We start from the raw sequence: 72,089 nt of genomic DNA on the forward strand, positions 1-72,089 counted from the left end.
ATAACAAATTGTTTTTAAGGTCACAATATTACTTAAATCTGTCTTATATAACATCTAGGTCAGATCATTGTTTTTTAGTATGAATAAATGTATTAGATACCTTTATGGCAACATCTCCAGCATTGTGAATAAATGTAGCTATTTGAAACTCCTAATGTTTTTGTGTCATACTAGATGCAGCACTGAAAAGATTAAATTTTTGCAGTACTGTTTCCAGTTTTCTGCCAAATTGCCCTGAGGAAAAAGCTGCTTAACATTTGAGTTAGAATATAATTACAGTATGTTAAAATTTGTCGACAGCAGTGGCTATTCATGGGAGTTGATTAAGAATCACAAGTGACTCAATAACATTGAATGGACGCACAGACAGATGAATGGACAGATGGATGGGTGATAAATTTACAGGCAGCGGTGTGCGTCTAATTTGGGTGTAGATAGTGTTATATTAGGTGGTGTTACATATACCTGACATGTTCTATCCCTCTTACAAAGACGTTTATCTATATTCTAGTTGGATTCAATGGCATTTTGAATTTTATCAATTTTAAGGTGCACTTTGCAGTTTCCATTTTACCTGTCCAGTAATATTTCTGAGTTAAAACTGTGCTTCTGTCTACTGTCTGTGAAATTATGTTTAAAGTATTTATCATAGGTTCATAGGTTAGTACTAGGCTAACTGCCCTTGCGAGCCATTTTAAGCCTAGCCAATTATCCCTTGTGAGATTCAAACCCTGCACCTTGTGTTTGTAAGGCAAACACCTTAACCATTATTACATAAGTCTGGGTAACCATTTGATTGATTTAAGTAAAGAAGATTAATAGTTTGTGAATTTGTAAATAAAATAAATGTTAAGCACAGCCTTTAAAAGATGAGATTACTCAAAGTGTAGTTAATAAATGAGTAGTGAATTATTGTTAAATGATTATGAGTTATACCAGTCATCATTATGGTCGTTATTTATTTTTTTGTTTGGTTAATTGTATGACTGGAATGCAATTGTGTGCATTTATACTGTCTGTTGATATGTCAATAAAGAGGTAATTTTAAACTATGAACAACCTTAATAAAGTTAGATTTGCATACACAAATAAGATTAATAGAGCACTGAAATATACATCACTGCACCTACCAAAACATGAAAAATTGCAACCTTCACATTTTCTTCCTGCAGCTAATTTGTGAAAATCAAACAACAAATTGTCATTTAGAAAGCATAGCCCCTGGAAATTAACAGTACTACTATCTACCTTTTTAATCCCAAATATCAAAATCCATTCAACAACAATTACTACATAAAATTAGGCATAATGAAAGTGGCATCAAATGTACTAAATTTGAATATTGTGCAAGCAACTTCATATGAACATTACACATATGCATAAATTGCTAGCCTATCACTTATGACTCATGTCAGTTGCAGAGACTGACAAGTAATGACATTATTTAAAAAAGTAAGCTGTATCCTAATGCCATTGTATAATAGCAGGCTCATAGGTAATTCATAGGTCGCCCACAATGGGTAAACATTATTCTGTCTCCACAGCCAAATGTTTAGTAATAACGGCAATAATTATAATAATACTAAGAAGAAGACCTATGTTTTAACCAGATAGGCCTACTGGACACACAGTCCCTTTTCAGGGGCAACCTGGAAACAATGTCTGGTTAAGTGACTTGCTCAAGGTAACACAGTAGGCAAATAAGGGCTGAAAGAATCAGACTTTGTAGCATACCTTAGAAGATAAAGCTCACAACCTTGACACACTGAGCAAACTGCTAGGGTTTGTTTGCCTGCGCTCTGAGGAAAGTATGAATTTCTCATTCTATGTGATAATATATCCCTAGACTATCCTATATTATCATATACCCTACTAATATAAGCGATGAGCTATCAATGTGTGTTTCATGTATGCATTCTTGAGTTCCCTCACAGTCTTTTGGCTCCACACCTTTCTCAGGAAGTCTATCCCATGTGTCTGCAATCCTGCCTATGATAACATTTTTTCACTATCATCTCTGTGTGGTCCTCTATCTAATTTTAAATTATTCCTCCCTTATTCTTGCAAAGCTCATCATTTGGTAGATGCTGCCCTTCTAGAATTTGCTAATTCCTCTAATGCACTTAAATGTTCAATTATCTCCCCACCTTTTGTTTAGGGTTACAGTTGAATTCCTAAAGTTGGTATGTGTAGATCCTACAAAACTGTATTTTCCTTTCTACACAGCCTCCATTTTGTCAGTCTCACCATTTGCTTCAATGATATCACTCTCTGTGCATCACAGAATCCCTCTACACCAGCTATGTTTAGTGTCTTCCGTCATTTACTAGTACATGTAAGTAATCTGATATAATAATAATACCCAACTTGCTTACTATATATGATATTGTTAGCATTTCAGTTCTGATCATATAGTATTGCCCAGGCTTTTATATCAGAATGCATTACCTTGAATTGCAGTGAAGATAATATTATATTTTATTATACCTATCAGATTGCAATGTAATTTGTCATGATCCTGTCTACACCATCTTTTTGTATCAATGTCAGTGCAAATCTTTGTATTGTCTGCAAAGGTATACTGTTCTTTCTTTTCCCTTTGTAATGTTATCTATGAAAATATTAAAGAAAACGTATCCCGTAAATGATGGGTTCTCTACAAAAAGCTGACAAATTACCCAATAACAGTACAGTGAGTGAGTGAGTTAAAATGGTCCATCAATAATCCCATCAAAATTAAGTTTGACAATGTGAAAAAAAATTTCCATTCCTCCATACCTTATTAATTCCATAGCTGCACAACCATGAAGAAAAGAAATCTTCACTGGAAAGGTGAAAAAATGTACTCACATTACTATGATACCACACCGCACTTTGTATAGTGAAAAGCATTCCTGCACTGTACAATCTGGGGAACTGGGAACATAGAGACTGAATTTCAGGAGAGCCCATTTGACAAACTGTATATCTCTAAGCACTGACCCAGTTAGTGTGTCATTTGCAAAACTTCCTTTTATCACTGTGTATTCCATGTACTGTTAGCATTTTGTGTTCTGGTGTACAGATATTTTTTTAATCATTTTCTCCATCCAGGGTCACTTTCCAGTATTAGCTAATCGGTACATTATTTTTCTTTTTATGACTCTGTTAGATGGCATGCTAAAACCTTGACATGCCATATTTGTAGCCCTTCCCAACTTTATTACTTTAGTGACTTGGTTAAAAAAAACATCTATTATAAACACCCATCATATCTATTTTGTAGTAATTCTAGCAGACATGTATCCACTGCCCTGGTAGTACTCAAAGTACTCAGTAATTTTCCAACAACTAAGTTCAAACTAATCTACTTACAGTTTTCTATACCTCCCTTGTACCTTATTTTGAGATGTAAAACTGTGAAATCACATCTGATGTCTGTTCATAAGGGACTACACAAGTCTCCAATAAGTTCTTAGTTCACATCTTTCAGAAATCTGATATGAATCTAATTGGGTCTCATTACTTTGTCTACATTTAATTTTAAGAGTTTGTCTAGAAGCCATTCTCCTGTGAATGACCACTTCTCAACTACCCTTTTCCACTATTTCTCTTTTTTTTTTAGGTGTCCCTTTATCCTTTTTGTGACTACAAAACAGAAATGCCTGTTAATTATTTTTCTCTTCGGGCTTTCATTTTTCTGTCTGGTTTCCCTCATTCTTGTTATATTTCTATTAGTGTTCCTTTGCTCTGTAAAGTATCTATAAAAAGGTTCATTTCCCTTCTAACAAAACTTGCAAAGTTTCTTTCGCTTAAGGCACTGGTATGCCGATTTTTTCTTTGTATGCCCCTGTGCAAAGCCAGACTAACTACCTCCCATGTCTCCAGACACTAATCCTCTCACTCACCTAGTCTCATTAATATTTACTAACAATAATGTGTCTGTAATCCTTTTAGTTTAAAAGTACCCTATTTCACTTACCTTTATATATTTTCTGATGTATATCCATACTTATGTAACTAGGAATGTATTTTTTGTAACTAGGAATGTATTTTTTTTCCTTGCTCATAAGCTAATATGTAATGTGCTGTTATAATTTGTCTAAACTTGCTATTGTACCTGTGTTTGTGTAATACTATTCTGATGTGTGGAGCTTTTCTCCCCGGGCCTCCACTGAAAATGGACATATATCCAGTTGGACCAGCCCGGTCAACAAATGTAAAATAAAAATAAAATAAATAAATAAAATAAAGTGGGATGAAAGTGCTATTCCAGTCTCCAGTGTGCTGGTTTTGGTTACATTGTGAAGCCATGAACTGAGGTTTTTGTGAATCTGGTTTTGGTCCTCAAGTTTCAGCATGTGCTTTTTGTTCTTAATAACCTGTCCTTTTCTGTTAATAACTTGTAAAGAATTTTAAATATGAATATAAAAAACTGTACATAATTTATTTAAATGGTTTTATACAATATAAAATGAATGTAAATGTTAATAAAGCACCTTTACTCTTTTCAATAGGTGCAGTGGGATCTTTTACATCCACTTGAGCAGACGCCAACCCCAACAGGTGAGACCTTGGTTTAACATATTTGAAGGATGACACACTCAGCAGTGCAGTACCTTCCTTTATACTGCACTACAGTGTTGGCAATCCATCTACTTGATGTGAGAATGGAACCCACAGTCTCCTACACCAAAGATGAGTGGGCTACCATTTGCATCACTGACAGTGCCAAATATATATGGGTCTACCTCGACTCACCGAAAAAAATGTAATTTCATGACCCAGTTTTTCTGAAAGTGCATTTATCCGAAAATGCACTTTTGTGAGAAACCAAGTCAACAAAAAGCAAAAAAAAAAAAACATGACAACACTAAACACATTTATGAAGTGGGCAAACCCCCCTGCACCCCCTATGTGGGGGGGGGCTGTGCCACCCACACCCCCGACACTTATATATTCTAACTCCAAGATTGTACTACAGTGGGGAAAAGGGAACATTCTCTTATTCCCGCTGTGCCGCGATCTACAACTACAACCTCGGTTGTTTTTTGTTGACTCGGTTTTTGACGAAAGTGCATTTTCGGATAAATGCACTTTTGGAAATATGGTGTCGCGAAATTACGTTTCAGAGAAACGTAATTTCGGTGGGTCAAGGTAGACCCATATATATATATATAATATACACACACACACACACACACACACACACACACACACACACACACACACACACACACACACACACACGCACACACACACAAATGCACACACACATTTTTGCTTCATATATTTTGTGTGTTCATCCTAAAATCTGCATCTTTCTGGCAAATAGCTGATAATTGAAATCATTAAATAATGACAAATATTTGAGTTTAAGAATCTACATCCTTCATAAAATTCATGCTAATGCAAAACCTGTTATTCTATCAACTTTCTATGTTTGTAAGATCAATATTTAAAATCTGTCCCTATTTGTTCCCTCATCGTTTTAGGCTTTGTCCAGATTTTTTGCTCTAAAAGGTTGAGAGGTATGGTGTGTGTGTGTGTGTGTGTGTGTGTGTGTGTACATATGTCAAAGGCAGTGACCAGCAGACAGTGGTATATAGCACATTATAATATATTTATTGTTGGTGCTTAGAAGCACATTATTCCACAGAGTGAAAATTTCACCAGACCGGTTTCGGCTGCAACAATAAAGCCTTCTTCAGTGTGACATAACAAATAGCAGAAAAAAGACAGAAGAAAAATTCCTCTATTTATAAGTGTGGCAATGAAGCCTAATGTTAATCACCTCAATTTCTTAAAGGTGTTCATTCAAACCTGGAGAAAACAAACCACCTAATTTAATAATCCATTTTTTTCTCCATTCGGTTTAGAATCTCATGCCAACCAGCAATTTTAGATCTGTTGCCTTGGATCTTATCTATAATTGTGAAGAAAAACCTGGCATTGGGGTGTTTAGCTGTGTGCTTATATAATGCATTAGTAAGACGTTTATGTCTGATATCACACAAGTGTTTTGCTATCCGAAACTTAATAGCCCTAGAAGTTTGTCCCACATAAAAAGCTGAGCAACTACACATTGCCAGATAAACCACCCAATTGGTTTGACAATTCCCAAAACAAGATATAGTGTAAACCATGCTTGTATTACTACTACTAAAACTGGTGGATTTGTTAATATTAATACAATACATACAGTGACCACAAGGGAAACATCCCTTTAAGTGGTCTCCTAAAAGGGTAGATTGTATCATTGGGCATAAGGGGCAGTGTCCCATTTTGAAATGGCTGAAAATGGATCCCAAATTCCTGCCCTTCCCTAAAAAAGGGGACACAAAAATACCTCACTAAGAGGATCATAGGCGTTAGACACATGCCCTACATGGACAGACTCAAAAAACTCCAGCTATACTCTGTCTCTTATCGCCTACTTAGAGGCGATCTCTGCTTGACCTACAAAGCCATGTCTGACCCAGAGCTGCTAGATATGCTACACCTAAAGAAATCCCAATCCCTCCATGCCACATGCTCCAGGGACCTAAACCTCATTACCACAATAATAGAACATGCTGGAGGGACAGATTCCTAACCCAGTGACTTCCCATACTCTGGAACAAACTTCCCATTCACGCCAAGCAAAGCACTTCACTGGCCGCCTTTAAGAGAAATCTTGACGAGTGGATGGGCAATAGGAAGTTCACCCCAGGGATCACTTCAGTGGCCTTGCTTGACAGGGACACTGGGAACTAACTTTGGGCAGCATGATGTCAGGGAATCTTCTTGGGCTAGGCTTATATAGGCTCCAGGGCCATTAGCCTAGTACACACCTATGAACCTATATATATATATATATAGATAGATATTTATTTATATATATATATATATATATATATATATATATATATATATATATATATATATATATGTGTGTGTATACATACACACACACACACACGCACGCACGCACGCACGCACACACACACACACACACTCACACACACACACACACACACACACACACACACACACACACACACACACACACACACACACATATATGTATATGTGTGTCTATATATATATATATATATATATATATATATATATATATATATACAGTATATACCCAAACCAGCTGAAATGGTCAGTCCATGTTATCCTAACAAGTAGTGTAATCTTACCATCTTCTAGATAACTTAATCCATTGTTTATATCTAATAATTTTAAATAATGATTCATAGAGGTAGCCATAGCCAGAAAGCTTGTAAAGTCTGGTGGTACAACATCACAATCAGGAGAAGAGTCACACACAGGTACAATGTCCTATTCAAAAAATCCTACAAATGAAGAACTCCTTCAGGTGCTTGTGTCAACTCCTAAAAATGGTCAGTCATGTCAGGTGATCTCCATGGCATTTCACAGTTTAGGAGTTAAGTCCTGTTTTTCACAGGTGCCTTCTGTTATGTCTGAGCAGCGTCCTTTTTTTGTTGTCAAGTTCTGTAAGAGCTAAGGGTGTCTGTTAGTTTGAAAACAACATCTTCCTGTTGCATTGAGTATTTGTCATCTGGGTTTTGTTCTTTCACTGTTTATCCTGGATGAAGTGTAGATAATACTCTGGCTTAATAACACTTGTAATTTCCTGAGATCTTTGCCAAAATGTTTTAACATTTGCTACATTATCTGGCTGCAGCAAAACTGAAGAAATGAAGAAACAGGAAGCTTTAACCTCAGTCTTCTTATCACGTTGTGAAGATGATAATCCAACAGGTTGTAGTGGAGCGTTTCTGTATTTATGCAGAACTACATAATAGTCTTTATTTGAATTCCCATCACATTTCCTCATAATGTTTTTAACTGTTGGTATAATTATCTCAACTTCTCATTAGACTATGGATATTCCAGACTGGTCATGATATGCTCAAATTCCAGTTTTTGTGTAAAGGGGTGAAATACCTGATCTAAACATTTAGGGACATTGTCAACTATGATAATATCTGGAGTCCTTTAAACTGAAAAAAATGCTTTAAGAGACACAAAACTGAATTTGATGAAGTATCTTGCATCATTATAACCTCATGCTACTTTGAATAAGTCAATACAAATTAGATAATGACTGTCCTTGTACAGAAACAAGTCAATTTGATCCATATGCTGCCTGGAACCTTGTGTGAAAGAAGTTAATCTTTTATGTTACTTGGAACACATTGTAGATTTGACAACTTTTCATCACCATTTTGTTTTTTTTTTGAGATGTACCAGGCCAGAGTATATTGTTTCTTGCTCCCTCTTCACACTTTACTCTTTCAAGATGTGTCCTTGTGGATCTTCTCCACCAGCTTGTTACACTGATTCGATACTATTACTTATTTATGCATTTGGATTTGAACAATACACCTTATGAATGGTTCATTTTTTCAAGAACTGTATAGTACAATTGGAATGAAAGTAGAACGTTTTTCTTCTTAACAGTAAAGCTTGATTGTATTGTGATTCTCAGAATTTCCATTTTATTGCCCAGATCTATACAATGAACACATTTCTGCAACCTTTATTGTAAGTAGGGCTCTGTGGTCCTTGTATCAAAGTCACAATATAATGCTGCATTACTTTATTTCAGATGCACATTTTTAAGTGATTCGGCAATATGCATTTATTTCACAAATGTATACACAATTGCCATTTCAGATCGCTACAATTATTATACCATTTTCTGTACACATAAAGATGCTTTATGGCAAGATTTAATAAAAATGTTTTGCAGTGGTCTGTGGTTAGCTTCTACACAGAACTGTGTGCAATAAATATACTCGTAAAATGTATTACACCCATAAACCGTAAACCATAGCCAATAGCGCTTTCTTCATCTGAGTATATCTAGTCCGAGAATCTGTGTCATTAATAGCAGGCTGACTGTTACCAAATTACAACATGTGAACAAAGCTACAACTAGCTGAACCCAGAAAAACTGACCTTTGTCCAGACAAAATGCACACTTGGAATTATTTCTTGTATGGCACAATGCATGCACCCCCCACACACACCAACACACCCACATTATTTATACTAACCTCGCAGATGCATAACTGTAGAGAAAGGAGGAACCACAACAAAAATATTAATCCTGGCAGCAGTGGAAGAGAAACAACATTGGCGATAATTTTCTATGAAAAAAATCTATTGATAAATTGCAACTCATTCAGTTGAGATCATCAAGTTGCAATCTCAGCCCCTTTACCTTTGGTAGGTAAAATTATGTGCACAAGCTGTTCTGTGAACAACCAAAATATTTAGTTGTTGTAGCAGCATAATTTGAAATGAAATACCATAGGTTTTGTTTATATAAGCACACACAGCTCTTTCAACCAGTGTTAGCTTATGATCAGGGTAAGTAGCTTTAGAACCTCTTTCAGAGGCTTTCAAGCCCACACCACCCAAATGCACTTTCATTTAAGATGTTAAGTTTTCCAAAGTTATCAGACTTTAAATGTAATAGCCTTTACTGTAACATCCAGGGTTTTGCTCTATCTACTCTTTCTCTTCCATAGAAACAGTATTCACTGTATCCAGGGTTTTGATCCATCTACTCTTTCTCTTCCATAGAAACAGTATTAACTACATTCAGGGTTTTGATCCATCTACTCTTTCTCTTCCATAGAAACAGGATTCACTATATCCAGGGTTTTGATCTCTCTACTCTTTCTCTTCCATAGAAACAGGATTCACTACATCCAGGGTTTTGATGCATCTACTCTTTCTCTTCCATAGAAACAGCATTCACTACATCCAGGGTTTTGATCTATCTACTCTTTCTCTTCCATAGAAACAGGATTCACTACATACAGGGTTTTGATGCATCTACTCTTTCTCTTCCATAGAAACAGTATTCACTACATCCAGGGTTTTGATCTATCTACTCTTTCTCTTCCATAGAAGCAGGATTCACTACATCCAGGGTTTTGATCCATCTACTCTTTCTCTTCCATAGAAACAGGATTCAGTACATCCACGGTTTTGATCCATCTAATATTTCTCTTCCATAGAAACAGGATTCACTACATCCAGGATTTTGATCCATCTACTCTTTCTCTTCCATAGAAACAGTATTCACTGTATCCAGGGTTTTGATCCATCTACTCTTTCCCTTCCATAGAAACAGTATTCACTATATCCAGGGTTTTGATCCATCTCCTCTTTCTTTTCCATAGAAACAGGATTCACTATATCCAGGGTTTTGATCCATCTACTCTTTCTCTTCCATAGAAACAGGATTCACTACATCCAGGGTTTTGATCCATCTAATTTTTCTCTTCCATAGAAACAGGATTCACTACATCCAGGGTTTTGATCCATCTACTCTTTCTCTTCCATAGAAACAGGATTCACTGTATCCAGGGTTTTGATCCATCTACTCTTTCCCTTCCATAGAAACAGTATTCACTATATCCAGGGTTTTGATCCATCTACTCTTTCTCTTCCATAGAAACAGGATTCACTATATCCAGGGTTTTGATCCATCTACTCTTTCTCTTCCATAGAAACAGGATTCACTGTATCCAGGGTTTTGATCCATCTACTCCTTCTCTCCCATAGAAACAGGATTCACTACATCCAGGGTTTTGATCCATCTACTCTTTCTCTTCCATAGAAACAGGATTCACTACATCCAGGGTTTTGATCCATCTACTCTTTCTCTTCCATAGAAACAGGATTCACTACATCCAGGGTTTTGATCCATCTACTCTTTCTCTTCCATAGAAACAGGATTCACTACATCTAGGGTTTTGATCCATCTACTCTTTCTCTTCCATAGAAACAGGATTCACTACATCCAGGGTTTTGATCCATCTACTCTTTCTCTTCCATAGAAACAGTATTCACTACACACACCTCAGTTACATTTTCCATTTTTCCTGTCATTCAAAACTGTATGAGTCAGCAAATGAATAATCATCTCATTCACTTGCCCTTTTCTCTCTTTATATTTGCACTTTAATGAGAAATGGTTCAATATCCCATAGCTTCTGCATTCTTTATTTACTGCTGGGCTACCTTCACATGTAAAAACATACCTTATTATTTTCAACAGCACCATAATGGCAATGCATTTTCATATGACATTTTACTGCCATACAGTTTTTTTCTGTCTAACATGATAATGTGCTCCAACAGTTTTGCTACATTTTTGCACAGTTTTGCTTCATTTTAAATTTGCCCACATCTAAATCCTCTCCAATCTCCATCAGTTGCAAAGTTGTTAATTTTCCTGCTGTACACACATTCCTAGCTTTATCCATTGTTAAGCCAAATTCTTACATGTTATCATTCTTTATGCTAGAGACAATTCTGTCTCTTAGCAGGCAAACATACACCTCTCTGAACTCATTGTTGTTAGTTTGGCATCAAAAGGCTCTTGTGACTCTTGACTTTTAGTGAAAATAAATTATGAATGTATAACAAATTGTTTTTAAGGTCACAATATTACTTAAATCTGTCTTATATAACATCTAGGTCAGATCATTGTTTTTTAGTATGAATAAATGTATTAGATACCTTTATGGCAACATCTCCAGCATTGTGAATAAATGTAGCTATTTGAAACTCCTAATGTTTTTGTGTCATACTAGATGCAGCACTGAAAAGATTAAATTTTTGCAGTACTGTTTCCAGTTTTCTGCCAAATTGCCCTGAGGAAAAAGCTGCTTAACATTTGAGTTAGAATATAATTACAGTATGTTAAAATTTGTCGACAGCAGTGGCTATTCATGGGAGTTGATTAAGAATCACAAGTGACTCAATAACATTGAATGGACACACAGACAGATGAATGGACAGATGGATGGGTGATAAATTTACAGGCAGCGGTGTGCATCTAATTTGGGTGTAGATAGTGTTATATTAGGTGGTGTTACATATACCTGACATGTTCTATCCCTCTTACAAAGACGTTTATCTATATTCTAGTTGGATTCAATGGCATTTTGAATTTTATCAATTTTAAGGTGCACTTTGCAGTTTCCATTTTACCTGTCCAGTAATATTTCTGAATTAAAACTGTGCTTCTGTCTACTGTCTGTGAAATTATGTTTAAAGTATTTATCATATTACATAAGTCTGGGTAACCATTTGATTGATTTAAGTAAAGAAGATTAATAGTTTGTGAATTTGTAAATAAAATAAATGTTAAGCACAGCCTTTAAAAGATGAGATTACTCAAAGTGTAGTTAATAAATGAGTAGTGAATTATTGTTAAATGATTATGAGTTATACCAGTCATCATTATGGTCGTTATTTATTTTTTTGTTTGGTTAATTGTATGACTGGAATGCAATTGTGTGCATTTATACTGTCTGTTGATATGTCAATAAAGAGGTAATTTTAAACTATGAACAACCTTAATAAAGTTAGATTTGCATACACAAATAAGATTAATAGAGCACTGAAATATACATCACTGCACCTACCAAAACATGAAAAATTGCAACCTTCACATTTTCTTCCTGCAGCTAATTTGTGAAAATCAAACAACAAATTGTCATTTAGAAAGCATAGCCCCTGGAAATTAACAGTACTACTATCTACCTTTTTAATCCCAAATATCAAAAGCCATTCAACAACAATTACTACATAAAATTAGGCATAATGAAAGTGGCATCAAATGTACTAAAGTAGAATATTGTGCAAGCAACTTCATATGAACATTACACATATGCATAAATTGCTAGCCTATCACTTATGACTCATGTCAGTTGCAGAGACTGACAAGTAATGACATTATTTAAAAAAGTAAGCTGTATCCTAATGCCATTGTATAATAGCAGGCTCATAGGTAATTCATAGGTCGCCCACAATGGGTAAACATTATTCTGTCTCCACAGCCAAATGTTTAGTAATAACGGCAATAATTATAATAATACTAAGAAGAAGACCTATGTTTTAACCAGATAGGCCTACTGGACACACAGTCCCTTTTCAGGGGCAACCTGGAAACAAAGTCTGGTTAAGTGACTTGCTCAAGGTAACACAGTAGGCAAATAAGGGCTGAAAGAATCAGACTTTGTAGCATACCTTAGAAGATAAAGCTCACAACCTTGACACACTGAGCAAACTGCTAGGGTTTGTTTGCCTGCGCTCTGAGGAAAGTATGAATTTCCCATTCTATGTGATAATATATCCCTAGACTATCCTATATTATCATATACCCTACTAATATAAGCGATGAGCTAGCAATGTGTGTTTCATGTATGCATTCTTGAGTTCCCTCACAGTCTTTTGGCTCACACCTTTCTCAGGAAGTCTATCCCATGTGTCTGCAATCCTGTCTATGATAACATTTTTTTCACTATCATCTCTGAGCGGTCCTCTATCTAATTTTAAATTATTCCTCCCTTATTCTTGCAAAGCTCATCATTTGATAGATGCTGCCCTTCTAGAATTTGTTAATTCCTCTAATGCACTTAAATGTTCAATTATCTCCCCACCTTTTGTTTAGGGTTACAGTTGAATTCCTAAAGTTGGTATGTGTAGATCCTGCAAAACTGTATTTCCCTTTCTACACAGCCTCCATTTTGTCAGTCTCACCATTTGCTTCAATGATACCACTCTCTGTGCATCACAGAATCCCTCTACACCAGCTATGTTTAGTGTCTTCCGACATTTACTAGTACATGTAAGTAATCTGATATAATAATAATACCCAACTTGCTTACTATATATGATATTGTTAGCATTTCAGTTCTGATCATATAGTATTGCCCAGGCTTTTATATCAGAATGCATTACCTTGAATTGCAGTGAAGATAATATTATATTTTATTATACCTATCAGTTTGCAATGTAATTTGTCATGATCCTGTCAACACCATCTTTTTGTATCAATGTCAGTGCAAATCTTTGTATTGTCTGCAAAGGTATACTGTTCTTTCTTTTCCCTTTGTAATGTTATCTATGAAAATATTAAAGAAAACATATCCCGTAAATGATGGGTCCTCTACAAAAAGCTGACAAATTACCCAATAACAGTACAGTGAGTGAGTTAAAATGGTCCGTCAATAATCCCATCAAAATTAAGTTTGACAATGTGAAAAAAAATTTCCATTCCTCCATACCTTATTAATTCCATAGCTGCACAACCATGAAGAAAATAAATCTTCACTGGAAAGGTGAAAAAATGTACTCACATTACTGTGATACCACACCGCACTTTGTATGGTGAAAAGCATTCCTGCACTGTACAATCTGGGGAACTGGGAACATAGAGACTGAATTTCAGGAGAGCCCATTTGACAAACTGTATATCTCTAAGCACTGACCCAGTTAGTGTGTCATTTGTAAAACTTCCTTTTATCACTGTGTATTCCATGTACTGTTAGCATTTTGTGTTCTGGTGTACAGATATTTTTTTAATCATTTTCTCCATCCAGGGTCACTTTCCAGTATTAACTAATCGGTACATTATTTTTCTTTTTATGACTCTGTTAGATAGTATGCTAAAACCTTGACATGCCATATTTGTAGCCCTTCCCAACTTTATTACTTTAGTGACTTGGTTAAAAAAAACATCTATTATAAACACCCATCATATCTATTTAGTAGTAATTCTAGCAGACATGTATCCACTGCCCTGGTAGTACTCAAAGTACTCAGTAATTTTCCAACAACTAAGTTCAAACTAATCTACTTGCAGTTTTCTACACCTCCCTTGTACCTTATTTTGAGATGTAAAACTGTAAAATCACATCTGATGTCTGTTCATAAGGGACTACACAAGTCTCCAATAAGTTCTTAGTTCACATCTTTCAGAAATCTGATATGAATCTAATTGGGTCTCATTACTTTGTCTACATTTAATTTTAAGAGTTTGTCTAGAAGCCATTCTCCTGTGAATGACCTCTTCTCAACTACCCTTTTCCACTATTTCTCTTTTTTGTTTAGGTGTCCCTTTATCCTTTTTGTGACTACAAAACAGAAATGCCTGTTAATTATTTTTCTCTTCGGGCTTTCATTTTTCTGTCTGGTTTCCCTCATTCTTGTTATATTTCTATGAGGGTTCCTTTGCTCTGTAAAGTATCTATAAAAAGGTTAATTTCCCTTCTAACAAAACTTGCAAAGTTTCTTTCACTTAAGGCACTGGTATGCCAATTTTTTCTTTGTTTCCTTCTAGTATTGCCACTTTTCCCTGTATTTGGGTCAGTTTGACATAACTGAAATGTCAGTAGACTGAATTTCAGATGACAAAAACCAGAAACTCAAAGTTTCACATGAGTGAAACTTCTCAATATCGAAGTTCCGAAGATTGAACGTGTGAAATGCCGACTATCCAAGCTGAGCGGAACAGGAAATCTGCTCATTTCCATACTGTAGTGAGATCTCAAAGTAGGTATATTTAAGTTGGGGGGGGGGCACAGCACCCCCCCTACAAAAATGTAAATGTAAATAATTAATAATTATTTTTCTGAAATGCAAGTTTCTGTGATGAATATTCATGTCGGTGCTATAGCTACCGTCATGAATATTTAGTGGGATTTTTTTTTTTGCTTTGTGCTATTGGTTGGTGGCCAGGCTTTAGGTGAGGTATGTTGTTTGGGATTTGATGGGTAGTGTGCTGTTGCTTTAGTGGTAGTGGTTAGTGTAGTAGTCTTGTTTTCTGCAACCTGTGCACTATATTTTAAGTGTTGTTCTGTATGTAGTGTGAGAATTTAATAATGCAGGAAAATATTTGTAGGACATGTCTTTGCAGTTTCTTTATTGTACTTTATTGCAGATTGCTCATTGTTTTACAGTTTCGGTCATGTGGAAGTTCGGTTTTTGAATTGTCAGGATTTTCAGATTTCATTTTTGTGGCCTCGGTGTTCTGAATGTCGGTTATATGGTATTTCAGGTTTGTGAAGGAAACCCATATATTTATGTTTATGTATATATATATATATATATATATATATATATATATATATATATATATATATATATATATAAATATATATGTATATATATATATATATATATATATATATATATATATATATATATATATATATATATATATATACACATATACATACACATATACATATATATATATATATATATATATATATATATATATATATATATATATACATATATATATATATATATATATACATACATACACACACACATCTATATATTATATATATATATATATATATATATATATATATATATATATATATATATATATATATATATATATATATTTGCATACATCTATATATATAGGGTCTATATTATAACACCAAACATTTGAAATGTCGGGTGTTCTAATAACGATCTGTTGAAAATATTGAAGTAACAGGAAACCAAATTCTTTCCTAGGGAAAGAATTTGGTTGTCCGTTTCTGTTGCTTTGGCATTTTCAGCGCTCTGGTGGAAAGTTACAGGTCGGGTTCAGGTAAGTGTGCGATTGTGTGGACGTGTGGGTTAGGGTGGGTTAGGTGAGTTAGGGTTAGGGCGCGGGTCAGGTAAGTGTGCGTTTGTGTGAATGTGTGGGTTAGGGCGGGTTAAGTGCATTAGGGTTAGTGTGCGGGTGAGTTGACTGGACTGTGAGATAGTGACAGACCTTAGGGTTAGGGTTTGGGTTAAGGTAAGTGGATAGTTAGTGGTGTTTATATAGTTTAGTGTAGGGTTAGGTGTTAGAGTTTAAGTGTATGTGTGTGGATTGCTCTTTGTTTGGTGTGCTTGTGTTGTGTGTATGTGTTTTGGAACAGCAAATTTTTTCCCTAGGAAAAAATTTGCTGTTCCAAATGTTCGATGTTTTTTTTTTTTCGATTGCTAGGGTTTGATATTAGAACACTCAACATTTTGAATGTTCGATGTTCTAATATAGACCTATATATATATATATATATATATATATATATATATATATATATTGCATATTATTGGTTTTTATTTAGCCAGACATAAAATCATAGAGTCTGACAGCATATTAGCAGATAAGGGTCATTTGACTCTCAGGTTTGCTGATTTATTTCGGAATATATTTGATAAGATATAGGTTGTACTTAAAAAAATGTTTATTTTTTCTTTCCTCTTGTTACAGATAACTTATTTCTTTCCATGCATTCTTGAACTCCATCACAAATTCTTAACTATCTTTTTAGAAAATGTTCAGCTCTTTCCAATTCCTATTTACCAACCACTTCTGTATGTCCCACTATTTCACTCACATCGGTTAAAGAAGTACTGAAATTAATAAACCCTGTACCAACTGCTTGGCTGGAAAATTTGAATAGTTTGTTCCTTTCAAACATTTACAGATCTCTAGTTCTCTGTATTCACTGGCTTTTCCAAATGACCTTGGAAATAGGTTGTGTCTCTCATATATAGAAGAATGTTATTGTTATTTCCATGTATAAAAGTGGTGCTAACAACTCTGTTAACAACACCTATTAATTTGACCAGCATTATTTAAACATGCTTTGAATGCATATTATTAATGTTAATGAAAGAGCAAATAAGTTTATATATGGATATTTACTAGCATGGGCTTACAGAAGGCAGATACTATATGACTAATTTTATCAGCTTTTACCAAAATGTTTGAGACATGATTGACACGGGGATGCCAATAGATGTTATGTATTTGGATTTATCAAAGGCTTTTAACTCAGTTATGAATCCAATTCTATCCCATTTATTACTGACTTCCCTGTAGAACAGGCAGTGTGGGTTAGCAAGTTTATTGATGTTTCAAAAATCATATCAGTTGTGAAGTTCACAAAAGGATTCAGATGTCCACAGTGGTTCGGGAGTAATTTTAAGAATTTGAATGGAAGCAAAACAAAGGTTATTCAATTTCTAAATAACAATTTAAATTAGCAATAAGCTCTAAATGATACAGTTCTCAGTGAAGATTGTAAAGAGTTATTGTGACAAGTTTACTTATGATGCAATGCTACTATTGTTTATTAGACATTTTCTGTAGTATATCAAGCAGGAATGAAAGACTCCTCCAACACTACAAGGAATGAGACCCTATATTAAATACTGTGCCTCAGCCTTTATGCATAATAGATCCCATTTGGTAAGACTGAAACATTTCAGAAATATTTTACAAGGCAGATCAGCAGGATTAAAATGCTTTAAATATGAATCTAGATTAATGGAGTTGACTATATACTCCATTAATTATAGGCTAATAAAGAGTGTTTTTTTGAATCCATAAATGAATAAAAAATGTTTTACTGACAGCTACATCACAGATTGAGTTTGGATCAAATCATGCCGGATCAAGGAATTCTGGTCTTTATGTCAATTATCCAACATAACATTTAGAACTATTCTGGCGGGGATTATCTCTTTCCATGGCAGAGCATGTTCTCTTTGGAATGGCCTGTTATTACCTATAAGATCTGACAAAAGTTTAGTAATATTTAAGAGAAGGCAAGATAATTATTCTGGAGTTAAGATTTTTACATTTCCAGTAATAGTAGATAAACTCTAATAAGTGTCTATTGAGACATTCAGTTTAGATTACTAACACTGAACATGTGACTCCTTCAAGTTGCTCCTGTTACCACCATTTATTTATTTTTTTGGTCCATCAGACCTCATCCTGCTGGCCTGATCCCCAGTGTTACACGTCCATGCAGGATCTACCAGACATCCTTCAAACCCCACCCAGACTACTCCAGTATTGCAGGGGCCAGTCATGGATCCTAAGGGAGTCCTGCGGCCTTGGCCATCTGTGCTTCTGTCCAAGTTTTTTCTTTTTATATGCCCTACCCTCTCACCTTCCTCACCCCCTTCCTTGTTGACTATGTCTGAGAGCAACTTCCCTCTTTGGAACATGCCTGCCTTTAGGAACCATCATCAATTTGCTCCCTCCCACCCAGGATGAGCATGCCTGTAGCTCCCTGCCACTGTGTCACTCACCCAAGCCGCTAATTGAACCTGGGGTGTAGTCAAGGCTTTGTCATTCTATGCCCCCAGAGTGACCCTGTTACCATCAGTTTTGTAAAAAAACACTATTTTGTATCTCCCCAGAGCTATCTACCTTGTAGGCTCAAATAGAACTCTCTTGTTTCAGGCATATGTTTTCTGAAATACAGTACACATTCATATATTACATGTGATACTTAAATGTTTCTGTCATATTCCCCTAGTTGTGTTTTAAGACCCTCAATCTGTTTTTATTTGCACTATTTTGTTAATCTCTTCCAAGCTGCTTCCATTCCATTGTTGCCATGAGAAATGCTGCATATATATATATATATATATATATATTCATACTATCTCCTGAGGGTCTTTGTTGCACTACCTGATGTAGAGGTACAGGAAGCTTAAAATAAAGCAGATATTGCATGATGTCAAAAGCTGGAAGGAGTAAAATTTGTGTTTGGCATTTGCCAGATTTAAGATATATGCACAAGTACTTCACTGTAATGCAGAATCATACTACCTCTAACGGGTAAAACCAATGAAATAATGTCTCAACCTAGAAAAACTATCACTAGGCCAACAGCTGAAATTCAGCAGTTAAAACAAGACACTGAATGACTAAAGTGAGAAAAATTGAAAACCAGAGTGGAAGATTGACAATTCAGCAAAACAAGCTAATGAAATAACAAAAATGCTACAAATCACCCTGAGCTGTATTAAAGCATGTCAGTTAAATAAGCCATTCATCCAATCAGATCCTGCAGAATATCCTAGTGTAACCTACAATTTCCAGCAAAATCTTGTTCAGGAACTACTATCTTTTTCTCTTCCATGGTACTATTGTCATGGCATCCACCATACCACCTAGCCCTCTGTTAAATTTGTTCCTCTCCCCAACTACCCCTATTCATGAATTCAAACTGCCTTATAAATTAATTTTCAAAAAAGCAGTTTAACCATGACAAAGTCTGAAGACCTCCATAATGTTACCCCTTCTTATTGAACTAACACTGTAATAATCCTAGAACATATATATGATAACTTTTCAGTAAAATGTGCAAACGGAATAATGTAAACTAAATTTTCCTCAAAAATACACCCATTTTGGAGACCCTGATAGTAAGAAGCCAGTAATCATGCATACATAGCAATACACACTTCAAATAAATTTTTTTGTCTTTTTGGCCCCATATATTACTGAATATCAAAGCCTTCTCTATCAGGTTTAGGCTATTTGGTCCCATGTATGAGGGATGTATCTAGTACTATATGAGGATGAGAGTGTCTCAAGGAAATTATCATAAAGACAACCATGAGGATTCTATGTGCTCTGACTGGCATCCTGGCAATAAGTATATTGTTTTGTAGTTCTAACCCTGCTCCTGCTGGAGATTTAAGCACTAGAACCACCACAGGAACCATTCCTGCCCTTCATACTCAAACATGTGGGATCCATCACTAGCATTACTGGCTTGGGCAGATGCAATCCATGATATTGTTACACTGCCTTTGTTGCTTCAGGCAAGCTTCTGCTTGCTCTAGAGAATTAACAAGGTAGCTAGAAGCCACCTCTTTCCCCCCAGAATGGGCGCACTCATTCTCCACTACCAGTTCCACCAAGTGTACTCAGACTGGGGGTGCCTTGGTCCTGATCAAGGCTTTATTACTCTATACCTTCGAGTTGTTCTTAAATATCTTAATCATATACTGCTTGTTAATTTTGGATACCAAAAAACTGTTCTAACAAGTAAATAAATACTATCTCAATCATTCCCAACTTCAGTAAGAGCATTCCATTTTCTTTTTCATATCCTGACTGCATTCACTTGTGGTTCCAGATATCTCAGACAAGTCATTTCCCAAATACACCAACAAGGTTACCTCATGCATAGCTCAATTCCATACTGACCACATAAAATATCAACCTTCAATATTTCTTCAGTATGAGAACTTGCTTTTTATCATACAGTGTTCCTTGCTGAAGGAGGAGGAAGAAGGGTAGCTTCCTGACCAGACAAAGACCTACAGACTCGCTCTAAATTCTGGAGCTAGACCATCAATTCCCTAACCTCCTGATATAATCTCACATTCATGGAATCCAATCAATTGCAATGTGACCTTCTAAAGGACTCATGTTATCATCTATCCAGTTAAAACCGTCTTAAACCAGAAACTAGCTTCATACAAATCAAAACACACAATGGTCTCAATCACAGAAGACAAGACAAAGCAATCATTAGTAAGTCACCCCCCCAACAACTGCAACTGAACCTATTAAATCTTGGGGCAACATCAGAATAATTATACAAATAAACCCCCAAAATAATAGCATTTTTCATTTCATGCCAGAAGAAAGGGAATGGGGTAAACTAGATTCTAATAAAATTGTCTTACTTAACAAAAACAGGCAGTAATCTTGCGGACCACATACTATTAGCTACATAATACACACGTAACATTCCATTACCATCAAGCACCACTATATATTTGCTTATCCAGTAAGCACAGTTGATGACATTCTACAAAGATTCAACTAACTTTTACACTCGGCAGTCATGAACTGTTTTATGTTTTAATATGTTTTATTTATTTATTGTGTATGTGTGTGTGTGTCTGTGTGTGTGTGTGTGTGTGTGTGTGTGTGTGTGTGTGTGTGTGTGTGTGTGTGTGCGTGTGTGTGTGTGTGTGTGTGTGTGTGTGTGTGTGTGTGTGTGTGTGTGTGTGTGTGTGTGTGTGTGTGTGTGTGTGTGTGTGCGTGTGTGTGTGTGTGTGTGTGTGTGTGTGTGTGTGTGTGCGTGTGTGCGTGTGTGTGTGTGAATTTTTTTACATGAGCTATGCTTGCAAATGGTCTATTGTGATCAATGTACTACTCCCAGTAAACAAACAAAATAAATTGTCTAAGGACTTGTCTTCATACTAACTTTATCCTTGCACTGCTTAATTCACTACCACAACATTAAATATAGAGGGATACTCTTCTATTAGTGGTATCATATGTAAGCATACATTAAAATACAAACTTGTGGAAACAAATAGGTCCCTAAAGACCATTTTATTACCCCTCACATGCTGAATCAGCAGTATAACTGTTACACTTGAGCCCCTTTTCCTTGAAGATCCATAGTGGCTAAGATCTCATTTTGTGGAAACCTCTTATTTCCTTGATTGCAAAACAAAATGGTATGTCCAACAGAGATGGCACCACCAATACTTTTCTTTAAAACTGCAAGAATAAAGAAACAATTCAAGGGATTTGTCTCCTTTCAGTGTTCAATAATGAAGTACATATCCCTCTGTTATTACATTACAAATACAATCAATCACTATTAAAACTCTGGCTTATGTAAATTACAGTTGAATAATGGTACTGATTACACAGTTCATATTTTTACAGAAACTCAGATTACAGTTTAATTAATTACACTTTGTTTACCAGGTTAGTCACACTAGAGCAATGGCCTCTTTTCAGGGACACATGAGGTATACTGACTAGGGGAAATTTAGCCAGGACATCATGGAAATTTCTCTGTTCTTGTTACTGGGATAACAGTGTTGTGTGTGTGTGTGTGGTGGGGGGGGGGGTCATGGCAGCAAGAAGAGAAAGCAAAGAGAGAGCAAAACAGTGGCTGTCTGATGAAATGGTGGCATTAATACCTTGGATACCATGCACAATACTTATCAGATGTAAAACATCGTTGAAGGGTTCAACACAAGATGCCACCAACCTCATTGGGACATGTATAAATGCCAGGCTTGCCATTGGTGTCAATATATACAAGCTGGTAGTAAATTTAATATTAGAGGGAAAACCTTTGACATCAAGGACAAATTTAACTGTAACACTAAGGGTCTGGTCTACCTGGCTACCTGCTCAAAATGTCCAGCTTTTTATGTAGGCAAAACTGGGAGGCCACTCAAAAGCAGGATTTATGAGCACATTTATGCCATTAATAAATTGAATTTAAATAATGCATTAACCAGGCATATTAACAGTCTCCCTGGACATGAATTCAGATTTTTAGTCATTGAAAAAATCTATAAAAATGTGAGAGGGGGACACATGGATTTGAAAATTGAGGAAAGGGAATTAATTTGGCAACTAAGACTTAATGCCTTTTCTACCCCTGGCTTAAATGACTCAGTTTCTATTAAAAGTATATTAAAATTGAAGGCTTTAATGAGATGATATCTATGTTCACACATATATATGCTTATTATGTTTATTTGTTGAACACATTCATTTTCTGTGTTTCATTCATTGGATTTATTATTTGGATATGCTTAGAATAGGTTTACTTTGGTGGTTTGGTACTTTAATTGGAGGCTTGGCTTTAAAGGAAATGATGTCATATTAATTAACTTTTTTATATTTAAATATGAGTGTATTTGTATTTTATCTTGTCTGATGAAGTTTGCTTAATGTAGTAAATGAAATCTCTTACTTTTACATTTATTTTGGCTTTCAGTGTGGTTTTTTTCTTCCATTTAGTGTTTTATTTGCAAGTTCGTGTTTTACCAGTGTTTGTTTTGAGTTTTCATTTTTATGAAGGATTCTACTACACCACAATCCCAAATCTTGTTTAATTCTATGGATTCGCAGTTGGACAATAACAATCCGTCCATGGGTAAACTGACTGCTTTAATTGAACTTTTGACCCAACGTGTGGATGCTTTGGCTTGCCAAGTTGCATCCGGTTTGCCTTCTTTAACCGGAAATCCTGTTTTGGGTTCCGGAAATAACGTACCAAACCCTTGATTGTTGGCATACATGATAATGCCTTAGGATCGAAGGATCGAGGTGGACAGAATCCAGGAACTTCAGCATCTTCTATTTCCACTCACCCTGGAGCTCGTACGCCATTTGTGGACTTGGATAGACCGAATATTAACAACTGTGATGTGAACAGAATTGCTGTTGCTGCTGTTCCTGCAGTAAGTACTTCTGCTATTTTACCGTCTTTGGAAGACTGGTTGAAGGACCCTGCTTTATTTTTGAATGGGTCTCTTCGTACGGAGTCTTTGAATAACATGAATAATAATGACAACGAAAGTAATTTAATTAACAGACTTAAAATTTATGATTCTAAGTTGTTTCAATTCAAGAAAGTACAAATTGAGGTACAATACCTCACTGCATGTATTGACAGACAGCAGGTGCCTAAGGGGTTAAGGCAATGGCGTTTCCCCACGGGCCTCGTTAATAATTCAGTATTTCATAAGGACTTATTAAAACTTTTCGATCGACAAGGTGTGGAATTCATGCAACTACATGTTCAGAACTATGTTATACAAATGAATGGTTTGAAATTGGATTTGACTGAACTGGACTCTACTATACGAAGTGATAATGACTTTACACGATATAAATATAACTTTTTACATATATTTTTTCGAGTATTGATAACACTTTGATGAAAATTAAGGAGAACAAGATTAAAAAATTAAAAAGAGACTCTATAGCATATCATAAAGGTTTAGCTTATCCAATGCCACCTTTAAACAGAAATGTTGAACAAAAGTTTTTAGGTAATGTTGTTATTAATGAAAATGTATCTGAAGTCATTGATAATGATAACATTTCAATTAATGACATGGCTGTTGAACACTCATCCCCAATTTTGAGAAGTGAAAGACTTGCAAACAGGGCTAACAATACTAACGGTAACAATGACTCTAATCAGGGTTTTCAGGGGAACCAGAAAGGGGGTACGAGGAGAACACAAAATCACCCACAACAAAGACAATCTTGGAAGAAAAGGAACAGGAGAAGGAGGTAGTCCCCTTTGATTTCTCAAATGAATTTGTTAATCCAGCCAATAGCTTGAAACCAGTTAAAATTCTAACTAATAGTAATGGAGATTTTTAAATTTATAATTACTCTGATTTTAGCCCTGATTCACTTCTTATAGAAGTGTTAGCCAAGGGCTTGTCCTTTGTTCCTTCGACTCATGGTGATCTAGCTAGACTTTTGATAGATTTAAAAATGTATACAAGGAAGTTGAACTTGAATGTTTTATTTGGTAACAACTCATGTTTGACTAATGACCATAGAGTATCCAGTGTTTTTAATCCCCCTATTCATCCCTCAATCTCACTTTATGAAAAGATTTGTGAGAATGACTTCAGGAACTTGTTAAGTAAACATAAAAACAACCAACTTTCAGACCTATCTAATACTGAAAGGGAAACATTGGCAGCTCTTAAGTTTGCCAATATTCGGGTTATGAAACCTGATAAAGGGGGTGGGTTGGTCTTTATGGATAAGGAATGCTATGACAATAGAATTTCTTCTTTATTAGCATCAGATTCTTATACTAAGGTCTCCCTCAATGAAATGAATGGAGCATATCAGCGTTTGAAGGGCTTCATTAATGATCTATTCATTGAAGGTCGCATTGACCTGGATTTATACCATTTTTTATTAATGGAATACCCTTTGACTCCTATGATTTTTGGCTTACCCAAAATTCATAAGGATCTTAACAACCCTCCCTTCCATCCTATTATTGACGGAAGGCAATCTATTACGTATGGGTGTGCCAAATTTGTCGACACTAAACTCAAACTAGTTTTAAAAGATGAGACTCAAATCTGTAAAGATTCATGGGCTTTTTTAACAGCGATGAACAGCTTCCCATTTTCAGAAGAGTTGAATTTTTTCACCATAGATGTACGGGATTTCTATACTGTTATCCCACAAGATCTTGGGTGTGAATGGGTTAGAGAATTTATGTTAAAGAAACAGATAGATGGTGCATGTATTGATTTAGTTATATACTTATTGGAGTTGGTATTAAATTATAATTTTTTTATGTTTAATAAGGAATTATTTTTGCAGAAGACCGGTGTAGCTATGGGCTCCCCTTGTGGAGCTACATTTGCTAACACTGTGATGGCATTTTGGGAGACAAATTACCTCTTTGTTGACACCATTTTTCGAGAGAGAGCAGTGTGGTATACTCGTTACCTTGACGACATATTTATTCTATGGCATGGGGATGTGACATCAGCTGAAGATTTTGTTAAACATATAAGCAGCTATACTGATTTTTTGGAATTTACATGGGAGTATAACACTGATAGGATTTCCTTTTTGGATGTAGATCTAAGTAAGAATCGTGATACCCATACATTTAATTCCAAAATATTTAGGAAATCAACATACTCTAACTCTTTTTTACATTTTTCAAGCTGACACCCCTATTTTCAGAAGAGGGGTGTCGTTAAAGGGCAACTTGTGAGTGCCGCAAGGATGGTGTCCTTAGATTCTGATTTCAATGAGGAATGTCTCTTTTTGAGAAATTTGTTTCTGAAACGGGGTTACCCGGACAAATTAGTGAATGACCTGATTTATGAAATCTCTACAAAAAGACTTAATGGGTATTTTACAACTTTGTTAAATAATGAAGATTACAGTTTTGGATCTCAAGCAAATAATAGCCACAATTTTATTTGCACTTTTTCAGAGAGAACTTATAATAGGATTGATGAAAGGACAACAGGAGATTTAACAACAGCTGAAAAACTTTTGGATAAGAATAAAGTGAGTTTGAGTTTTATTACCACCTTTTCTATTGACGCCCCCCTTCTAAGATCTACTCTGACTAAGAATTGGTGTTTTTTATTTGATGACGGCAACATTAGACAACAAGTAGGTGATTCCTCTAAATTAGTATTTAGAAAAGGTTTGAACTTGAAAAACATTGTTGAAGGGTTCAACATAAGATGCCACCAACCTCAGTGGGGCATGTACAAATGCCAGGCTTGCCGTTGGTGTCAATATATACAAGTTGGTAGTAAATTTAGTATTAAAGGGAAAAACTTTGACATCAAGGACAAATTTAACTGTAACACTAAGGGTTTGGTCTACCTGGCTACCTGCTCAAAATGTCCAGCTTTTTATGTAGGCAAAACTGGGAGGCCACTCAAAAGCAGGATTTATGAGCACATTTATGCCATTAATAAATTGAATTTAAATAATGCATTAGTCAGGCATATTAATAGTCTCCCTGAACATGAATTCAGATTTTTAGTCATTGAATAAATCTATAAAAATGTGAGAGGGGAACCCATGGATTTGAAAATTGAGGAAAGGGAATTAATTTGGCAACTAAGACTTAATGCCTTTTCTACCCCTGGCTTAAATGACTCAGTTTCTATTAAAAGTATATTAAAATTGAAGGCTTTAATGAGATGATATCTATGTTCACACATATATATGCTTATTATGTTTATTTGTTGAACACATTCATTTTCTGTGTTTCATTCATTGGATTTATTATTTGGATATGCTTAGAATAGGTTTACTTTGGTGGTTTGGTACTTTAATTGGAGGCTTGGCTTTAAAGGAAATGATGTCATATTAATTAACTTTTTTATATTTAAATATGAGTGTATTTGTATTTTATCTTGTCTGATGAAGTTTGCTTAATGTAGTAAACAAAAGCGCTTACTTTTACATTTATTTTGGCTTTCAGTATGGATTTTTCTTCCATTTAGTGTTTTTCTTATCAGATGTTGCCATCAATAAAACTGAAGATGGTTTGTGGTTGTCAGTAGTCTTAAAACCTGAAAATTAAGCAAACTTTACTGAGGCTGATGAGTTCACTTCTAATTTAGATCTAACTTTGTAACTTTGTGCATCTACACTACCAGTATGACTGGAGTTTGAGAGTGACATAGTAACTCTGGAAAAGTTCCCCATTCTCCAGGAACAGGAAATGATAAAATAGGGAGAAAGGATGCTTCAGATATTCACAGAAGTATTTCTGAGGAGAACAAATTAAAAGCAGAAGAGTGTGTGAGGTACCCCAGAGTTTATTGATCAGAGAAGGTAATTATTATTTAAGTATGGGGCCTCCACGGATAGATATCAGTTCTGGAACAATGTTACTGCTCTACTTGGGTTATTAGTTCCTCAGGTACAAGCTTAGGTGCACTTTGCTTGGAAAAAAATATATCATTTGTCTTTGGAGACTGAAACAGCTTTACAAATAATTGTTTACATTTTTTAAGAAAAAAAGTTGCACCTTAGTCATAATAGTCCTTAAAATATTCCATAAAATATATAAGTGTGGTCTAGGAATATTCAAAAACACACTTCTCCAAAGTCAGAATAGAAAATAACCATAAAACACTAACATATCAATCAAGAAATAAAAGCTGACGAGAAAAAACTCTTAAAACAACTTGTTTAATATCCATAACATTAATATCCATAAAATGCAATAAAACATATACAGAATATAGCAATAACCCATGCCTGGGTGTGGGTAATGCTGGATTTACCCACGGTTGGCATAGTTTGGCCCCGAGGGCGAAGCGACAACCATGGGTAAATCCAGCATTACCCACACCCAGAAGTGGGTTATTGCTATTATACAATGACATTATTTAAGAAAAGAAATAATTACTTTTCTTAAATAATGGCATTGTATAATGCCTCTTTGCTGCCCTTCCGCAGCTGTCTGGTGTTCCGCGGCAGTTCTGATGTACTGCATGCCACGCAGTACTTCAGAGTTGTGGGCAAAAGCAACGGAGAACCAAGATCTCCGTTGCTTTACTCTCGCTATGTTAAATGGGTTTAACATAGCGAGACAGCTTTAAAATAAGCAACGGAGATCTCCGTTGCTTATTTTAAAGCTGTCTCGCTATGTTAAACTCATTTAACATAGCGAGACAGGTTAAAAAAAAAAACAACGGAGATCGCAAGATCTCCGTTGCTTTTTACACACTGTGTCGCTATGTTAAAGGAGTTTAACATAGCGAGACAGGTTTAAAAAAAGCAACGGAGATCTGCGTTGCTTTTTTTAAACCTGTGTTGCTATGTTAAACTCTTTTAACATAGCGAGACAGTGTTTTATACTAATTGAAAAAGTCTGAGTGACCGGACCTTTTTCCGTTAGTATATTGAGGGATTTACAACGGGCACGCTGGTTGGGCTGGCCAATCAGTGTGCACGTTTTAGAGGAGGCATTGTATAATAAGCATTTATGTCTTACAATGATCTTGAATATAATGAATACCATTGGCAAATAATGTTGAATGCATATATGGGTAAAGGTCTGCTCTCAAGAATTAACTATAAATGTGTATTGGAAAAGAAACAGAGACTTATGTCATGTTACACGATTAGTTGTATGACCTCATGTTTTCTTATATATGCATATTTGTAAGAATAAGTTTAGGAGTCTGATGAAGTCTTTATCCATCTTGAAGATTGACTATACTCAATATTTTTAGAATACTAAATGTATGTTTTAACAATTCCAGTGACCAGAAAAAAATGTTATGTTACCAATTACAAGTGTAGTTTAATACAACTTTTGTTATTATATATTGGGTGGAGACTTCAATTCAAGTCTATTGAGCATAACCAAAGGAAAAGGAAGAACCTGATTTACAATTGTGTAATGAGTTTATTGAAAAACATAGACTGTATTCTACAGGACTAGCAGGAATATATCTAAAAGGTTCATTAGCCACTAGAAACTCAGAAACTGATTTATTTTGTTGAATTTTGTGTACTTTTCATAGGTGGAGTTATGGTTTTGGCTTAAGTGTAAGCTCTTCAAATAATATAAATGGAAAATATGTAAAGGAAAATTATAAGAATTACGAGAGTATAACATTTTGTTGGGTATATATATAATATGACTACTACATGTCCTTTTAGATGCGATTGTTCTAGATTAGGCATTAAAGAAGAAAAATGTTAAAAAGGTAAAAGAGTGGGTAAAAGAGTGGGTATTGCAGAAAAAAATAAGGTTTGGAAAACAAAATATATTCTTCTTGTAGATTTAGGAAGTATTCCAAAAAGAGTACATACTGAAGGCCTTCATACATATTCAGGCACATTTATTCATAACATATGTGATGCCCATTCACTGGCCCAGTAATCAAGGAGACTCAATCCTCACCATTAGCACCAGTGAGGGACATCCACATTGGGAAGGATAACAAATACACACACACAGTAAAGTACAATTTCCCTTAAAGGCACACAGAGATCACAGTCAGTCTGGGGCTGGTTTCTCCCTTTCTCTACAGATCCCCAATAAGACTCCCCACTGGCACAGCTATAGAGTCCTTAGCCAGGGTTCCAAGCCAAGTCCTCCCAGCACTCACTCTGTCCAACCAGTGCTTCATGCCACTGCCCAAGTAGCTGAGACACACACACACACACACACACACACACACACACACACACACACACACACACACACTTTTACATATTTATATACAACCACACAGACACTCCTGGGGAAGACTGGCACAGGTTCACTAGCTGTGCCCCTTCTGTCCAGGCTATAAGGTAGTAATCCACTACCACCAGAACCCCTATTTATCAACTACCAATAAGGCCCTTACCAAAGGGTGTCCAATTATTACTGTGTAATATTATTATCCAGTTAGTAAGTTTGACCAGAACGTTTAAGGCTTATTGGAGTGGCTTTGTACAGTATCACTATATACATGCAATGTACTCTAGAGCTTAAATTATCTCTACACAAAACAGCCACTGTTGAAAGGTTTAAAAATAATAATAAATAATAAAAACACAAGACAAATCTCCTCAATTCAACACAGTGCTAGTCAAGAGTTCAGAGATCACAGAAAAATGCTTAAAATAATACTGTAGAATAGTCTAACATAAATATAGAAAAAAGCTAGAATAAACTTACTATTTTCTATCTATTTCTAAGAGAGATACTAAAGTCTAAGATCCTACTTGCATACAGACAGAGCAAAGCAAGTGCTGGTGAGTGGTCAGTTCTGAAGACAAATGCCAAAATGCTCTGATTCTCTCTCTCTGAGAAAGTCTTAAAAATAATACATCACTGCTGACTCATTTTAGATTACATCATTCTTCTCTGGTTCCCAGGCTAACAGAAACTCAGAGTTTTAACATTTCTTTGAGCTTGCACCTGGCCAGGAAACTACAGCAATAAAAGACATTATATATCTAAAATCTAGCAATTAACTCTGGTCTCAAAACAATAGAGGAATTCCTCAGTCCAGACATTATGTCTCCAAGCTTTGAGATCAAACAGTCATACAATGCTTGACTTATCAGCTTTCTTCCAGCAGAGTGCACTGTGGTTACATTTTTGAAGTTCAACATTTAACACAGCTTTCTTATATTTAAGAGGACAAGCCTGTGGATTATATTCACATTTACAATAACATAGAATTAGTTACAAAATTCTAGCTAGCTAGGCTGGCAGCCTTCACATATCTTCACAACATACATGATGTTTTACATGAAGTCAGAAAATATTACAGTGATAATGCTCTCACCCCACATAACTCCCATCCGTCAGGCAAACATCTATTATCTTTTTTCTAACATGCCTCCAGAACTCCTTACCACCTCTTATTCGTACCACCTATAACCACTCTACCTTTAAGACCCTGCTTCACTCTCTTGGGTTTTAGTAACATTTATAGTGGTTTGTAGATGTGTATTCTAATTCTTATTTTCATCCATTAATTAATGGCTTTCCTGGGAAAACAATTAAAATGAATGGGGACATCAGACAAGGATGCCCATTAAGTACAACATTTTGGGCATGTGTTTATATTATGTGGTATATCACATTAGAATTAAGTTCTTTGATAATAATGTGTTTAAATGTACCCATTGATTATGATGAAGGCTGGTGATTTGGTTTTACATGCTACAAATGTTGAATAGTTCAATAAGATGATAGAAGTCACCCATTGGTTTTTAAATGGTGTAAAATTTCAATTATCTATACCTGAAATTATTGGTATTCAGTTTGGGAAAGCTAATGAATAAACTTCAGATTTATTAAAAATGCAGGAAAGAATAAAGAGATAGAAAGCTTTCATGTATATGTTTAATTGTCTAAAAAAATCATCAAAAGGGGTTTAACTGAATGCTAAAAATCAAAACTCATTTTTGTCATATAGACTTTAGATTGTAAAGCAAATCATCAAATAGTAATAGTTGGCCAACATCATGAGCATCTAATAATGTGTTAACTAAAACTAATCAAAACTAACATTAGGAAAACATGTTTTAAGTGCACACTCTGTAAAATAAAGTAAATAATGCCTTTTATATGTTAATAAATAATATTATCCCCTTATAAAGGTGCGATCTCGGAGATGGTATATATAATTAGTAGGAGGTGTGGAGGTCGGAGCTCCCTACAAGAGAATGATCTGGTAAACACTGGACACTGCTTATGTGGGAGACTGCACCTCCCACACCCCCTGCTAATTATATATACCATCTCTGAGATTGCACCTTTATAAGGGGATAATATTGTTATTTATTAACATATAAAAGACATTTTTTACTTTATATTACAGAGCGTGCACTTTAGAAGCTGTTTTTCTGAATGTTAGTTTTGTTTAGTTTTAGTTGACAGCATCATTGGACACTTGCAGTCTTGGCCAACTATAACTATTTGATGATTTGCTTTACAATGAAAGCCTATATAAAAAAATAAGTTTCAGTTTTTAGTATTCAATTAAATGCCGTTCGATGAATATTTTCTTTGACAATTAAACATAGACCCAAACCTTTCAATATATCATATGAGAAGTTAGTTCAATTGCTGAAAACATATATCTAGAGTTTAGATATTTATTTGTCTGGAGTATGGTTATTCCAGAATAACTAAAGTCTGGATTAATGGGCATTTGGGGTAGGGGTTTCTGGAAATACATTAAACCCATTAAAAGAGGGATACTATATCAGAAATTGATGAGTGGCAACCACAGACCAATCACCTTTACAGTTGTCAACCATCCGATAAAACTGCCACCAATATTAAAAGCCTTCACAAACCAGAGTAGCACTAATATTAACAAACTTAGAACATTGCTCACAGCACACAACTGCAACCATATACTCTCCTTACATGACCCTAATACAGCAGCTCTAAGCCTAACTAACTTTCAGCTCTAGCCAAGACAAATTCTCCCCAGTTATCCACAGGCTTTATAAACCTAAGAAAACTGAATGGCTATCCACTGAGCTTAAACGTCTTTTAACTCTAAGGGATGAAGCATGGCAAAAATGGAACCCCCAAAAAAAAAAAGTGACAACCACACATGCTTTATAGTCTTATGAAACCTAGCCAGGAAATCTGTCTGAAGGCATCATCAAATAAACAAATTACCCTCTTACATACCCCAACCACTTTTGGAAAGAGGTTACCCTTCTTACAGGAGGCAAACCTCCTCATGATACATTATCTGCAGACACCATTCAATGTGGTACAACAAAACTTTCTCTATAAGATTTCCTTGAAGAATGTAGCAATCTCACATCAATAAACTCTTCATCTCCCATGGATCATGCATTGACTACCCTTCCACCATTCATCCCCCTCTTCAAATGCACACATCCCAACAAAGTCTCTATTCTACTTAAAACTATTTCCACTTACACCCCTCCTGGATCTGACAGCATAAACCCCTGGCTCATATATCACCACAGAGAGCATCTATGTCTTCCTCTCACCCACAGTTATAATTTATGTCTCGCACAAAATACTATGCCACCAATTTGAAAAACTGCTCTAATTAAACTCCTCCTAAAGCAAACAAACCCGAAGGACGCCTCTCACTTCCATCCAATATCCATCATCCCAGTTCTGGGCAAACTTATAGAAAGGATAGTCTACACCCAACTCTCTTTCTCTCTCTCTCTCTCTATATATATATATATATATATATATATATATATATATATATATATATATATATATATATATATATAGATAGATAGATAGATAGATATAGATATAGATATTCAGCAGTACCACCTTTCTCCTCCAAACAGCATGGATTCTTGCCTGGATGAGGTATTATGACAGTTGGTCTCGAACTGATGACATCCTGCAAAACTCTGGCAGTGACCTCCTTACAGGTGCTCTTTTTATAGACCTGACAAAGGCATTTGACCTCATTGACAACTATCTTCTTCACAACAAACTAAGTGAAATTGGTATCGGTCCAGATGCCACTCCCTGGTTTACGAACTTCCTCACTGACGACACTTTAGAGTTAAAATATGATCTTCTTAATCAGAATCTGCACCTATTACTAAAGGTGTACCACAAAAATACATTACTGCCCCCTCCTTTTCTCCATATTTATCAACAAACTTCCTTGTGACGTCCCCATCTCCCAGTTATCCTCTAAGCTGGTAACATTATCATTTACCGATCACCGACATTCAGTACCAACTCTGGTCTGACTTACATGAGCTCCACCAATGGCTTATAAACCATAAACTACTTCTCAACCCCACCAAGACCAAAACTATGCTTTTTGGAACTCCATAGAAAATTCATCAAACATCTGACTCTTTAACTATCTTTGACTTACACAACCATTCCATAGAGACAACCTCCATTTTCAAATACTTGGGGTTATGGCTTGATCAGTCACTAAACCTTCATTTCCATATAGACAAAGAGAGATGCAAAATACAATCCCTGCTCTTCTGGGCCAAAAAGATTTCGCCTTTTCTATCCCAATCAGCTAGAGCAACCATTAGTTCTCCTTTCTTGTCTTGACTATGGGCTCCCTATTTTTGCTTCTGCCTCCAAGAAAAACATTGTCACACTCCAGAATATCTCTAACAACATCTTCCAATTCATTACAAATGTGCTTCTCTGTGAGCATCATTGAGCAAAAGCTAAATGGCTACCCATAAAAATAAGATCTAGCCTACTTCTAGGATCCCAACTCTAGAAACCACTCCAACTCCACACATTTACCCACCCTGCAGCTACATTTCATAAAAAACCTGCTCATACAACCTGAGATACTACTTACAAACCCCACCAACTCTCATTATCCCTAGAATCAACTCCACAGCACTGCATATGCTCTCTCCTCTCAGGCATCTACTCTTTGGCAAGCTCTCCCCATCGACATAAAAGAAATCAACACTTATTTCAAATTCAGAAAGCAACTCAAAAAGCACTTCTTCATCCAAGCCAAATGCTAATGCTCCTGCTTTATCATAGGACATGTCACGTAACCTAACTCGTCTCCAAGTCTCTTCACACCTCTCTTAAGATTTAATAAAGATTGATCCATTTTAGAAACTAATGTAGATATTGTACATCACGCTTTGCTATGTTGGAAAGGCAAATCATAATTTTAGAGATAGGATTAGAGAGCATGTTTACAGCATGAATAGATGTGATGATAGAAATGCACTTGGTAAACATGTGAAAAATAAAGGTTCTAACCATGTTTTTAACTTTCTGGTAGTTGAAGTTTTTTATGCCTAATGTTCGGGGTGGTGATGTGAGAACAGGTACTGAGAACCTGAAAACTAAATGGATTATTTTACTGCATGCAACTGCTGATAAAGTATGAAATGAAAATGTTCCTTTGAAACCTGCCCTGAGGTCACGTGATCTCAGGCACTGAATTTGAGTTAATTACATAGAGCTGTTGTGTTGCAGTCTTTAGCTCTGATGAAGCATCCTTTGGTGATGCAAAAGCGCTCATCTCCCCTGTTTTATTCTTGATTTTTATATGTTTTTATGTGTTTTTTCAACATTTAACATTAAAGTGTCTTGAAGCCGTCCACCTAAGCAGACTTATTTATATGATTATTATGGTTTGTTAATTGAAGGATGGAAAAGCTGAAATATCCTGAGCAAAGATTTAAATAACTCAATCAAGAAATCAAAACTGTGTCTTCCAAGATGGCTGCACACTGATCAACAGCTTAACTTCAACTGTCCCAGTGTGAAAACAGAAACTGAGAAACAACAGCCAGTGATATCGTCAGCTTGAGTAAAATTCAGTTACTAGCTAGTAAGTATACTGCCTGGATGCCAACAAAAGAAGAAACTAAGACAGACTGAAAGAAAATCAGAAAAGGTGAAGAGAAAAGACTGACTGGGAAGAATCCTGCAGCTGTTTAGCAAAAAGCAGTTCAAGCACCAGCTTTGGTACAAGACATGGCTTCCAGTAATCTAGAGGAAAAAAATAAGTCAAACATGATCAGAGCTGACTAAAATAAATGCAACACTGAAGGAGTATATCAACTCAAATAACAAAAGACTGGAAAAATGAAAGAACCTTTAAACAGATAGTCAGATGAGATGATAAAACTGCAAAAATCAGAGGTCAAAATGAAGAAAAGGCTGGCTGAGTATGAGACTATTCAAGATTAGATGTTTCAAAAATTGTTAGAATTAGAGGACAGAGAACACAGGGAAAATCTGAGATTTTTTGCTGTCCCAGAGAAACCAGAATGAACAGACTGTATTAATTTTATAAAGGCACAAATAAGCAACTGGACTGGTATTTCACAACAGGAACTGTTAATTAAAAGGGCACACTGTGTGTATGCTCAAAATTTGGCCATGAGAAAGCAGCTAAGACCTTTACTACTAAAGATGCAAACCTGCCAACAGAAAGAGTTGGTTCCAACAAAACTGTGGCAAAAGGGCAAAGTATTAAAAATTGGAGACACATCCTCATTGTTGCAAATCAAATTCCAGTCTAGTCCTTGAAGAATGTAGCAATCTATTAAGTAATATTCCCTACTGAAAGCTCATTATTTCTCTCAGAGGGTTTTTAAGCTTCAAATTAGCAGTTTTAGGTTGGATATTAATACACGCCAGTGTAATCTCATCGCTTGCGAGCAGCCGCTTACTACCAAAAATCTGCCATAATTATCATTTTTTAATCTTCTATGACTACTGGAGTTCCTCTTGCAATTAATATAAATACTCCTCTTTTCCTTTGTCCCTGATATTCTGCAGAACATCCATCCTGAAATCATTTCTTTATTAAATTCACATGCTCAGTTCTTTCTAAATGTGTCTCCTGTAGCACTGCTATTTGTACTCCGCATTTCTTAATATAATTATGTATTCTTTCCTTTTTCTCTGTACCTGTGAGACCATTCACATGTTAAAAAAACAAACTCTTGCCATTATGGTACGAAGTTGTTATGACAGCTTTTTTAAATGTCTATTTCCAGCTTTTGTGATACATGCAGCCATTAATGTTTGACAGGTTAATCCTTTATACTGTTTTTTTTTTCTTATCATCAACAGTGGAACCTTTGCCACATTTTACAAGACTTTTGTTTTAATAAAAACAGTCAAACAAAAAAAAAAACAAACACACCCCTAGAACACACCCATAGCATGTTAACTTAATACAGACCCACATAACTATGTACATCTTCAAATAATGATTATTGGGAATATCCTAAATTTGCTTCATCTGATCAATTCATCTGATCAAAAGAATCCATCTGCTCTCTAATAAATAGGGAAGAGTCTTTAGTTTTAAATACAAGGCATGATAAGTTATTCTAGGAATCAGTGTTCTTTCATTTATAGAATTGCTAGGGTCAGAAACTAAAAAAAACACATTTTAGTTTATCTTGATATTTTAACAGTACTAATATCCATATAGTACTATAAGAATTTATTCATTTTTTTAGTTTGTTTTACCCGAGAATGGCCTGATTAAGGTGACAATATCAATATGATTTTTGCTCATCAGTTATGCCTTACACTGCACTGTATATCTTCAGAAGCTGTTATTTTTTGCCCATCTTTCTCCTTCTAGCCTCTCTGTCCATTCACTTAAAATGACAATACCTAGAATTACTTCTTTCTTTCAGAATCTCTAAACAGAGCCAATATCATTTTAATGACATTTTACCTTGTGACTTTTTGTGTTGGAACTGTTTTTCTTAAGTTACAAAACAGTGCCATCAAACTGACAGTGAAAAAGTGACCAAAAATTACTGTTTCAGTCTGAAAGTGTTTTTGCAGGGGGATCCCACAACATGGATGTTTGTGCCATCACATCCTTGCTACTTAAATACACTAACTCTGAAGTTGGCATATCTCAGAGAAAAGTAAATTCTCTGACAGAATGTAATGTCAATCTTTAAACAAAAAGCAAACAAATCTCAAGTTTGTGATCTCACATTGAAGTGTGAGTGACAAATGATTTCAATTAACCCTGGTACCCACAGTCCAATCTATTCTTGTCTACTAAATTAGTCCAGAACTGTGGATGCTATAACACAGAGTGTCAAAAATGATTTATTCATTTCTCAGTACCTGTTTTATCCTATTTAAGACTGCAGAGCTGTTGTAGTCTGTCCTAGCAAGTAATGGGAAATAGGCATGGTGACCATACCAGGACAACATTTCATCACAGGATAAGTGCACACATACATTATATACATGCATCTATAAACAATTAAGATGACTCACCAGTTATTTTTTGGCATTTTTTCCAACTGCAGTGAAAGAAAATAGTGCAGCAAAAATCCATGCAGCCCTAGAGGAACTTTTCACACTCTGTGGTGAAAGCACTACAGCCAGGAATTGAGCTGAAAAACATGCTCTGTTAGGCTGCAGTAATAACTGCTGCATGGCTATGTTGCCAAGGGCATCAAAATCAGATCTTGCCAAAATGTCCATTCATCAGAATGTCAACAGGGAGGCTTATATGTCCTTGAGTCCCAAGCTCTTAAAACCCACTGTCTTGAAGCCAGGGGCTTCAGCGCTTTGTAGCTCATGTATGCTGCTGCTGCTAGCACTTGAACTCAACTATAAGTTTGGGCAAGCAGTTATGGGGAGGGATCAAGAGGGGAATTGTAGGCTTAGGAAGTGAGAGGAGGATTTTAGGGTTAGGAAGTAGGAAGGAAGTTTTAGGATTACGGAGCAAGGATGGAGTTTTAGGTTTATTGACTGGGAAGCAAGTATTAGAGTTAGGGATTGATTGGGAAATGTAGGTTTAGGGAGGGGGAATTGGATTTTTAGGCATAGGGAAAGATCTGGGAATTTAGGGATAGGGAGGAGGAGTAGAGGTTTAGGGTAAGGGAACAGGCAGTCAGGTTGGGAACTGGGTGGGAGTTTTAGGATTAGAGTTTAGGTTCCTGCAGGGCTATATAGTTTTATAGGTTCAAGTGTGGGAGATCAGGCTAGTTTGAGCACTTGCTTTTTCAAACAGGTGGCAGTGAGCAGGTGTGTCAAAAGCTACTAAGATGTTAGTACCTGAGGTAGACCAATGTGTTCATTTTTGTCTGTTTAATTCCTGGAAAGTTCATTGCGACATAGTCAGAATTAATTTATATTAAACATTTTCAAAATATTCAGTGATTCAAATGTCATAGGTGCCCATATGAACCAAATTTCCTATTACTAATATGTATTAACTTAATAAATACTTCTAGCAGTATTAAGCCCATCTGTATTTTACATCAAGCTCTACTAAGATATTTGGACTTTTCATGGTGATTTTTCGATTGATCTACTAAGATATTGCAAGTATTTGGTCAAAACCACAACCCTTAAGAAAGGGCACATGGCACTGAATTTAAAAGCATCTCTTGGAACGTGTTATTCTGTCATCATTTTAAATAATTACAAGCAGAAATTGATAACAATTGTAGCAGTTTCTTTGCAAGTCCCAACAAATATAAAAGGTTTATTTAGATATTTAAAATGTGTAATTTGGCACAGCAGTTTATGTGCTTAACTATCCACTAAGATTATTAGGAAATGGGTTATACAGTAAAATGTTACACTACAAACTGCAGTAAATTGTGTATTCAGGGATATGATTCATGTGTCTTCATAGCAGTGCATGTCCTGCACTGCATATTTTGTTGTACTTATCTGAGGTAAAGTTAGGACATGTGAATCATAGCAGTATATATTTATGGAAATTTGTAATGTGAAGTTGTGGTAATACATATTTATAGTACAACAGCATGTTATTGGAGCAAGCTTCCTAAAAGAGATATAGATATACAGGTATTGGGGACAGAGAACAGAGTGGCTAGAATCTGAAAATGCTTATTCAAGAATATGTGTTGATTATTGCACATTGGAAAGCATATTGGAAGTAATATATGCATTTGTTACAGTGTACTTGTAGTAATACGTAGATGCAGTAACATCTAGAATACGCTGAGCAGTGAGAGCATTTTGTAGGACTATACAAAAAGACAAACAACTGACTACATAAAAGAATGCTTCTCCCCACCTTATAAGCTAGATCTTTAGTATTCTGCATTTTTACTGTTTTCACAACCCTGTCTTCTTTTTCACAGGACTGCTTTAACATTTGAAATTGTTGCAATATTTCTTAAAAAAAGTGGGAAAAAATATTTCAAAAACTGCAATGATATGTAAGTCAGAGTCTATGTCACTGCTTAAAAAGTAGCCTAGTTAGTTAGTTAGTTAGTTAGTTAGTTGGTTAGTTAGTTAGTTACAGTTTGTTAACTGGGTAAGTGAACTGGTTTAGGGATACTTTTCAATAACAAGTAAGACATTCAGTTTAGAATAAAAAAAATCTTCCATTAAGGCATTTAACAAAAATTCCATGTATAAATATATATATAAGCTATAACAATGAATAAATAAAATATTAAACAACATTTAAAATAATCATCACACGAATGAAGGCCAGCTTGTCTCATCCACCTTTCTTGATATGTTCAAAGTTTTTGGCACTGTATCCCACCAGCTACTACTTAATAAAATGTCCTCCCATGGCCTCAGCCCATCAGCTCTGACTTGGTTCCATAGCTATTTTTCCAATCGTCAACAGGCTACAAAATGGGAAAACTCACTTTCCCCTCTACTCCCCATCTCCATGGGTATACCCCAAGATTCTATACTTGTTCCACTTCTCTTTATCATATTTACAAACAACCTCAGCTCTGCTACTCAACTAGCATCCATAGTAGAGTACATGGATGATGCTACACTTACCTTTTTAGCCACCTCACCCCAGGAACTCCAACTAAGAATGAAATCAGCATTTCAGGACATTGAAAAATACCTCTCCCAACAACAACTCATTCTGAGCCCCAACAAAACAAAGATTATAGTTTTCAGTAATAAAAAACTCAACCTTCACATCCCCCACTCTCAATCATCTCTGCAAATGGCAACAAAATAGTACCCACTAGCTACACCAAATTTTAGGTGTTATTATAGATCATCATCTTCTTTCAGCTGTTCCCATTAGGGGCCGCCACAGCGGATCATCTGTTTCCATTTCTTCCTGCCCTCTGCATCTTGCTCTGTCACAAAAAAACACTTGCATGTCCTCTCTCACCACATCCATAAACCTTCCTCTTTTCCTGTTACCTGGTAGCTTCATCCTTAGCATCTTTTTCTCAATATACTCAGCATCCCTCCTCAGCACATCCAAACCAACGTAATCATGCCTCTCTGGCTTTGTCTCCAAACCTTCCAACCTGGGCTGACCCTTTAATATACTTATTCCTAATCCTGTCCACCCTTGTCACACCCAGTGCAAATCTTAACATCTTTAATTCTGCAACATCCAGCTCAAACTCCTGCCTTTCTGTCAATGCCACTGTCTCCAAACCATATAACATAACTGGTCTCACTACCCTCTTGTAGACCTTCTCTTTCACTCTTACTGGTACTCGTCTGTCACAAATCACTCCTGACAGTCTTCTCCACCCACTCCATCCTGCCTGTAGTCTCTTCTTCACCTCTCTTCCACACTCTCCATTACTCTGAACTATTGATCCCAAGTATTTAAACTCATCCACCTTCACCACCTCTACTCCTTGCATCCTCACCATTCCTCTATCCTTCCTCTCATTCACACACATATATTCTGTCTTAGTCCTGCTGACCTTCATTCCTCTTCTCTCTAGACAATATCTCCATCTCTCCAGGGTCTCTTACACCTGTTCCCTACTCTCAGTACAGATCACAATGTCATCTGTAAACATTATAGTCCACAGGGACTCCTATCTGATCTCATCTGTCAACCTGTCCATCACCATTGCAAATAAGAAAGGGGTCAGAGTTGATCCTTGATGTAATCCCACCTCCAGCTTAAACACATCCATCACTTTCTCCGCAGATCTCACCGCTGTCACACTACCCTTGTTTATATCCTGTACCACTCTTACATACTTTTCTGACACTCCTGACTTCCTCATACAATACCACAATTTCTCTCTAGGCACCCTGTCATATGCTTTCTCTAAGTCTACAAAAACACAATGCAACTCCTTCTGACCTCCTCTGTACTTCTCCAGCAACACTCTCAGAGCAAACATTGCATCTGTAGTGCTCTTTCCCGGCATGAAACCATACTACTGATCACTAATCATCACGTCCCTTCTTAACCTAGCTTCCACTACTCTTTCCCATAACTTCATGCAGTGACTGATTAATTGAATCCTTCTGTAGTTACTACAGCTCTGCACATCACCCTTATTCCTAAAAATTGGTACCAAAACACTTTTTCTCCATTCCTCAGGCATCCTCTCACTTTCCAAAATTTCATTAAACAATCTGGTTAAAAACTCCACTGCCATTTCACCTAAACACCTCCATGCTTCCACAGGTATATCATTTGGACTAGCAGCCTTTCCATTCTTCATCCTCTTCATCCTCTTCATAGCTATCCTTACTTCCTCCTTGCTAATCCATTGCACTTCATGATTCACTATCCCCACATCATCCAACCTTCTCTCCCTCTCATTCTCTTCATTCATCAACCCCTCAAAGTACTCTTTCCATCTCCTCAACACACTCTCCTCGCTTGTGAGTATGTTTCCCTCATTATCCTTTATCACCTTTACCTGCTGCACATCTTTCCTAGCTCGGTCCCTCTGTCTAGCTAATCGGTACAGGTCCTTTTCTCCCTCCTTAGTGTCCAACCTTTCATACAACTCTTCATATGCCTTATCCTTAGTCTTTGCCACCTCTCTCTTTGCCATACACCTCATCTCCTTATACTCCTGTCTACTTTCTTCATCTCTTTGACAATCCCACTTCTTCTTTGCCATCCTCATTCTCTGTATAGTCTGCTGTACTTCCTCATTCCACCACCATGTCTCCTTGTCATCCTTCCTCTGCCCAGATGTGATACCAAACACCTTTCTAGCCATCTCCCTTACTAGCTCTGCTGTAGTTAACCAGCTATTTGGTAACTCTTCACTGCCACCCAGTGCCTGCTTTAACTCTTCACTGAACTCCACCTCACAATTAACCCTTTTTTCAGTTTCCACCATTTGATCCTTGGTGCTGCCCTCACACTCCTCCTCCTCTTCTTGATCACCAACATCATCTTACAAACCACCATCCTATGGTGCCTAACTACACTTTCCACAGTCACCACTTTACAGTCTCCAATCTCCTATGTGTTACTATAGATGATAGTCTAAAATTTGATAAACATATTGCGCTTACAATCAAGAAAGTCCACATCAAACTAGGCACCCTATACAGGGCCAAACCATTCCTAACTCCAAAAGGCAGACTTGCCACAGCCTACTCACACCTGCTATTTTCCCTCCTGCGTGGCTCCCTAATATTCACAAACGTACGAAAGTCAGACCTCAACAACCTGGAATCATGCTATAATAAGATGGCAAAATATGCTACAAACCAACCACCCAGATCTCACCTCTGCTCAGCTCTCACACAGTTAAACTGGCTGGAACTCCCCAACCTTTTATCACTACATCAACTAACCTTAGCCCACAAAATAGTCAATCAACCTAGCAAACTCCCTGCCATTTCCAGCTTAGTCCAGCCCAACACCAATTTCAGATCTCTCAGATCTTCTAACAAACCTTTGTTAAAGGTTTCCAACTTCCACAATTTTCATGGTGACTCACTCTAGTCTCACAAAATTTCCAGACTCTAGAACACTCTTCCTGATACCATAACAAAAATCCCTAACCACCATCAGTTCAAACTTCTCCTAAAGGAACACCTTGCTAATCACTGTCTGTGCTCTTGCCACTCTCCATGCTAATGTCTTTCCCATGCCCTCTACTTATACCCTACTAGGTTTGCCTACTTCACACAACCCCTGTTATTTCTGCAACCCCAGTACCCTCCTCACTCTACCTGGAATTCTTATTTATCCTGCCTTCTAGACTCTGCCATCTCTGCTCCATATCTGCAACCAGCAGAATTAAAGACATCTTTAGCTACATATACATGTTTCAAACATACAATGCTCATAACTGTTACCTACAAATGATTTTTGACTCTATGCTGAATTTTCATTATTTCTCTGCTGAATTGCATCTTCTGTCATTGTTGTTGAATTTGTTTTGTTTTTGTATATAAAACACAATTTGCTTTGTTTATAAATCATTATTGTATGTATTATATTGTTTTGTATTGTACAATGTGGAGCTTTTCTCCCTGGGCTTCCACTGAAAACGGGCTCCTGCCCCAGTGGGACACTACCCGCTTTTACAAACAAAATAAATAAAAAATAAATAATGCATACATTATTTATGATTAAATATCAATTATGAACTTTATTATAAATATAGAATTGTAAGTATATTGCACAGCTCACAGCAATAAGATGTTATTAGAATGTAAATGTCTACGAATCAGCTTGTGAATGTTACAAGGCTGTACATAAAAAAAAAGTGGGAGGATAATTATATTTGCATTAATCTTGTAATAAGGTAGTATCAAACAGACTGAACCTGCAAATTTTGTTATGGAATTACCAGTACACTGGAACCAAAGAAGTACCATTGTGTTAGCCCACGTTTCTATACTAACTCCCTACTGAAATATCAGCACTCAAAATGGTAAGCTCCCCAAAAAAGACCCAAAACCCCAAGAAGAGCAAATCTAGAAAATCACTCTTTTCCTTAAAATTTCTATTTGTGAGGAGGGCACCCTTCATTTGAGGGCAAGCCCCCACAACCCCCAAACTCACATATACCAACTCTGAGATCACATACCTTGCAGAAAAGGGAATATTCTGGGAAATGATATCTCCAACTTATTATATGTAAGTCTCTTATTTCGGCCATTTAGTCTCTGCATTCAGGACTCTTTCTAATGGGTCCCAACAATTCAAATGGTTACATTCTATAAAACTTGCATTTCCTTTCTTTGAGCAGATGGTCTCTGAGTGTTTTCTTGAAAGTCAGTAGTTGATCTATATTCTTAATTTTCTCTCAGAGATTGCTCCAAACAGCTGGAACTATTTTCGAGAAAGCTGTTTCCCACATACCAAACTAAATGGGAGTCTGTATAAGTGAATACCATCAGAGCTGTAGCTGGCTCATTCAGTGCCCAGTCCACTGAAATTGCACCCCACCCCCTCAAATCTTCAAGTGAAGCACAAAAAAAGTTTTCTGCTTACTGAAAGCTTATTGGCTTTCTACAGTACAGCCATCTAATTCACACCTGCCAAATTCACCTCCCTCCAGCTCTCAGGAACCTAGCAAAAACATGTCTTCAGCTTACTGTTGAAAGCCAATTTGCTTCTACCACACAACCATGACCCTAGCTCTTGGGAATACAGCCCCCCCCCCCAAAAAAAAAGTATTTGGCTTATGGTGTGATTGGCTACCTATAGTATAGCAGCCAATCCACAGCTCTCCAGCTCTTCAAGTGAAGAGCAAAAAAAGAACAAAAAAAAAAACAGGATGTGGAGCTCATGATTGTGCCTCCTAACGCTTTGCTTCTGGGGCAAATGCACCCTTTTCTCTACCCTTGCAATGCTACTGAATATTCTCATTATTTCAAAGATTATAGAATTTATTTCTAAACTGCAGCCTATTGAGGAATGATGGACAGTAGTCATCATTTAATATTTTGCAGATGATTTGTATTGAGCAATAAAGTAGCACTAACTGTAATAAGTAGTGAGTTGATTGAGATGAAAATAATGCAGCAACGCTTGTACATGTTAACTCCGTGTATGAATCTAAGTATTTTATTCTTGGTTGATTGAATGAGTGAAGTATTTTGTGAGAGAGAAACGTGCAGTTAAAGGGATGCAGTATATTAATTTGGGGAAGAGTAAAGATAAGGCAATGGTTTGTCTAGCAAAGTGGTCAAAAAGTTAGATATTTGGTATCAGACTTTAAGCTGAGTTAATACCTTTTTGACCTGAGCTTCTCCGTGTTGATGGATTGATAGGTTTTGGGTTAAGATTAGCCCTAGGTGTCTCTGTTGAATAGATGAGTCGTGTGCCAAAGGGTTTGTAAAGCTGAAGTTAGGTAGTTAGGTATGTTACTTGTTTTTCTTGAAATAGCAGATAGCATCACTGTTTTTGTGTGTGTGTGTGTGTGTGTGTGTGTGTGTGTGTGTGTGTGTGTGTGTGTGTGTGTGTGTGTGTGTGTGTGTGTGTGTATGTGTGTGTGAGTATATTGATGGACAGCTTATTTTTACAAAGCTAGTTCCATATAGCTTCAAAATCCTTCTGATATTCAATGCTCAGAATGGATGACCTTTTGTTGTACATTACCAGGACAATATCATCTTTGCACATTATGTAGTTAATCTGAGGTAGGTCCCAAGGAAGATCATTAGTGCACAAAGACAACAAAGTTTGCAGGAATGTATCCTGTGGGCAGGGGCATAGCTGGCATTTCTAGCTCCTAGGGTTGTTCCTCGATCTGGCACTTCACCTCTGCAAAGTAAAAAAAAATGTTTGCTACATTATACTGCCACTCCCTGCCCCAACTCTTCACTAGAAGAGCAAATAAAAGGTCTAATGCACACTGTAAGACTGTCTCTAAGCTAAATACACACTCCATCCTTCCTCCAGCTCTCCATTGGAAGAGCAATTAAAAAAAAAAGGTTCACTTTGTCAGGCTGGCTTTCCAAGCCAGATATACACCCATTCTTGCCCTACTCTACAGTGGAAGCACTGATGTGCTGAACTCCCTTTCTGTACTGCCAATCAGAAATGCCAGTACAGAAATAAGAATGTAGAAACTACACTTCACAATCGCTCCTCCTAACACCTTGAGCCTAGGCGGGTGCCCCCTTTGCCCCACCCTTGCTATGGTTCTTTTTGGGACTTCTCATGTTACACTTCCAGTCTGAGTGCCATTGTAAGGTCCAATCACTCAGAAAGTTTTGTTTTCATAATAGTTCTCAAACCACTAAACCACTTCCTGGGGGGGAATGTACTATTACTAGTGCACAAATTCCTAACTTTCCATTGCCCCTTACCTTTCTTTTTACTGATTAGATACTATGACTTCAAAAGTCTGCATGTCCTCCCTGTGGTCGCGTGGGTTTCCTCCAGGTGCTCCGGTTTCCTCCCACATCCCAAAGACATGCTTTAGGTGAATTGGACACACTAAATTGGCCCTAGGTGTGAGTGCATGTGTGTGCCTTCTGTGGAAGGTTGGGCGCTGGGCTGGCAACTCAACACCATAAAACTCCACTGCCAATCATGAGCAGACAGTGATCCGCTGTGGCAACCCCTAACCGGGAAAAGCCAAAAGAAGAAGAAGATACTATGAAGTCAAATATTCCTTCCTCCTGACTCCCAAATGCTTTTCCTACAAGTGATCAATGAAGGATAAATCTATGCTCACTCATAAAAATGTTTTTGATCACAACTGCTTGAGAGCACAGTACCCCAATAACTCACTTGCAAATATCAATATAGGACATTATATATACTAATTTCACAGTCACATGACATTTGGGAAAGGCATGGCTGTCTCACACAAACAGTAATCATGCACTGGGTAAATATCTATATTTCAGTCTATGATAAAACACATCTTCAACCATTTGTGTTCCATTGATACTTAGCTACACAGAGGAAAAAATAAAAGCTTAGGCTCATAGGTATTTAGTGGGCATACAGTTCAGTGGACCACTGAGAAGCTTAGTCCAATTTCTTCAAAGCACTATAAGATATAAAGTAATTGTTCTCAGTTATAAATTGGCTTGAGGGTGGGAAGTATCTGCAGTATTTCCAGATTTGTCAAAAGCATTTGACATGGTAACTCACCCAAAACTCCTTAAAGAACTTTCCAGTATTGGTCTATCCTCCTCCTCACTTCAGTGGTTTTCTAACTACCTAGCTGACAGGCAACAAGCAGTAAAATGGCAGGGCTCTATCCCCCATGTCACATCTCCTCCCACAGGTTTACCTCAGGGATCCATCCTTGGCCCCTTATTATTTAATGTCTATTTAATGTCTTCATCAATAACTTACACACAGTACATCCTCCTGTGAAGGCACTCTAACCAATATGCAGATGACTCCACTATCATCTGTGCGTCAGACACATTAACTCACCTACAACACATAACACAACAGGCTTTCTTTTCGCAGATCCCCAATGCTGAACTCCTACTGAACCAAAAAAATAAATAAATAAATAAAGCTCATTCTCTTCACCCACAATCCCCATAGCTCCAACAAAACAAACTTGAAGATCTTTTCAGCCAACAATACTGAAACTGAATTGGTCCAGCATACCAAACTACTAGGTATCACACCTGATGATAATCTCAAGTTTGACCTATACATGCAAAACAGTATAAAAAAAAAAAAAAACTAGATATGTTATACATGAATAAAAACTTCCTTACACCAGCTATCAAAATTACCCTGGTCAAAACCTACCTCTTGCCCTCACTGTTATATGGAACCCCAATTCTAACTAACTTACAGACCTCCCTAAGAAAAGAAAGCTGCTAATAACAAAACTGCCAAATTTGCCATAAACACAACCCCTCTAGCTCATCACTGTAAAGCCCTACATTCCCTAAGATGGCTTGAACTCCCACTCAACCTCCAAAATACGTGCGGCTTACTAGGGAATACAAAATCATCCACAACCCACTAGCTTGTCCTGCTCTTAGCCCATTAATTAACTTTTATATCACAAATAAACATCTCCTCACAAATTATAAACTTAACAAAACCCAAGGCCTAAGCCTTTACTCCTGCTCTGTGGCAAAACTATGGAACTATCTTCCTTTGACTATCAAAACTGCTACTAACCTGCACTCCTTCAAAACCTCTATAAAAGAATACTTCAACAAAGCTTGGATTTGCTCCTGTATGAGCCCAGGCTGAGGTACTCTTACACCTTTTTCTACCTCTACTCTCTCTATCCCCACTACTAACTTACCCTACCCTCCCTTCCTCTATATGTACTCCCTGAGGTTACACTCATACCTTTTCCACATGTATTTATACTATGCCATCTATCACACCCTTCTCTAGTTGTACTGTTCTACGCCTTCACCAATATAATCTGTTACCACATTTCATGACCTCTAGAATATTAATAATCGTGATAATCATCTATTATGTAAATAATGTTGCATTTTCCTATTATCAGGGAACACTATGACTTTATTATGTCTGTTGACTTTTTATTCTGACGACTATATTGTGTCTGTCTAGTTTTTCATTCTGTTAACCATATGTATCTGAGATGTTCACAGGAAAGTATCAGGGCTAGATGCTAGGGCCATTTTTTTTTTTATCCAATTTTCCTTTCAAATGTGAGACATCTTGTTAAGAGCTCATAGCTTTAGTCTTCTGTGCTAAGTGATGTGCAACGTGCGATGAGGAGTAGAAAGGATTTGCTGTTAACCTAACATTAGTGAGCTGACTTGCCTGGTGCCTGATCAATGTCTCCATATACAAAGTAGGGGATAGAGAACTTGGGCAGGATGTAATGTCAGAGTTTTGAGAAATGTTTTAGAAGGTCACTTCTGAAATGGTAACAGCAATATAAGCTGAGAGGCAGAGTCCTCTATTCAACTTCAAAGGCTTATTAAACAAAGCCACAATGGTTGAACTTGCCCTGCCAAATGTACTTTTTCTTCTTCTTTCAGCTTTTCCTGGTCAGGGGTTGCTAATGCCACATAAATCAGCTGAAAGAAGACATCTCCAACCAATGGGCCATATGAAGTACTGGATATACATAAGAGCAAAAAGTCTACATGTCAAACCATGTTCTGGCAGTGGCATATTACATCAAAAATAATGAGAAAATAGTCTGATATAAAGGTATCCAAATATATAAAGTTGCAGGTGGTCAAGTGAATAGGTGGTATGCTGTTTCAGTATAACTGAAAAAAACTCTAAAGACACATTATCCAAAAGTAGTAAAAATACTTGTTCAAGCATATATGACTGCAGTATAAAAGCATGAATTCACTACAAACACACACACACACACACACACACACACACACACACACACACACACACACACACACACACACTCACTAACACCCACACACACACACACTTTTGACAGAATCGTGGAAGGTAATATAGAGGACACACCAAGTCATAACAGCTTCATTGATATTTCCTCACACAGGAAACCACAGCTGGTCAGACTATGTGACTATGGCACCACAATGCGAAAATTAAATGCTGGTCATTGAGGATTACCAGTACTACATGGAAAAGGAGGTGGATGCCATATGATCTCTGTGTATGTTCAGAAAAAGATAAACTGCTGAAAGGAAAGGGCCATCGTATATCCAAGTAAGTCAGGTGAAGGAGGTCAAGAAGGCAAATAGTATCATCACACCCAAACATCTCACAAATAGTGGGAGTTATGTTTGTAAATAATAAAAAGCAGACACCCAAACCATTAATGACAAGCCAGTAGAATGTTGTCAGATGTGCATAACGTTTGCTTCACAAGACTTATCTACAATATATGCCACTGAAATGTTCCTGCACAGTGCCATTTACAGATGCACAATGAATAAACGTTACTGATAAAACACATCTCTGACTGTCAGAAAATCATCAGTCATGGCATTATTCCACTGAAGACATCTGTGTTTATCATAAAATTAATTTGCATATATGACAAAAGCCAAGCAATGGTGCTGTTTGCAGCTGTTGAGAAGGTTAAGGATTGCAACATATCCAGATTGAACATGGACAAGGAAATATCCCACATAAGCCATGGTATTGTTAGTTGGTGTATACAGTATCATGGGATCCTGTTCAGTGCAACAGATGCACAATATGCCTGCCTGTTGTATGTACTTATTCATCATACAAGTCAGGAGTCCTATGTCCTAATATTCAGTAAATTACTGTGCATAGCAGTCGGCATGCAAATAGATCTTCTGTCCAAGTGTTTTGTTTTGAAGTGTATCATAAATGCAGTATTCCAACAACTACTCATATAAAAATAAAGGGTGTTTCTGAACACAGTATTCTATCAACTGCTCATGTGAAAAATAAAGGGGCATTTCTTACACCTCTGCCAAATTATGTAGAAATGGCTAAAACATTATGGACTGAAGCTTAAGTATTCAATGTACCTAAAATTCCAACTTGGGCTGAAGACATTACTTGCCCTAGAGTTACTACCTGCCAGAGAGATCTCCATTGTGAACAGATTGCTGGATGCCTGCAAATCACCTTTTGCTGAATAACTGCATTCCTGGTTCAAGTAGAACTGCATTATTGCCAAGGCAAATATATATGTATATATTTATATATATAAATATATATATATATATATATATATATATATATATATATATATATATATATATATATATGTATGTATATATATATATATATATATATATATATATATATATATATATATATATACATATATACACATATGGAAAGACATATTTTAGGGCAATTATGTCTCTGGCCTCAAGTTATGGTCCATGTATGAATTTTCCATGTACTAAACATCACAAAGGCTTGAAAGTGGGGTCTCCATTCAATTTTAAGTAATTCTATGATTGCACTTGTGGAATTACTTAGAAAAAATGTGAGTGAACAAAGTATATTCATGTGTGTATACCACTAGTGTCAAAGTGAAAATCAAAGCATTATGCACTGCAGCACACAAAGATTAGGATAAGTCCCTGACCCTGGATTACATCCATGCAGTTTGCCACAAACTTGAGATTTGGAATGTCAAAGGAATTTGTGTGTCATGTCATAATAGCTGGATAGGTTTAGGACTTCTGCATCAGGTATTTCATGGAATGAAAGATACAGAGTCTTAAGTTACCAGTGTGTGCATCAGTAACAAAGCTTGTGACATTATTGTATGGGATATACTGTGATATGACTTCTCATATCTCATGCTATGCTCTCAGCTGTACGCTCATTGTATGCATGTACAGCCCCATTCCTTGTGTGGCCTTTCAAATTGAACAGATCCTCCTTCATCCATCTTAGATTCATTACAGTCAACAGAATGAGATGACTCACTGCAGCTTCACTTAGTAAGTTTCTAGATTTTAGTAAGAGACTTTATGAATTATGGTCAGTCACCAAACCATTATTATTATAACCATTAACCAGACCCCTCCTTCACAGCCTATCAACTGTCACAATGAATTATGCAGTGGAAAGACTACAGAAATACATATTTCAAGCATTGCAGCTTTTGCACACTAATGACATAGAAATTAATGAGGAGGTAGTGTGTGCTTCGGGAATGCCAGAAACAGAAAGACAATACAAATGCATACCACCTGGTGAACATATATGCACTATAGTACTCCACTGTGTGGAAACTTCAAAGGTGGCAATTATTGATTGTATCCACCTCCACTGCTGTCCAGCACCACCATGTGTGTGTGTGTACATCATTCTGTGGGTGTGGTTGTAACTGCAGTCCAGAAAAATGATTTGTTATTGTGAATCATACTGGTAAGTACAAGATAATGTTTAATCAGCAGCATATGCAGGGCACCACCCAGATACTGAGCAACCTACCTCACAACAGGGCGTAGGAATGTGTGGCACCACCCAGGTACTGTGCAAACTATCACAAAATAGGGTGTAGGAATGTCTCACACCACCCAGATACTGAGCAACCCATCACACAACAGGGCATAGACATGTATGGCACTGTTCAGGCACTGAGCAACCCATAACACAACAACATGTAGGAATCTCATCTCTAGCACCACCCAGATACTGAGCAACCTATCACACAACAGGTACAGTCATGTTGCAACAGCCAGGCATTGAGCAACTCATCACACAACAGGGTGGAGGAATGAGGGCACCAGCCAGGTACTGAGAAACCTGTCACACAATAGGGTGTAGACGTGTGGCAAAATCCAGATACTGAGCAACCCATCACACAATGGGGTGAAGGAATGTGTGGCACCACACAGGTACTGAGCAACCCATCACACAACAGGCTGTTGAAATGGGTCTAACCACCCAAGTACTGTGCACACCATCACACAACAGGGTGTAGGAAGTCAATCTGTAAGTCAAACATTATTGCAAAAGCAGCTCTGCAGGAATGGGAACAATATATTAAATGATATAGCATGCAATGTATATAGAGTGTACTGCAGAAGCACGACTGTCCTCAGCAGTGAGCATGATTACAGCACAAAGTGCAGCTCACTGGAAGAGAGCAGATACAAAATCTGTATGTTCTGTTGTTCATAATACAAGCTGCAGAGTGGATTTGGATAACGATCTAGTTTTAGAACTACAGCTTCCCAAACATACATAATTGAAAATCAACTTTATCTGACAACAATTTCTCATGTCCCAATGTGGAGATAACAATAAATCATATCACACAGTCACTAGAGAACAAGTTCAGTTCAGTGTGACAAGATGAATGGACACAGGAATGTCACTGGCTTGTGCAACAGAACCAAAGATGAGGTCTCACTGTAGGCTACTGTGATGTATAACAGTAATGAGTGACACATCTAAGTGTGTGTGTATGTGTGTGTGTTTGTATGCACACCCAGGTGCAATGGCACGCATGTATATTCATGTATGTGTAAACACGTGTACACATACTTTTGTATGCATGTGTGTGCACATGTGTAGCAACATGTGTGAACACATAAATGTCAATGTATGTGTGCATGTATGTATATTTGTATGTTTAGGTATGCACGTGTGTATCTATGTATGCAAGTATGTATATGCACGTGGAAGTGTGTGTTTGTGTGTGTGTGTGTGTGTGTGTGTGTGTGTGTGTGTGTGTGTGTGTGTGTGTGTGTGTACATGTGCATGTGTGTGGTGAGGCAGCAGAGAGCTAAATCCATGTTATTACAATGTGACTATGTGATGCTTGTGTCGACACATTCAGTGGTTGTAGTCCTATTATGTGTTATGACAGTGAGGTAGTTTAGTGTGGTAGTTATTGGTATTGTTACTTTGCTGTGAATGTGGGGTGTCTGGAGGCTGGCAATGTATTATGGTTTTCTGGCCTATCTCAGTGCACACTGGTTTAAACACTATGTCCTAATTCTTCAAAGCCATTTGTGGAACGGCATCTGCAGGCAGAAATAACAGGACATAAATATGGCTGATGTGCACAGCAAAGGCCAATGTGTAGCCATGAAGTATTAATGGGCCAGCATCCTCCATATGACTCCACAAAATATGGTTCATGTAAAACTGGCACTCTTTATGCCCACTATTTGGGAACTTTCTCTTACTTGCTTGAAGGACAGTCATGTCAAAATCAGTGATAATGTATGAGGGCCACAGCACAATATCAAAAAGAGTCTGTAAATACATGGACTGCTTGAAAGAGAACTTGGAAGGCTTCTAATGGTCTGCTGGACCTTAATATGTACACTTTGGTGTAACATGCTTATTTATTAGGCTGCCAATGGGTGTCTGCAAGCTAAACAATTGGGTACAGAATTTTGAAATGCACCTATACGTGCCATCAAACATTCAGGGCAAGTCCACTGCATGGCCTTACACTGTCAGCAGCTGGATGATGATGATGATGATGATGATAACCTCAGCCTTCATTGTACACTGTCTGTTTGGGCAGCCATTACTGCTTGAGGGCTAGTGATACTGCTACCTCCTGAAGAATGCTGAGCTTTCAAATGGATATCTGCTTTTGCACATCTACGAATAACCTGTTCCATGAATCTTCCACTGTAAGGTGTTACCACCTCACCATGTCCAGTGCAGTTCGCTTTCACTTTTTGAGCTGACACAGTGCTTCTGTGTTGTATTTGGTTGCTTTCTACAACTTATTCATGAATTTTACCCTGGAGATAGCATAGAGTTTGTGGATTGTACCCTTTCACATTGAGCATCCCTCTCACAGTATGAGTTGCAGCCCTAACACTACAGTGTATAGTACATACTTCTGCACCTACTGCACTTTCAAAGCACCTTAGCATTTTTTCTAATTTCTGTTTGTTGCCGTACCTGCTGTCCATCAAGTCACCCCTCAGTTGAACATAGCCCTGGCCCATTCTTTGCCTTATATTTCACCCAGTATCAGGGCAAGTGCTAAACAGAGAAGGCCATCATTCAAGTAGCCATGTGAGTGCCATGTGCTTTCAGTGGAATCCAAACTATGGGGTATTTGTGTTTGTGCAGAACTGCGCACTGGGCAGCAGCAGTTAGCAGCCCCCCCCCCCCCATATAGTAGCAAATGCCTAGACAGTAAGATTCACCTATCAAGTTCCCTGTAAAGTTGGGCTTAGGTCAAAACTTGTTTAATGGTGTGGCATTGAGTGGAATTAAACTTAAAGCAGCTAGCTTGTACATGGAATAGAACTACAATATCTTACTGTTAATCCCAGAAGTTAGTTTGCATATCAAATAGCACTATCATATCCAAGCACTATATAACATCTTGTCCTTAACCCCAGAAACTACCTTAGGAGACCCTTTGAATACCCAGTCCATAATCCTAAACAGCCTACCCTATTACAAGACTGAACAACATGGATATGCAATTTCTAAATGTCTCTATGGCCAGCTTGGTAGATATGAGCATCATAAGCCAATGTAGCAATTGTCTCATGTTCTCAGATAACCAGTTAATAAGTAAAGGAAATAACATAATATGAGAGATGTAAATGCACAACTTCCTTGGAGGCAAAAATCTCACATGCAAATGAAGTTGTCAGGAATACCCACACTGCATCCCTCACACATACCACTTAATGTACACACAGACTATCTTATACTGAGGTGCTTAAAAGTAACCTTTCCAAATCTCAAAGACCTCCAAAGCCACATAATGGCTACACTGCTCCTCAGCAATCACTAAAACACACACCAAAAGCAACACCAAACATCTCACATAAGCCTACACCCAACGGTCCCCCAAAAGCAAAGCCCATAAGGCAAGCATATACTTTACCTAATACTCTTGTCATTGAGGACTCCATTGTGTGACACACAGATGCCCCACTCACCAGATTAGACAAGGATAAGATAACTGTTAGTTGTCTATCTGGAGCCAGGATCCACAATATCACACATGCACTCAGGTCTCTACACCCCAGTTACCGATATGATTCTGTCATAGTCCATATGGGTGTAAATGACCTGAGATGTAACTCACTGGACTATATGAAAACAGAAATAATGGATCTTTTGGAATGTGTGTCACAGATAGGTAAGAGCCTTGCATTGAGCATCATTCTGTATTCATGAAGGCTGATGCTATGGTATGAACATAAAATTATTGATTATATTAATTGGATTAGTTTCTGGTGTTACTTCAGGTGGGACCCAATATATGTCAACATGGGAGGACATAATCAACAGACCACATTGCTTTGCCAAGGATGGACTGCACTCCCCCCCCCCCCCCAGGCTTTCGGATATTGGCTAAATCTTTATCCAACCCCCTTACAGCCTTTATTAGGCAATGGCAAAAACACAAAACTACCAACATTAGAGGTAACATGGGATATGTGCAAATGACTCCATAAGGACATCAGGTGTTTCAGCTATATGGCAATTCTGAATGTCATGGGGTACTTTGCATATATCCCATGTTACCTCTAATGCAAGAGGTTTCAAAGAACCACACAATGAAAAGTCTAGCTTGGCTAGATTTTTCTTTTAGTTTTTACTGATTGATTTTTCTGTGTGACCTTGGTACTCATTGTTTAAGTTTGTTAGTTGGGATATTTTGCAGTCACCCTAATGATTATGGACATTAGTTGGGTACGACAACCCTGTGTTTCCATATGTTAGCCAAACATTCCACTTATAGTTTACTGATGAGGTCATAAGAAGGCCAAAACATGTATACCCACTGCTAGTGGGGTTTGGCTATTTTTTAGCCTGACTTTGTCTATAACATATTTAAAAAGAACAAAGTCATGGATATTGAGAATTGCCATATAGCTGAAACATCCGATGTCCTAAAGGGGTCATTTGCATATACCCCATGTTATCTCTAATGGTACAGGTTTCAAGGCACAAAACAGTGAAAAGTCTAGCTTGGCTAGATTTTTCTTTTAGTTTTTACTGATTGCTTTTTCTGTGTGACCTTGGTACACATTATTTTAGTTTAAAACTGCCAATATAAGGAAAAGGTCTCCAAGCACCCTTAAGTTGTTACTGCTCAGTGCTAGTAGCCTAAACAAAAGAATAGACACCCTTCAAGCCCACCTCACTTTGTTGAATGTAGACATCTATGCAGTGATCAAGACTTGGTCTGAAGCCATAGAAGGTACTCTGGCAATGCAAGGGTTCATAGCCTTCCACACAGACCAACAACAGTGCAGAGTGGGCCCAAATGCTGAGGTGTCTTGATCTACGTTAGCAACAAACATACATTCAGGTTTGTTAAACTGGATGACACCATGATGCTCATCCACAAGCAAGTCACTACAGGTAAGGTCCCTCACCATGCCATAGCTAGCTACAGATCATGATCTATGAAACTAGAGTCTCACAAGTTTTACCTAAACCTATTAGAGGTGCTCACCATCCAATAAAGCACCCTATTCATAGGTGATTTTAACTAACCCTCTATAGCCTGGGAAACTTATACTACCTTAAACCCACAGGCACCAATATTTCCTGAACTTTATTAAACAAAAACACTGTGGAACACACAATGTACTCCCCAAATGTAGGATCAAACATACTGGATCCAGTACTCACCAGCATGGGAGAATATTGCACCCCCCCCAGTGTCTCATCCAAAGTGGTGAAGTCAGATCACAAAGCTGTCCCCTTTGAAGCAAAAATCATCTCAGAAACCCATCTAAACTAGTAACAGTTAGGGACTATTCTAAGGCAAGCTATATCATATTAAGTGACAATTTGTCAAAATTTAAGGGTCCTCCTAACTCCAAGACTACAGCTACCTATGCAGAATAATTCACAGAATCCCTATACAAACATGCAAATGGCTGCATAGAGGCTGTCATAACTATCAGAAGTAAAAGCAAAACAAACAGTAAAAACAAACCCCACTGATGGAATCCTCACCTAAACAGGGCATATAATAAAAGAAGAAAACTCATGGACAAAATCAGGAAGAGCAACTCCCTTAAAGATTAGTGCTCTCTTATACAACTAAACAAGAAACTAAGAGGTCTAATTAAGTCCAACTATGAGGTCAGGATAGTCATGCAAGCTTAGGACAATCCCAAGAACTTATTCATCTATGCCTTGAACTTTAAGATAACATATAGCAGTGTGCTTAACTTGTGGTGGATGGTACCATCTTCAATGATCAGGGTGACATATCAAATCTACTGGCTGTTAAACTTAAGTTCACCCCTCCCACTTTTCCCCAGCTCCACCAGGTGAATCACCTCAAACATACTACCCCCAACTATTAGCAGTGACCAGATGCTGGCAGCATTCACTAAAACCAAGGAAACTGCCTCCATGGCCCCAACAACATCCTGATTGCCTCCTAAATAGTCTAAAACATAACCCATCAGGACAACTTGAACACTTTTCAACTACAGCTTTGAAACAGACTACACTCCAAAGTGAATGGAAGACCGCAATGGTCATTCTCCTCCACAATGGTAGACCATCAACCTACCCACAGAATTGTAGACCCATCAGTCTAGCAAGTCTAATATTCAAGGCCATGGCATGAGTTATCATAAAAGTGATAAGCAAATATATTATCAACTTACAGACCCTGGACCCATCCCAATCTGGCTTTGTTAAAGTAAGGGGATGCCTACTTAACCTGTTAGACATCTCTGAGAGAGTTACCAAGACAATGGATGAGGGTAAAATGGTGCATACTACATATCTTGATCTGTCCAAGGAATTTAATACAGTACCACACTCCAGCATAGTTTACAAGCTCTCTGAGTTAGACAAAAATCCCTACATAACTTGCTGGATTGCCGGCTGACTCACAGACAGGATTAGTGAGACCATCTCCACCAAGAGACTAGTCACCAGCAGAGTATTCCAGGGCTCTGTTCTGGGCCCACTCCTATTTGGCATCTACTCCTCAGAAGTAAAGGTTAATGTTCAAGGCCTCTGGCTGACAAGTTTCACAGATGACTGCAAATTGGGAGCTATTATAGATTCCCCCAAAGATACCAACATCTTACAAGAGGGTTTAACACAGACAAATGAATGGTACCAAAGCCATGACCTAAAATTTAATGCCAAAAAATGCATTTTGATGTCCTTTGAGGAACAGTCAACCCATATTAATTACTTCATTGATAAAACACCCTTAAGAGTTGACCCAGTAGTAAGAGACCTGGGAACATATATAGATAGCAATATGGCCTTTGATCAACATGTAGCTAAGACAGTAAGAAGGTCATTCTATGTCACTCAACTTATAGGCAAGGGTATGGCACCCAGGTCCAAGGAAGTTATAGTACCAGTCTACTCACCCCTTATCAGACCTATCATTGAATACAATGCCCCCTTTGTCATGTATCTAACAAGGCACTTGCAACAGTTGGAACTCCAACAAAGGCTTCTCACCAGGAGAATTCAGGGCATTTAATACCCTGTCCTACACTGATTGCCTAAATGCTCTGTCTCTGTATTCAGTCTCTTACAGACTACTAAGATGGGATCTCTGCCTGGTTTACAGGACTTCCTCTGACCCAGCTTTGATGGAATTGTTGCACATGAACAAAATAAACACCATCAGAAACACTAGATCCAGAAAACTGGCCTTCACTTGTGACATTAGCAGAATGTGCTGGTAATACAGATATGTTTCTCAAAGGCTCCCTGCACTATGGAACACACTCCCCATCCATGTAAAACAGAGATCACCCCTAACCCTATATAAATAAAACCCTGACAACAGGATGGAAAATTGCAAACCTACCCTCAATCTGGTCCCAATTTCCCTTATGGACAGAGGTCGTCAATAAGTAAAATATTATCCTAAGTAACACCCCCCCTACAAATCCATAGCTACCTCCCTACTAACATGCCTCCCCATACAGATGCCCTTAATAGTCTGGACCCAAATGGTTTGGGGTGCATAGCTAGGCTTTTAAGGGCCATAATGGCCATTAACCTGGTGACAACCTATTGACCAATGTTTCCTTATAGCATCTTTGTGTTTGTATGATCATGTTTGTCTCCTTTCCATTTTCTGCTGACTACCTTTGTGGTTGATTTGACTTAAAAGTTGATAATGTCAGTCTCTAGTATCAGTGCTCTCTCTTCATATGTCTTGATGATTGTTTTATGGATTGTTCTTTTGCTGAAGGTCTTATCTTATGCAGTTTATAGGTTCATAGGTAAATACTAGGCTAGCTGCCCTTGCTAGCTATTTTAAACCTAGCATACTTCCTTTGTGTCCCCAAAATAATGTATCCCATTTTGTTATAGATTGATCTTACCCACCCCATAGTGAATAATTACATATTACCTCTAAAGGTAATAAACTGGGATCATACCATAGATAATTTGAAGAGACCCATGCATGGGATAAAGAATTTAATAGCTGCATCTGTCCATTAGTAGTAGTAGTAGTAGGCCTTGGGTAAATTTTCTGTTTGCCATCCATATCTAAGTTGCACTTGAAATTGGACAGGAATAAATTTTGTTTTATGTGGATGGGGAGTCTGTTCCATAGCAGGAGTATCCTCTGCAAAATATATATGTCCCTTCAAACTGTTCTGTTGATGTTGCAGAAGAGGTTTAGATCCCTAGACTGAGTATTTCTGATGCCATTTGACTTACTGATATGCAGTAAATTCATCAGTAATGGGTCAGATGACAAATAATTTAATTTGTTTATAAAAAAATTGTTACTATTCATTGATACATTTAAACTACAGACGTTTGTTTAGCAACATTTTATTTCACTCTGCTGGCTGTTTTACTTTCAGCATTTATTGGCAACGATTATTTTATCCACTATTGACAAAGCTGGGAGACATTTTATCTGTCTCTGCTGTTGGTTTTCGGTGCATCTCTGTAGCCTATTTGGGTAAGTGGGTTTATTTCATCCTTGACATATTGTTGCAGCTTGTTTGGCAACAATTTGATTTTGTCTCTTACTAAATAATTGCATACCTGGTCTGTTTTCCCCTTCATTTGTTGCCAAACTACTTTAAAAGCCTTGTCACCTTATTGCCAAGCTTGTTGTACCAATGTACATGTAACAATGTGGGGTTATTTGGACAAGTACTGTCACTGTTGAGAGATATTTCATAGCTCTGCTGTTAGTCTATGGGGTGCTTTCAGAGATCAGTCTTGTGACTGAGTTGTTTCTAACTTTAAGTCTAACATTCTGTGGCTGAGCTCTCCACAAGTAGGTCACCTAATAATGAACTGTTAAAGTACAGTAACTGAGGAATTGTAACTGGTGATGTTGATAATGTTACCCCTATACTCGACCATCTCCCTCTTTGATGGAATACAGATATTCCTGAACATTTAGAGATGAAGTGTAATAATGTCATTTAATATTTAGATTTTATTGCCTCAGTTCATGTAAATCCTAGTTCTACTGGATTCTCTAATCCATCATAAGTTCTATTCTTTAAGGAAGGCAAGGGGATACCAGACTGAAATCTCTTGTAAGAAAGAAGTTTTCTTTCACAAGGATATATTTGTCACCTCAAAATTAATGGCTGATGTTAAGTTGTCAATCTCGCCTTCATTCTTGCTGGATGGGTTCGGAGCCGATCCTCGGCTCCGACTCGGCCACTTACTAAAGCTCGAGAGCTAATTTTACCGGCTCGAGGCAACCCTATATCCCATGATGCTAGGCGATAACTACCCAGATCTCGTTTGCCACTTTCGCTTGCGAGGTGCATTTTTACCGGCTCTTGGTAAGTTTTCAAATTTCAGGCTTTTAGTCACTCCTTTTTATCTTAGTTCCACTCCTTTATTGTTTTAACTTCTAACGGTTAATTTTAAACCTATTCCCCATTAGTGGTTCCCCTTATCCCAGTTATATATCCCTTCCCCTAAGTTAGGCCTTAAGCCTGCCCCTTTCCTAATCTTGTCAGGGATTCTGTGTAGTGTTTGGGTGTGTTAGTATCCCTGTTTTATTTTTTATATTTGGATTGGGTGTTTGTGTGTGTGTGTGTGTCTGTTTTTTACTTCGGTGTGCCCTTGACACTGTTATGTCGAAGGACACAAATGTCTCAGGCTTCAAGAAGTGTGACTCGTGCTGTCAGAAAATATCTCTGACAGATGGTCACACTTCTTGTGTTTACTGCCTGGGACCCCTGCACCTGCAGGACTCTTGTTCTGTGTGCCACGCATTCAGCGCAAGAGTCCTGCAGGAGTGCAGAAACAAATTAATATTGAGGGGCTTGTTAAAGCCCGAGAGCTCCCCGACTAAGTCAGCTCCGGGGAAGCCCTCGAAGCCAGCAAAGCCGTCAGCTCCAAGTCCCAAGCTGTCGGCCGTTGGATCACCTTCTGTGACAAGATCGGCTCTGGCCGGAGCCGATCCTTCTGTGTCACAGCTTCCAGTATTGGTTCCACTCGGCGCCTATACCGCTGAATCTTTGCACTCACGGTTGGCTCTGGCTGGAGCCAACGTATCCTCGGCTCCTTTGGCTCCACCCACCTCCAGAAAGAGGTCAAGATCCCCTTCATTGGAGTCTATCCATTCGGCTCCAAGATCACCCCTGCTCTTGGAGCGGAGCCATTGGAGCCGATCTTCTCGGTCGTCCAGGCTTTCGGACCACAACCTTGAGAGAGTGGTAAGTAGACTATTAAAGTCTCAGGCATTGGCCCAAATGCTTCATAGCCCATCTCATCAGATGGTAGCTATTACACATCCACCTATTATTCCTCCTTTGTCTCTCCTACAGAGTTCAGAGCCGGAGCTCCTTGGAGCCGTGACTGTTGTGGCTTCAGAGCCGATACCTCCCCCTTCGGCTCCATCATCCTCTGCTCCAATCTCCTCTTTGATGCCTTCATTGGAGGGATCCGGGCGTCTGGTCTCTCTCACCAGCTCCGAGGGGGCGAGTGGCATCGGACCCTTGTCCGACCCCATTCTCCCTCTCAGAGTGTCAGCGCTGGTGAGCTCAGCCCCGACATCGGCCTCGGAGCCGTCCCTGTCGGTGCGGCCTGGGGTTCCTATCTCTTCAGAGCGGGAGCCCTCTGGCCTCTCTGATGGGGGAGCCTTCAAGGTGATGAGGAGTATACTAGCCCCAGGGCATAGTCAACGGTCAGTTCCATCAGCTCCTCCCACTACAGTGCCTGCTGACATCTCTTCCCACTCTCTTGCTACCGGCCCCAGAGATCCAACGCCTCAGGTTTCCCCACTGGGAATATCTCCCTCTTCAGAGGCTTCTCCTGACCTGTCAGGTGAGCCTCCACATAAGAGGACTTGTAAGAGGAAACATCTAGACTCCCCCAAGTCTATTACATCTGATACCGACTTGGATGAGTCGGAGGGATCCCCAAGGTCCCCCTCTGAGGATGTCTCTTTCTCAGACATCCTTGAAATCCTTAAGCAGAGGGGGAACTGGCCTTCCCTTAATCCTTCCGAGGATGAGTCGGTTTATCTGGAGGCGTTTGGTTCTCGACCCTCCACCTCCTGGGTGTCTCCGCCTTTTGACCCCCTTATGGATGTGGTGGCTCAGAAGGTGTGGATGGCCCCGGATTCAGTGGAACCCACTCCACGGAGGCCTTCTAAATTCATTACGGCCCCACCTGATAGGCAATTTTTGATGAAAGGTGCCCCGGTTGATGCCATGGTGGTGGCTGCAGCCACCAAGAAGGAACTAGCCAATCCTTCAGTACCTATCCATCCTCCTAACAAGGATTCTAGGACAATGGATAGGTACAGTAAGCGGATGTTTTCTTCAGCGACCTTTGCCATGCAGTCGCTGAACTACTTGTGTCACTTCACCCGCCTTCAGAGAGATGTTCTCAAAGAGTTGGGAGAAGTTTTACAGGATCCGTCAGCTGCTGGGTCCCAGGATAAAATTAACTCACAGCTGGGAACCCTAAACTCTATTGTTAACTCCTCCATGCGGCTCATTTCATATGCAGTCAATGGAGCGAGTAGGGCCGCAGGCACAGGAGTGGCATTAAGGCGTCACGCCTGGATGCGGCTTTGTAATTTTGCAGACCCCTTCAAGGCATCCTTCACAAATTCTCCCTTTGATGGTTCGACCTTGTTCGGACCTCAAGTGAAAGACACCTTGAACAGATGAGATGGCAAGACTCTTTCTGCCGTAGGAGTCCGTTTCTCCACCCCTTCAAGACCTTACCCCAAGGGTCAGAAGGGTGGGAAAATGTGGTTCCGCAAATCTCAAGGAGTCACGCCTGACGCACGAGGTCAGTTTACCCCCAGAGGCAGAGGGGGTAACAACAACAGATGCCGCCCTAGGGGCAGAGGGGGTCCGCAGAATCAGGGTAGCAGGGAGCCCCTCTCTGACAAACCCTTCCAGCATCCCTGAGATGTTGCCTGACTGTCCACCTTCGGAGGCAGTCGGGGGAAGATTGTCGCTGTACCCAAAAGCCTGGCTTTCCCTTACTCAAGACAAATGGGTACAGTCAATCATATCCGAGGGTTACAAAATTCCCTTTATTCAAACCCCAATTCAGCAAAAGGGAACCCTTCCAGATGTTCCACCCGGTCTAAGGGAACTAGCAGTACCAGAGATATCAAAACTGCTAGCAAAAAGAGCCATCCAGCCAGTCCCAGCAGACCAACTAGGATCCGGAATCTACTCAAGGTTCTTTTTAGTACCGAAAAAGACAAGGGACTGGAGACCAATATTAGATCTCAGCAAACTAAACAAGTTTGTAAAGAGAACAAGATTCTGGATGGTCATGCTACAGTCCATTCTACCCTTTCTGGGCAAGGACAATTGGATGTGCTCAGTGGACCTTCAGGATGCGTACTATCACATCAAAATTCACAGGCACTCCAGAAGGTTTCTCCGCTTTTGGCTGGGGGCCAGTCACTACCAATTCAGAGCCCTGCCCTTTGGTCTCACTACAGCCCCCAGAGTGTTCACCAAATGTATGGCAGCGGTTACAGCTCATCTGAGACGTCAAGGATTCCAGGTGTTTCCATATCTAGATGACTGGCTCCTCACTGCCACCACCAGGCATCAACTTCTCCAAGCCAGAGATTACACCATTCACGTTTGCAGAGGGCTAGGAATTTCTATAAATTTCGAAAAATCTGCCTTGTCGCCTTGTCAATCTATTACCTTTATAGGCACCAGTTTGGACACTGTACAACTTTCAGCAAAGTTAACAGATCAAAGGATCTTAGATATTCAAAACCACATCCATGTTCTTCTTCAGAGCGACAAAATTCAGGCCAGGTATGTCCTGAAAGTATTGGGTCTTATGGCAGCCGCCATAACACTTCTTCCCCTTGCCCACTTTTACATGCGTCTCCTACAGTGGATGCTTTTCGCCCAATGGTCTTTTCAATGACTCCCTATGCATCACAAGATCATGATAACTCCAGCTTGCAAAAGGCATCTGTCCTGGTGGATATTGTCCCCTCAAGTCCATCAAGGCAGACCCTTTGTTCCTCCCGCCCCGGTCGCCATGGTTACATCGGACGCCTCCCTGATCGGGTGGGGGCATTTTCAGGGCAGGATGGTCCATGGCACTTGGCAACCTTTCGAATGCCACCTGCATATAAATGCCCTGGAGATGAGAGCAGTGCTTTTAACGTTGCAAGCCCTCCACGACTCTCTTCCCCTGGGGACTATTGCAATCCAAACGGACAATATGTCCGTAGTGTGGTATATCAACAAGCAGGGCGGAACCAAGTCCTATCCCCTGTATCGAGAGGCACTCAGACTTTGGCAGTGGGCAATCTCTTCTCAGCGGTTTCTGATAGCAACGCATATCCCCGGGAAGTCCAGCATCATAGTGGACAGGTTGAGCAGAGCTATTCTCATGCCTCACGAGTGGTCTCTCAAACAATATGTGACGGAAGAGGTTTTACAGAACTGGGGCCTTCCTTGCTGCGATCTTTTTGCTATGCCTCAAAACAGCAAATGCCCCGACTACTTCCCCCACTTCCCCCTTCCAGGCCATCCCCCCAGAGACGCTCTAGTCCAAGATTGGCCCCGGGGACTTCTCTATGCCTTTCCACCTTTTCCTCTAATACCACAACTAATTCAGAAAGCAACCGCCTTGAGAGCCAAGATGATTCTCATTGCCCCTTATTGGCCTCAACAGATGTGGTTTCTGTTCCTGCATCATTATCTTTTGGTACAGCCTTGGCATCTGGACCCGGTTCCAGATCTTCTGACCCACCAGTCGGAGCAGCTGCACCAATCCATACCTTCTCTCAATCTCACTGCTTGGTTGCTCCACTTCCGTCCCTAGCCAGGCTTCCTATGATTTCTAATCCCATCCGGGATATCATAGTAGCTTCCCTTAAATCTTCCACCAGAAGGATTTACACTAGTAAATGGCAACGTTTTTCCTTCTGGGCAAAAGCTAGGAATATAGAACCCTTTACTGCTCCGATTCATTCGGTCTTGGACTTCCTAGCTGAAATTTTTCACTCAGGATCTTCTTCCTCCACAGTAAAAGTTCAGTTGGCAGCCATTTCAAATTTTCATATAGGCTTGTCGGACCGTAACATCATGTCCCATAAGCTTTGCAAGGCATTCCTTAGAGGTGTATTTTTACTTAAGCCTCCGATCAGAGACCCTCCACCACAGTGGGATCTAAATATAGTCTTAACATCCTTGATTCTTCCCCCCTTTGAACCTGCGGCTTCCTGTTCATTGAAATTTCTTTCCTGGAAGACACTCTTCCTAGTCGCCATTACTTCTACTAGGAGAGTATCTGAGCTTCATGCCCTCTGCATTCGTCCTCCCTACTTAATCTTTCACAAAGACAGAGTTTCTCTAAGGACTAATCAATCTTTCTTACCCAAGGTGGCGTTGCAGACAAACTTAAATCAATCTATTGATCTCCCAGTTTTTTTCCCAAATTATACTAGTAGAGCGGAGCAAAAACTACATTATCTGGATGTGCATCGCCAGCTCCGATATTATTTGGACAGAACCAAACAAATCTGGAAATCTGATCAACTGTTTTTATCGTATGCAGAGAACAGGAAAGGCCTTCCGGTATCTAAGGTAACCCTATCTACGTGGCTGTCTTCTGTGATTACATGTATTTATCAACTCAGAGGTAGAGAGCTGACTTCTAGGCCAAAAGCCCATTCAACTAGAGCACTAGCTACATCTACAGCTTTTCAAGCTAGGCTACCAATAGACACTATTTGTGCAGCAGCCACATGGGCCTCTCCTCATACCTTTGTTTCGCATTACAAATTGGACTTAGCCTCCAGAAACAGGGCAAATTTTGGTTCCACCGTTCTCAAGAGTCTGTTCCATTGAGTCGCCCAGGATAAAGGTGCTAGGGATGCAGTCCCATCCAGCAAGAATGAAGGTGAGATTGACAACTTAACATTGAGAAGTTATGTACCTACCATAACGTTCCATGTTAGTTGTCTTCTCTCACCTTCTTTCTTGCGTCCCGCCCACCATCCCCCTAGCCTGGACAGACCGAGAAGATTGTTCCTCTTCCTTGAAGAGTCCTGATCTAGCATTTCCAGCCAAATAGCTTACTAGTGTCACTAGATTAGATTGGTTTCTTCGGTGGGATTATTCCCTTTTTCCTCCTCCTCTCCAGTTGGAGGACTATATTGCATAATTTTTCTTTAGCTACCAAACAAGATCTGGGTAGTTATCGCCTAGCATCATGAGTTATAGGGTTGCCTCGAGCCGGTAAAATTAGCTCTCGAGCTTTAGTAAATGGCCGAGCCTCGGCTCCGAACCCATCCAGCAAGAAAGAAGGCGAGAGAAGACAACTAACATGGAACGTTATGGTAGGTACATAACTTCTCATTTTTTTTAGGACACATGACAAACTATGGAAAGTAGTCTGTCTTGTACACTCCAGTATCTTATCTGCTCTAAGTCTGAGTCAGATACTAACTGTTTTGCTATTAAAACTGAACCAGTTATGTTTGAGACTGTGTTTAGTATTTTAATTAGATAAAGCAGGGATGGTCAATGACAGTTTCTGAACTTTGCAAAGTGTGAGTGTAAGCATGCTGACTGCTCTGCCATCAGGAATTTGCCTTTGTAGATGTGCAGCATTACTTGCAGGCTGGAACTGGGATCATCTAAAATGGTTCAGTCTTGATTTGTTGTCTTTGGCCCATTTTTTCCAGATTGTGACACTCTCACTAAGGACTGTAGTCTGTCTATCCATCTACTTTAAATGAGGCACAGATTACTTCTGCCCTTAAGAAGCTATCTTTGGAGGATTTCTTGTGCAGAATTTGCATTGTTCTGTATTCTCCTTACCGGCGAACATATAGATGGGTTAGTATTTGTATAACTCATATCTTTATTTGAAAACTCATAGGATCCTTGCTCTCTGTCAGTCTGCTTTCAAGCAGAGGTGTAGATAACTATTTTTGCAATTGGTGCTGCTCCCCATCTGGCACTCCCTCAACTTTAAGATGACGTACAAAAACAAAACAAAACAAAAAAAAATCCTCTCTTCTCCTCAGACTCCTTTTAATCCTTTTAATCTTTAGAAAAAACGTTTGCTACATTTGTAACAAACAACTGCTACAGTTTGTGTGACACACAAAGTACTATAACACTTCATTTCTGACCACAAATGCAATACCAACATCTAAATGCTGGTAATGCACTGAAGACATGGAGAACTACAGCGATTCAGTTCTGACTGCAAACACAAATCTAGAGTTCATTTCTGTATACTGGTAATGCAGTGAAGCCCAATCAGGATATGTCAATTGCTTCCCCTGGCACTTTGAACCTGGGGCAGCTGTCCCCTTCATCCAGTTCTAGATATGCCTTTGATTTCATGAGATAACATAGTACTAAAACTGCTGGCCACCTTTATGCAAGAGATGAATTATGTTATTCTATTGTAGTACTCCTTATCTCTCTGCAGTGCCTGATATAATGGAAGTTATGGGCCATAGGAACCTGAACAGCTACATTCCTACAGTGCTTTGTCTTCCATAGTCCTTGATTAATTTGCTTCTCAGTGTGCACCCAGAAGTTTGTAGGTTCATAGATTAGTGCTAGGCTAACTGTCACTAGGGACCATTTTAAACCTAGCCAATTACCTCATGTGAGAATCAAACCCTGCACCTTGTGTTTGAAAGGTAAACACCTTCACCATTATACCAACCCCCTATCTACATCGTCTCCCTCATTAATTCTTCCTTTACACTCCCTGTAATGTGCAGTGTTCTGCAAGGCTGCATATAGTTCTGCTGAGATGTCATTCAGGAAAGAAGATTGAGATATCATTGTTGGGCAGATGATACTGAAATATACCTCACTTTTCCTTACGGAACATATGCTGGCACTTGCATACCTTTGGAATACTTGGATGACGTTCTTAATTGTATTAGAAGTACTCATTTTAAATGCAGTCCCAGCAAGAGTGAGGCAATAATCACCCATGTAACTTTAAGGCCCTATTAAAACACAAATGGAAGGGTCAAGGAAATAATCGAGGATAAAATCCAGAAGAACTTAAATCTAGAAACTTTCTTGAAATAAAAACTTTTTTAAAACTATGAGAGATAAGGACTTTTGTTCACAAAAATACATGAACTTCATCAGATAAACATTGCTGGAAGTACACACTCAATTTGTAGCTTCTGTGTTTAATCACATGACCGCCAAGCCCCCAAGAAATGAGTCATCATCTTAAAGGAGCCACCACAAAGAAATTCACAGTGTGTAGCACTGAGGTAATTCAACTGACAAAATTTGCAAACAAGGAAAAATAAAAAAATATATGTATAAAATAATAGTACAAAGTGCTTTCCCCATAAAATAAAAAAAATGAAGAAACACAAAAACATTTGCGGAGGCTCTCAATAATAATCTGCTCAAACAACAGAGACATCCAAAGCAGAAATGCAAGCAACCTCCACCCCCCAACACAACCCAAATGACACATAACACGCAGACTCAGTCTGCCACTCAACCACAGCCAATAAGGCAAAACAATGTACCCAACACACTAGTCATAGGTGACTCTATAGTCAGGCACACTGATGTCCCACTCACCAGGCTAAACAAGGAGAAGGTTACTGTCAGCTGCCTGTTGGGTGCCAGGATCTACCACATAACCTACGCACTCAGGTCACTCCACAACAAGTACAAGTATGACTCTGTCATTGTCCATGTTGGTATGAACGACCTGAGATGTACCTCCCTGGACTACATGAAAAGAGACATGGAAGAGCTCTCCGATCTTGTAGCCCAGGCAGGTATGACCCTAGCCCTGAGTAGCATCCTGTCATCACCCAGAATGATACCGCAGTACAAGGACAAAATGATTGACTCCAACAATTGGCTAAGCTTCTGGTGTCATTCTAAAGGGATCCAGTATTTGTCTGCCTGGGATGACATGGTCACCAGATCACGATGCTTTGCCAGAGATGGCCTGTACCTGTCACCCCTGGGATTCTGGATACTGGCTAAGGTTCTTGCCGCCCTATAGTGCCTTTTTTACTCAAGGTTCAAATGACAAATTTACCACCATAACGGGAACAGGCAAGCAAAAACTGAGGGTGATGCTACTCAATGCTAGAAGTCTAAATCTCAAAATGCACTCAATCAAGGAACTCCTTAAAATGGAGAACATTGATATCTGTGCAGTGACTGAGACCTGTTTCAAGGCTCCAGAGAGCACCCCTGCACTACTAGGCTATAACTCATACCACACTTTTCGGCCATGTAACCTGGACCGGAACACCAAAGGCGGAGGTGTGTCCATATTCATTAAGGATATTCACACCTCCAGGCTAGTTGCTCAGCATAATGCATCTGAGGTTATCCAAGTGCAACTAACTCTGGGCAAAACTGCAATCCAAATTGTAGCTTGCTACAGATCCCCCACCATGGCCCATGATTCCCACTTCTCTTTTCTTGATGTACTGGAAAATATTAGGGTTCAACCAAACACCCTAATAATGGGCGATTTCAACTACACCCACCATTAACTGGGAAAACTATTATTGTACCAACTCCTTCACTCAACGCTTTCTGGAATTCATAAACTCCAATGCCCTGGATCAACTTATCTACACCCCCACCAGGGGCAACAATATCCCAGATCTAGTCATTACCAACACGCGTGACCATTGTTCCACACCTGAAGTCAATGCCTCATTGGTTCGATCCGACCATAAGTTAATCACCCTAGATATCCACATCCTGCCCTTACCCCTCATTAAGGAAACCATGGTAAAAAGTTTCTCCAAAGCCAACTTCATGCTTCTTAAGACAAAAGTGGTGAACGTCATGACACCCATGCAGATGAACAATACAGTTACAACTACTAAATCCTACACAATTGCACTTTATAAGCACTTACACAAGTGCATGGATCATGCTATCCCAAACAGAACCAAGATGCTATCCTCCAAAAAAAAGGAAGCCAATCTGGTGGTCCCCTGCCATAAACAAGCTGTACAACAAAAGGAAGAAACTGTTGCAAAAGAGAGTAAAGTTCCATGAGTGGAGGAGTTCCCTGGTCAGCCTCAGTAAGAATCTGCGATCCCTGATAAAATCCTCCAAAGCTAATTACGAAAACAAAATCACCACTGATTCTAAAGACAACCACAAAGCATTCTATAGCTATGTCAAGAATCTCAATGGCAACACTCAGATCTGCTCTGAGTTACAGCACAATGGCACTAAATATACAGACCCAACTGATATTGCCAACATCCTGGCAGATAGGTTCAGTGCTAACTTTACCCCCCTCTCACCTATAAAGGGCCCATCTCTATACCAAAAGAATGCAAAGTTCCTGTAATCACGGCTGCACAGGTAAAAACCACACTCTCCAAAGTCAAGAACACAGCATCCATGGGACCAGACAACATCCCAGGCTGCGTTCTACATGAACCACAGAACGAACTGGCACCCCACCTAATTACCATGCTCAATCATAGCCTCACCTCAGGCTTTGTGCCTGCTGAATGGAGCACAGTGACAGTTATCCCACTCCACAAAGGGGGGAGCCTCCACGGACCCTGGGAACTACCGCCCCATTAGCCTGACGAGCCTGGTCTGCAAGGCCATGGAATGTATCATCATGGAACTTATAAACAAAGACATTGGTAATCGCCAAACTCTGGACCCCACCCAGTTCGGGTTTGCAAAAGGCAG

This window comes from Protopterus annectens, chromosome 13.part0 (genome assembly GCF_019279795.1).
Source record: "Protopterus annectens isolate FY-2018-M chromosome 13.part0, PAN1.0, whole genome shotgun sequence".
Classification (NCBI taxonomy): domain Eukaryota; kingdom Metazoa; phylum Chordata; order Ceratodontiformes; family Protopteridae; genus Protopterus; species Protopterus annectens.